Below are 57,953 nucleotides of genomic sequence, written 5' to 3'. Positions count from 1 at the left end.
AATTGTATGCAGTTTAAGTAAACAACACATAAATAATAAAGAAATAATACATTTAAACTTTTTTTTATTAATCAAGAAAGTTTTTATTTCTAAATTTCTAGAATATTTGGAATTTTGGAAGATTTTAAGAATTTAAATTGCCAGAAAATCTTCTCTACTTTAAGTATCCTTTTTGAAAAACGACATTCTAACTTATTTTATAAAATCATGTTTGGAATATAAACTAACGCAAAAACATCAACAAATGTTTACCTTAAACAAGTTGGTGAATTTAGATACCTGGGGAAACTCTTTCACAACAATAATAAGAATAGTGTTGAAATAAAATCAAGGATAGGGCAAGCAAAGAGTGCATTTTTGAAGCTAAAAAAGTTCTTAACGGATAAAAAATTAAACAAAAGTATACGTGTGCAGTTTCTAAAATGTTAAGTTTGGTCAGTTTTTCTTTACGCTTGTGAAACGTAGAAAGATCCTAAAAATTTTTGAGCAAGTCCGTGAAAAAAAGACAATTAAGTTACTTTGGACATGTTATTAGATCGAACAAATATAATATGATCAAGGTGGCTTTATTTGGTAAAATTCCAGCTAAACGAGCAGTTGGAAGGAAAAAAATTAGCTGGATGGATAATCTAAAAGCTTGGACTGGAATGACATTAGAAGAAATATGCAGAGCCCCGGAAAAGCGAAAAACATGGACTAAAGTAGTCTTTAACATCCCTTAAAGGGATATGGAACCATACATACATACAAAAACATAAAGACAGGTGGGATAGGTTTTATAGTAAAATAGCAAAACCTAAACTGTGGGGCGCCGCAGTGAGTTGACAATTCGTTAAACGAAATAGATAGAACTACTTAGCGCATGAAGAAAAAATAATTATACTTACACTACACTTAAATGATATTTGATATAAATTTTTATACAAACAATAATTAAAATTATTTTTTATATTTGGAGATTCATCAGTTACGACCAGATTATTCTCATTATCTTCATTATTATCACTTAATGTTGATGTTGATTGCAATAATAATTGTTGCTCATCATTATTGTATATATTATTTAATGTACATCGACAATACGATGTAACACCATTTGAAGTACCGCTACCATTACCACAACCAAATACTGTACCATTACTGAATGCCTCTTTAAATGTTCTTGTTGCAAATTTCCACATTTTTGTAATATTCTTTGCTGTTATTGATATTAAGTTTGTTGTTGTTTCGTTATTACAGCGTACAACGCCATTTAAATGACTTCGTAACCCATTATTATTTTTAAATATTGTTGAATATGTACAATATATTGAATATTGGTAAAAATATTTTATTTTATTTAATAAATATTTGTTTGTATTTGTTGTTATTGTTGTTGTTTGATACACAAGATAATGTGTAATTGTGGTCGTTACATAACCTATGAATATATGTATATTTTACATTAATTAATATAGCTATGTAAATTTTAAAAATGACTTATTCTAGTACTTAGTTTATCTATGACTTAGTTATATTTTATCTATATATTAGTGCGCATAATAATTATTTTCTATAAAAATTATTGTTAAGATTACCTTGTTATCATTTGTTTGAATTGTTTTTTATCAATTCAGGTGGAATTGGAATTAGCAATGACGTGCTTTTACAACCACTAAACCGGTTATCTAATTATCTTTTGCAAAATGCAGACTAGCTTAGGCTAGACATGTGACGTGAAAATATGTTCTTGTATTTTTACTATGACAAGGTACTATTGGTACTATATGTATAGTATATATGCTATATGTTCTGCTACTATCAATGCATTTCATACTTTCATACTAGATGTATTTTGTATGTTTGTCGTAAATGTAAAATAATAAAAAAACAAGTGAAAACAAACAATTGACTGAGTTAATTGTTGAAATACCATGCATAGTCAGTGTTGATTTCTTTATCACATAACGCATACAAACATGTGACACATACATAACTGATAATCAAGTATAGTACATATTATAAAATTTCCGCCTACTTGGCGCCCTCATGAGTAAACAGTGATGTTTACGAAAAAATGTTTCAAACAAAAGTTGTTTAATTTTTGATAAGGAACATTTTTTACATTTAAATTTTTGTTCTATCTCTAACGGTTTACAAGATGGGTCCTACGGACCCAAGACCCAATTAACCTATGATGCTCATTTACGAACTTGACCTCACTTTTTACGTCCTGAGTACGCTGTAAAAATTTCAGCTCGATATCTTTTTTCGTTTTTGAGTTATCGTGTCCACAGACGGACGGACGGACGGATTTTTTTCCTAGCATCATTATTTTTAAGCGTTACAAACTTGGGACTAAACTTAATATACTATGTATATTTCATATATACATGGTATAAAAAATAGTAAAAAAGGTATTATCCTGTATTCTAAGCAAAACTAATATATGCATATACATGAATGATGCAATAAAGTTGCATGGCAGGTAGAGGTCCTAAAGTATTATCAAAAATAATTATAGACCAGGAGAGTATTCATATTCCATAATACTCTAAGCTCCAACTGCAATCGTTTTCACTTTGCGTTTTTTTTAACCTAGACGGTTACCTGCAATTTGGGGGTAATTTAAAAGAAGAACCCATCGGAGTTGGTATTTTTTTCGTCAATTTGTAAATAAATTTAGAATGGCTTTTTTTGATAAGTCATCGCTTTTAATAAGACTGGTGTCATGCGACTGGTCCCTGCGAACCCGTATTGTTTACTTATCAGCAGTATTTTTTTAAAAATGGCTAAAAAATGCCCCACAAATACTGGGCATAGCAACTTTTATGAAACTGCGTTTAACATACAGGCAATTCGGGCTTATTGACGTTACCTGAAGCGAATAATTATTATTTATAGTTGACTCCTTATAGGTTGAAAATTATTTTTGTCGATTTGTATACAGCCTGTGTTTGAAGCATCTTGGGATATAAATATGTCTGTAGTATGACTGAATACAGAATACATTCGTTTAGTAATGCATCTAAAAGAGAGGTATTATTCATGTATTGTAACACTACAGATACGGTAAACAGATACGATAGGACAAGCTGTTGCGTTGTATGCGTGCAGAGAGTGGGAGATTTGTGGCATACTAACTTACTAGTTATCTGTAACTAAAAAACTCCCACCTCCAAGTGTCTTCCTAGTAATTTAATGCATGTATATAATACCTCTCTTTTAGATGCATTACTAAACGAATGTATTCTGTATTCAGTCATACTACAGACATATTTATATCCCAAGATGCTTCAAACACACACTGTATATATATGATTCACTCGCAAACAGAACTGTAAACCAATTACAACTTCAAACTAATTTTGAGGTCACACTTATCTGGGAGCTATGTGTATCCAACAATTGGATCACCTTGTAAAATCTGATGCAAATCGACCCATAAATATCAGCAGTTTAGCTACTTTTATAAATCTACTAATTATAAGTAAATAATCCGAGCTATAGGTCCTTACAGTGGTAAGCTAGATGCGTCCTTACCTTACCTCAAAGTGACGGTAAAGAGTATAGACTTATGTACAATATTTATGCCAAGTGCGATTATTTGTTCCAAAAAATGGAAGTTTGTAGCTTAATTTATCTCTTATCGTTCATGCTATGAAAGCGCATTTAAAATTTTGTTGTTTAGTTATAAATCTTTTGTTTTTTCTCAATGTACAATCCCAATCCTGCAGTAGAATGACAGTGGTAAGGGGGGAAACTGGATGAAAAGAGAATATTGCGAGTTTACAATTATTTTGGTTTTTAAACCATTGAAAATTTTTAAGGTAAATTTTAAATTGTCTTAACATTTTTAACGAAATCTAATAAAAAAAAAATTAAGAAATTGATGGGTAGAAAAACACGTGCTTATGTCAACAATAATTTCTCATTAATAATAAACAAGTGTCTGAATATTAATATGAGTTTACTTTAGCCGCAGTTTTAAAAATTATGATCGTTACATTAAAAATTGAGAGCAGTTTTTAAGTTTTTAATTCTCTTAAAAAAGCTTGAATTTTAGGTACCTAACTAATCTTAGGCCACAAACGGCTTACTTACGGCTTTTTAATTTTTACATGCTAATTATCTTATTTAGTTATTTCTCTAATTATCTCATATAGAAACTTTTGCAATGTATACTATGAAATGTACATACATGTTTTAGCATTTGCCTGCGTTGCTTGTGTAGTCGAATAATGGCGGGTTTTGTCATTTCGTTGATAATATCTTCTTTGATAACATGAACATCTTGATATTTGTAATACAACTGTAAATTTTGGGAATAATGATAATTTATGTTGAATATTCACCATTTTCATAATATTCATTTCAGAATATATTTTTGTTTAAATCCTGTCTATTATTGAATTATTAATACTTGATACATCATAAATATTCCAGTAGTTTATTTTATTTTTTGATTATGAATAATTAGATTATTGCTGGTTTTGATTGATCAAATATATCATATTTTTTAAATTTGATTTACATGAATATTACCAATAATTGAAAATAGATGCAAATGACATTATAATAAAATATTATACAATTTGGGTATACCACAATTTGATCATGAATTTTGGATTGTAACTGTATGTTTGGTTTTTGTTATTTTATATTTTTTGAACTAAATATTATATTTATATATTCGATATTTGAATTGTATTTTGTTTTGTATAATACGAAATATAATACAGGTGATTTGTATGTAATAAAGATATAATTATTAAAAAATAACTAATACAATTCAAAATTAGTTATTTTGAAAATTTGAAGTAAACAGTTACATTATTCATGTATCATTAGTTACAAGCTCTGAACGTAGAAATTACAGGGACTGACTAAATTTAAGGGTTGATTTTAGCGCATTATAATTAAATGAGATAGAAATCTGTTTTTGAATAAAAAACTCTACGTTTTCTCTCACATACAGTGACCATTGAGTTTATCTATATAGTTTCGGAAACACTAAAAACAGTCAAAGTCCGAAAAATTTGAATAGTAAGACGGATTTGAATGGGGTTTTCTGCATTCGATTCGTTAGAGCGTCAGATAAGAAATTAAAAATATGCAATTTGCATTAATAATATGCATTTTATAATTGCATTTTAAATTAACCGTAAATATACTAAATTCACAATTCGGTTAATTATAGTGATGAAAATCATTCCAAACTTGTAACTCGGGGGTTTTGGGATTCGCTGAACACAAATATCGCGACAGAATTGGTCCAGGTCCGAGGTACCTGGTGCCCTCTAAGTTTATGAAATTTGAAACTCTGATTGTTTATAACCTGGATTAACACTTTTTATCCCGATACTATGTTCCCTTCAGACAATTATTGCTGACCTTTTTTTTGGATCTTTATAATATTTAACAGTATGCCAGTATCCCGACAGTATTTTTAAAATTCTGTCACCTATAGAATGCTTCATTCATGGGCTGTATTTAATTTTTTTTAAATTAGTGTTAAAAAAAAAAAAAAAAAAAACTCATTAAATGGCGAATAAAAGGGGAATTAAGTGTGGTAAAGGAAGAGAATGCTATAATGCAGTAGTTTTTGTTTTTAAAGTTGAAATGGTATTTGAAAACTCTACTAAAACTGAAGAGTTAAATAAAAAAAATTATTTAAAAAATCAAAAAGCACGAGTGAGTTAAATATTTTTTTTTTTTTTTAATTTAAAAGAAAATTAAATGTTAAAAACTTTAAATTAATATAATATATCACCCAATATATTACAAATAGACAGCATATCAAGAATAAGTAGATAATAAAAAGTATTAATTTTATAATTAGTATAAAATATTCATTATTATTTTGTCCATGTGTTAGTTAGTAATATCCAACAGCTGAAATGGTCACCCTAAAATAAAAGAACAAACTTTTCTACTAGTAGCTTACCATGTGTTACATTAGCATCTCTGATGGTGGAAATTAGTATCAAGAAAATTATTAATAAAATAATTTTTTTCTAGATGTCACTATTATGACTCTACCAACACAACTTCTTTCTATATTTACGTTTTTATACAGTTTCAATTCGAAGGGGGTGGTTTAATACTAGATAATATAGGTGGATGATGACTAGTTTGTATATATTTCCATGGAAAATTGTACTGAGTTGAATCGTTATAGACCACCGGTTTGTCGTACATGATTCCCGTGTATTATTGGTTGTGTATGTGAAACGACATGTTTATATTACAATGTTACAATTTTACCTAAATTAAATATATATTAGTGATTATTATAATAAAATAAATTAACAAAACTTGTATCTTAAAGTATATAAGTTAAATTTCATAAGCACAAATATGAAAGTAAGTGAATTTTCTAATTTTAATACAATTTTTATTCAATGTTTTTAATTTTTGTTTAGAAACGTGTAGAAAAAATTATAAGTGAACCACATGACATGTTTATTAATAACAATTGAAAGTAATTTAGTTATATAATACAATTACTGGCTAATATGCTAAGTAATTGAAAACAAAAAATATTGCCTTATTGAGAATATTTTCCAGATAATGCAAATAATTAACAATGAAATTTGATATAACCTATAGTATAAGCAAATAATTTACATACATGTAATGTATTTTACATAAACCATACATAAACCATTAAGGCAAATTTTTGTATTTCTGTTTCAACTATAAATTCAAATTTATAAAGGATAGGGATAAAAATAGTTGCCATTCTTTTAAAACTATAATTCGATTTGATAAAATAAAAACTTGCTAAACTTAGGTAATATTAAAAGTTAACACAAACAAATAAGACAAAATATAGCCGCTTATGCTTTTAAACATCCATCATCTCAAGAATTACATACAATCGATAATTAGGTTCCATACCAAAATATCTTTGGAAATTTGAATTTGTAAATTTGAACCTTGTACAATTATTGGATAGCAGGCTAAATTCCACCATAGGTTGAATGCAAGGGCCAAAAACCACAGGCCCGTGCTAATTCGTCTCTATGTTCATTCTGAATTCGCATGTTCAACCTATGGATCACAGAGAAGATTCTATCGTAGATTAACGAAAGGGCCAAATAACTCGCAGAATCGTGCTAACTCGACTTCATTAGACCCTATTGGAGTCGATGAAGTCGAGACCTTCCTTATTGGACCCCAATAAGAGATATGACCACCTCGCAGATCACAGGATAAATGCAATCACAGAATAAATGCGAGTAACAAAAACTTGCAGATTGGTGCGTTAACCCTTTTTAAAATTCTAATTGCTCAAGGTTCAAATTGTAAAAGTTCTAATTGTACAAGGTTCAAATTACATAGGTTCAGTTCAAAGTTTCAAAGTTATTCTGGCCGGTCACCGATACTTAAGTTCAATTAAGTGTCTTCAGGTATTTGTACTTTCAAAAAAATGTTCTACGTTAAAATTTTATTGAAATATTAAAAAAATTTCTTAATTATACAAAGTAATATTTATCACTTGCATATTTCAAGAAAAATGTAAAAATAATGTTTTTCAAAGAAAATAATTTAGTTATCAATTTTAAAATATTTTTATATTATTCGTTAAAAATTAAAAATTTTACCCTTTGAGGTACTATATAGGCTAGCCGGGTTGAGACACTCTACGTCTATACTATTTTTGTGATCTTTTTGATGTTTCGACTTTTGACTGAATGTGATCGGTACAGAAACCAACTGACGCAATTGTGTCAAAGCAATAATGCAAAATAGCGGATCCTTTGATCCTTATTAAGGGTCTTTCGAGGGGAAAGTGCAAACAAGTCGAATCCAAATTTTTTTCTCGACTGATGCACATGAATCTGTTTTTCTAACACATCAGATAACAGCAGTGCTAAACCCTATAAAGGTTGTGGTGAACAATAAATTCAAAAGAACTAAATTCGTTCCGTTGGTTGTAGAATCAAGCCAGCTCTACAGAATAAAGGATTGCTCATAATAAGTCGATTTAGCTAAACTTCAGACCAAGTTGCTTTATTTGGGAGCTAGACGGTCCTAATTAATTAATAAAGAAATTTTGATGTCAAATACAATTCGTAAACCATGAGTTAGTTGCGCAAATGTTTCTATTCGTTAATAAAAATAAACTGTTAATTAAATGAAACGGTCCATGTAAAAGTTAACTTAAAAAAATAATAAATAGGCAGCTTGTATTATAGACCATAAGCCCATGCTGAAATTTTTCGGGTGATATGACTCACCAGGAAACATGTTGAAAAAGATACATCCACATGTAAAAGTAAGTTTAAGCACCAAGGCGTTAGTTTTGCGCGGTATGAGTATGTATGAACACATAATTCTATGGATTGCATAGGTATGTGGTTTACATTGAAAATTTTATATTATTTTCTAATAAATTACAATAATTAATAATTACAAGTAATTATTTATACAATTTCGTCTTTTATTTTCACAATTTCTAAGTTTAATTTTTTGTTATTTTTCGCTAAATTTAATTTGATGACATTTGCGCAATTAACTACATACGAATGATATTAACAACTTAGAAAGACATTCCATCAGGTTTGAGCAAAAATGGAGCGGTTTATTTCATTTTCCTTAATTAGCCAATTTTTTTACATTTTTTATTGTACTTGACTTATTCACATTGATTTATAGAACAAAAAGAGCCCACATCCAAGTCGAGTTTTTCAATTTTCTATTTACGTGTGACTATATTGTATTTTATTAAAGTGATAATTTGCTTTGACTCGCTAATATTACATGGTCAATCAATTGTGTCAAGTTGACTAATCTAAGCTAATTTAAAGAAAAATTTATGGAATAAAAATTCAATGCTTATCATTTATTTTAAAATTGAAAACTAAAAACAAAAAACTCTGCCTACCAATCGTGCCACAAAAGTTTATACCAACATTTAGTCACTTATTAGATTTGATTTCAATTGAATGTATGTTTTTCGAGAAAGGAGGCGGTCAAAAGACATAGTAAATAATAGTGACAATGAAAACCAATTCAATCCTTTATTCACTCCGAAAAAATCTTGTTAACATATTTGGGACCCTATTTTCACCCTCTTAATAGAATTAAATCATGTTCGTATTAACCAACTTAATAGACCGTTTTTATCAACTTCCCTAAGTCTACCAAACTTTCCTCTATCGTTTTTTTCGAAAAGGATCCGCTTGAAAAGGCTCCGAAATGAGCATGATGATTTCGTTTTTGAGTTTGAAAAGGCTCCGAAATGAGCAGGGAATTTGTCGGACACTGTGACCATTTCATAAAATTAATAATTATTAAACAATTCAGGAAAAGTGAACCATGTACGTATTCAAAAACAAAAATACTTCGAAGGCCTGGATTGTCAGAGCCACTTTAAATAAACACGATAAAAAAAATTTCGAGTTGGTATATATAAGCTCATCGGTGCAGCATTATTGTCGGTCAAAATATTTTATTGTTTAATCATTATTAATGTTATCGAGTGGTCATAGTGTCCGGTAAATTCTCTGCTGCTTTTTTTTAGAAGGATAACTCAAATATGAAGTCATCATGCTCATTTGAAAACGCAGCATTTTCAAAAAAAAAAAAATTGTAGAGGAAAGTTTGGTAGGCTCGTCAAAAGGAAGCCACTCTTATCATTTAAAAAATCCGTGGTGTCCCACGGTCTATAAAGTTACATATTTCGTATCCATCGACCAGAAAACTTCTAAAATGTTGAAAAACTATATTTTCCTTGAATTTTCTTGGAAAGTATACGACTTTGGTATTTTATACCGTGGTTAGGGATGATACTGATTTGATGAGATTATCTTTTTGTTGCCACAAAGTTGCCAAGTAAAGTTGCCATGAAATGAACCAATACATTCGGCTAATATGAAGCAACATATTATGCTAAAATTGGACGAGTCTCATCGGCCTCATCACCGGACCGAACTATTTTGATACTTTCCAATTCTGTGTCCCTTGGCACTTAATGATTCAAATTTCAAGAGAAGGGGATACGGCTTGTAAAATATTTGATTCGGATACAATAGTTTCTCAGTCTCATTTTTTTCAAAAATGGGAATGATAAACTTAAACTACCTATTTAGTAAATATAAGTAGGCAATTAAATTATTTAAACGTTGATATGGTTAATATAAATATTCATACCTATATTTGTAAGTAAATCTAGAATCGAAAAAGTGTTTAAACTCTGTAATTTTTGCATGAATTATTTAGTACTAAACTTCAATTATGAATTAATTATTTATGTAAGTTTTAATTAATTTTTGATTAAGTCCTTGCTTCCTATTAAAAAATGTATCACGTACTCTACGTGGGGCCGTTTTTTATATAGTAAAAATTTGTATAAAGACAAATAAAAACTTTATTTGGAGGGAGAAACGGAATTTTTATTTTTAAAATTATTATCTATATAATATTTTAAAAAATAAAAAAATTATTTAAATTAAAAATATAATTTAAAAGCATTGAATATAAATGTATTATTTATGTTAAATATTTCAAAAATATATAATCAATGTTCAAAAATTAATTTAATTTCTTAGCTATATTTTAAATAAATTTTATGTTGTAAAAGCATGAATCATATTTACCCACAGATATGTATTAAAAATAATGCATTGTTGTTTTAATATACCTTTTTAAGTAATTTTGGAAATATATTTTTAAAGAAACGCTACATGTCGAAAAGGGTACATATCATAAAATGGACAATAGTATGTGTACAAAATCGATCGCAATTAATTCATCAATATCAGTTTATATTCTTTTGAGGAAACGATTTTGTAAGTAGTAGTTTGTAAAAAGATTCTGTCTAAATGGATCTCTCGTGTTGAATTAAATTAAAACAAAATAATTTATTTTAAACTGAAATTAATATAAATTAATATGTCTTTCAAATTCAAATTTCTACACCATTATCCCAATAATTTATGAACCTAAATTGGTGCAAAAAATTTCTCTAAAATACCAATTTGAATTGCGAATACATAAATATTATAAACATACAGAGCAGTCCAAGTTATAACAGCAGGTCTTCAGCTAATGGTAGATAAAGTTAAAATAATGACTCTTCTTGGTATACTTATAGCCAGGAAAGCCTACTTTTCTAGATACAAAGTGTTGAAGTTTTAAAATGAAAAAAATGACATTTTGATGAGTATTATAATCATAAATTACGAAAACCAACGATGGAGATATAAGTGTTCCATAACCCAGTATCAAAAAAATATCTTATCCCACTGACTTTTTTCCAAATGCAATAACTTACTCTTTCATTTCCAATGGAAGGAAACAGGGTTATAGCACGCTCAAGTCTCCAACAAAGGATGTTTAGTTTAGGTTATACTCTGTACCAAAAATTCCATTTTCTAACAGAGCCAGATTAAACACTTGAGGGACCCTGGGCCGAAAATCATAGGGGCCTCATGTAATGGCAGATATTTCTTTAATTATTTTGAATATCTGATTTTTACAGTTAACTGCAAGGTTATTTTATTTCGTATTTATTATAAGCACCCATAGTTTTGTAGTTTTAGAGATCTAAGATTGAAGATCACATGCTCGCTTATTCCATCAGCTATTTGCTGATTGGTTTTTTTACATTTTTTTTTTCATTTGTATGTTGGGTGTCCCCAAAACACTCGAGGGCCCTGGGCCAGTGCACAGCCATGCGCATGCATTAATCCAGCCCTGTTTTCTAAGCACCCGATTTTTGTTATACTCTCTAAAATGCCATCCTTTTCGTGTCTAGAAAATAAGGCTTTCCCGGCTATTAGTTTATTGAAAAATTATAATATTTTAACATTATCTACCATTTTCAGAAGTCTTGCTGTTATTACTTGAATCATCCCGTTTACATTAGACCGGCGTATTTAGCTTGAAATATTTTAAATTTGAAATAATTATGGTGCATAGGAAAAAATTTTTGTCAATTATTATTTAAAATTTTGTCATGCTTACTTATTATTTAATCATGCTTAAACATCCAGCAAAGTTTCTGTCTAAATGGCCTGGCATTAGACGAGTGTAAGCCCACATCTTCTTCAAAGCATTCTCATAAAAATTAATTGTTTGATGCTGTTTTCATGCTAAAAGGCTGTCTGTGTCTGGGCTTTATTTATTTTTATTATTGTTTTATTTTTAACCCTTTAATACTCCGTTAATGAAAAAACTGTTTAGTAAAAAAAATTATTCTCCCCTATTTTAGTTTTATTCGGGTGCCCTGATAGTGTTACTATATCTGAACCTTTTTTTCTAAAACCACCACTGTGTACGCAATTCTAAATTCCAAATGTTGTAAACACTTATAAATATTTTCAAGTTAGAAAAAACGCTGAAATAACGATTAGATATGATTTTTTTTTCAAAAAATCTATTAAATAATAATCGATATTTTACTTTAATATTAAAATATATTATTTACTTTGATATTAAAAACCAGTATTCTGTTTTTGCTATGTGCGTTCATGACTAAAAAGTGACTAAAGCTATAATTCCTCTATTCTCATAGAGGAAATCAAGGGTTTATACATTTGATTTCCTCTATGAGAATTTGTGTTGAATGGAAGTTCGAGTAATTAATAAGATAGGGGATGATCCACAAAACTTTAAAGTTTCTTAGATGCTTAACTTTACCTTAAATTTATTATCTATAACTCCCTAATTAGTGGACAATAGTGTATTAGTGTTATCGATTAAAAGATACTCCCTGTATAGAAAAAAGTGACCTACGGTAGGGGAATAGTTTATTTTTTGTAAAATTTGCTTATCTATATTGTTTAATTTATTATATGCATTTAAATTACTATTTTATGCTATATTTAATGATAATATCCTCGGAGGCCAAAGATAAAGACTGAGTTGCTGTTACAGGATGCTTCAGCAAGAGGTATGTAGAGGGTAGAAAGTAGAAGCTAAAAGAGAATATAGAAAATTTGCATACAAGGTCACAGGCATCAGATAGTATTAACATAATACTCCAGTAAACGAGGCTAAAACCTCTTAATTCTTTCCTTTAGCTCCGATTGACATAAAAATTTGGGATTAAGCTTATTCACTCTCTATATCAAAAGTTATATGGTGCCTAGTGGTGCTTTTGCCAAGGGGGTGGTAACCACCCCTCCCAGGAAGTGAAAAATATATAAGCCATTTAATTATATTTCTAAAAGTCAATACTTTCCGAGTTATTAACGATTAAAATTCGGAGTATTTAACGTTTAATAACTGAAAGATTGACATATTTTTGAAAAAAAAAATATAATACACTGTTTAAAGTACTATAAAAAACCTTGAAAATAAAAAAAAAATTCAAGTCATTTGCACGAAAATTAACGGGGTATTTAGGTATTGACAACATGTCAAAAAGTTCAAGCTGTCGGATATATAGTTTTCAAAATATTGCAATTTAAATGCAAAAGAAATATTTTTAAAAAATCAAAAAATTGTCTTTATTGTTAAATAACTCGAAAAATAATAATGTTACAAAAAAATTTAAATGGAAAAAAATAAAAATTCAGCTCTTTTTCGCAGAATATTTTACTTTCCAAACTTTTTTTTTGTAGTTTTATTATTTTTCGAGTTATTTAACGCTAAAGACATTTCTATTGTTTTTATTTTTTGAAAATTTTTTTCTCAAACGGCTTGATCTTTTTGAGCATAATGTCAATATATACCTAATTAAAGTAAATTGAGTAAAGTGGCAAACATTAAGTTCATCAGCTTACAACGGAGTAAATTCATTAGTTTTGGTGCTGAATAAAACATATGAAAAAGGTATGAGCAACTTCATTTTCATTATAACTCCGTTAATTTTCGTACAAATGACTTGAAATTTGTTTCATTTTCAAGGTTTTTTTAATAGTATCTTGAAAGTGTATGATTTTCCATAAATTTAACGTTAAATACTCCAAATTTCAATCGCCAATAATTCGGAGATTTTTGACTTTTCGAGATATAATTTAATTGCATTTTTGCTTAGATTTCATTGTTTTATCGATTCTCGATGCCATTTTCCACATATATTTTTCCACCCCCTGATCAAAAGCACTACTCGGCATTATATAATTTTTGTTCTAGAGGGTGGACAAAACTGAATCCCAAATTTTCATCGAATTCGGTGCCATAGGTCAAAATTAAGAGATTTCATCTTTTTTTCTCCTCGTTTATTGAAGTATAAATGAGAGAATAAAAAATATTATGTATTTATCAAATTGATTAAATACGAATTTTCCTCCCATATATTGAATTACATTAGAGCAGAGGTACTCAACCTTTTCGCTTGCCTAAGCCACATTTTGAAAAAAAGGTTTATATAGGGCTGCTATATAAATATATGTAAAAAAAAATTAAACAAAAAAATACTTTTCAGTATGAAGACATATGTAACTGTATATCTACCATCCATATATGTGATTACATACGTGTTGGGTATATCGTAATCATTTTATCGTTTTAGTTTGTTATACAAGCAGTTTGTAGTTTAATTAGTTTTTTCGAGAAAATAAAAGGTGAACTTTTCATACATACAATATACGTCCCATCATAATTTAATTATCCCAAAACTGCCGTGGGAACTGTTATGAAATAAAATTATAAATTTTGACTATTCTATGGGTACTGTAAAGTGGGATTTTTCTTTATTTTGTCATATACCTAGTGTTCAGTTTACATCTTGGCATAGGCCTACTACGAGTATGACAGAATACAAGCCTTAAGCAATGCATCTAAGAAAGAGGTGTTATAGACATGTGTTGAAGCATCGAAGCTTCAATTCGTTGAAGTTAGTTGTAAGACGCTTGGAGTTTTAAGACATACTTTTGCAATTTCATATAACATCTACAATACCTATTTACTTAGATGCATTGCTTAACGCATATTCTCTGTCATAAACGTGGTATGTCTATGCCTATAAATGTAAACTGGACGATTAGTATAATATTGTAAATTGAATTTATCCAAATTTATTAATTGATGTTTGGGGCGCATTTAAAGTTAATACGCACAGTTTGGACACTCGTGTTTTACAGTTTAAAATGTTTGAATGAGTTTCTAGTGCATTAAGGGGATTGCGATATAGAAGGTGTATCATTTTAATCTATAATGGCTAATACCTCGTTTTGTAGTTAGCCAATCATATGACATCATGTTCTAACATCAGATTGGACCTAGTTGTTCGAATTTCTTTAATAGCTAATTTAGAATTAGATATTAAAGAGAGAGAATAACACTTTAAATTAGAAAGTTAAGCTTCATAACAAAAACTAACATTTTTAATCAAAACCATTTATTTGAAAATCGTCAGCTTTCGGAGGAAATGCGACCTACAAATATACCATTATTGCATTTAATCGAAGGAAAATACGCTAAGTACGGAAAAATGATTTAGTCAAAAGTTGTCAGAGGACATTCGCTTGTGTCCATGACTTTGACCTACATTTATCGATAAATTTTAAGCGTATTTTCTTATGATTAAATGCAATAATGACATATTGTTTGGTCGCATTTCCTCCGAAAGCTAACGTTTATCGAAAAAATGTTTTGAACAAATACTGTTAGTTTTTTTATGAGGATCAACTTTCGAATTTAAGGTGTTATTCTATCTCTTACCATTTAGAATATAAGCTATGAAAGCAATTCGAAAAACTAGATCCAATCTCATGTCAAAACATGATGTCCTTCATCAAACTCTATATTTCTGAGACTTTTCTTTTAAGGTTGTTATGTACAAATTTTAAACATTTTTTAACTGGTGTGAAACTTTATTCTTTTTCTAAGAATCTTCTTAAATGTTCATTAGTGGTAAGTAAATTTATAAAGAAAAGCGGTTTTCCAGATAAGGATGGTTAAAGTTACAATTGTACGACCCTTTAATCTATCGCTTTGAAATTCGGATATGTTATAGCTATTCATATTCTACCTGCCAGCTGGGTACTTTTATTTTTTGAAAATCCTGTTAATTTTCCCAATTTTCATTTTCACACCCTCAAACAGTGGAATAAGAAAAATTTCTATAGTCCCAGGGAAGGTTAGAGATGTGCGAGCAAATTGAAGAAGAATAGAGAGTATACTTGTCTTTGTGAAGTTCGTTTTTTAAGCATTGCATCTAAAGGAAAGAAAATTTTCGAATTTTTCTTTCAGCATTTTAATGGGAGAGTATTTTTACCTGCCCTGGGACAATAGAAATTGTTCTTATTCCACTGTACCTGGGTGTGAAAAATGAAAATTGGGAAAATTAACAGGATTTTCGAAAAATAAATAACCAAAACAAGTATAATATGAATACCTATAACATATCCGAATTTCAAAGCGATAGAGTAAAGGGTATAACCGTAATACAATTGTTACTTGAACCATTCTTATCTGGAAAACCGCTTTTCATAATAAATTTTTTTTTCCACCAATGAATATTGAGGAGGATTCTTAAAAAAATTATAAGTTTCACGCCAATCAAATAATGTTTAGAATTTGTACATAACAGCCTTAATGCGAAATATAAATTTCCTGTTGAAAGGTATTTAATTGTCCTAAAATAATGTTAAACTCACAAACTCTGCATTTTTTACTTAAGGTATTCCCTATGCAGTCGCCCTATTAGCTCAGTTGGTTAAGGTGTAACCAATTCCGTCCGCGATATGCATAGGGCAGCGGATTCGATTCCCGGCGTCGCCATAAAATTAATTTAATTAATAGTTGTGATGGGCTGGTGTAATGCATGGTATTTGCATGAAGGAGGTGCACTCAGCCTCTGAAATTGAGGAGTTGATAAATGAAATTATCAGCGGAAAGGTGGTAAAACACATATATGGTATCACAATGGGCTCTATATCCTAAGTGTGTCCTTCGTAGACAGCCAATATAACCTAACCTAACCTCACCTATTCCCTATGCCTCCACCATTTATTATTATCGATTTATTATATTCATCCAAGAGCCAATGGATTGCTTTCATAGTTCTTTAAATATTATTTCATACGCCAATTACTCCTAGTCTAAAACAGGTGTTTTTGAATACTTATTGTATAATTGAGTTATATTGATGTTGTTATACCATGTATATATGAAATATACATAGTATATTAAGTTTAGTCCCAAGTTTGTAACGCCTAAAAATATTGATGGAACGAAAAAACTTTTGATATAGGTGTTCATAGAATCACCTAATTAGTCCATTTCCGGTTCTCTGTCCGCCTGTCCGTCTGTCTGTCTACACGATAACTCAAAAACAAAAAATGATATCAAGCTGAAATTACAGCGTGGTCAGGACATAAAAAGTGAGGTCAAGTTCGTAAATGGGCAAAATAGGTCAATTGGGTCTTGGGTCCGTAGGACTCATCTTGTAAACCGTTAGAGATAGAACAAAAAGTTTAACGTAGTTCCAGCATGGTATTTGCAGTTTCTATGTTAAAGCAATGGTACAATTTTTTTTTCGACAGAATTTAACGAAAAATTAAATTTAAGAACTTAATAATGCTTACTACTAATTCCCAAAGTTTCAGAAATTTTGACCGTTTAAAATGGGAAATAATTATGCCAACGTCCCAATTTCGATCAATTTACGTCAAAATTAATATCTCGAAAGTGAAAATTAATTTCTAAATTTTTTTTTTAGAATTGTATTGTATAAACATTTTTTTCTACTTTTTCTTCAATATATAATAATATCATAAAAAATAGTTGGAGAGACCGGACATTTTACATGCTTTAAATGGGACATGACCCTCAAAATCGCGAACTTTGTCTTTAAATATCTCGCGATCTAAACGGTCAAAAATTATGAAATTTTAGGAATTCATAAATAAAGCTATTATAAACCCGAGAAAAAAAATTCGGCCAAATCTGTCGAAAAGTGATTTCATGCTGGTACTACCTTAAATGTAAAAAATGATCCTTATAAAAAAATTAACAACTTTCGATTGAAACATTTTTTCGTATATTATGCGCAAATTGTAGTATTTTATGACTTTCTCAGTTATGTATACATTTTTTTTGACATTGAGATATGTGTGACGTGTATGTATGTGTAATGTGACAGAGTAATCAACACTGTCTATACATGATATTTCAACAATTAACTCAGTCAATTGTTTGTTTTCACTTGTTATTTTTGAATATTCATTATTGATTAATATTGATATTTTTAAATATTTATAATTGAGTAATATTAATTGATTGAAACAATTTTAATTAAATATTCTTTATTTTAGTAAAACTATAGGTATAAATTCTAATGCACCGCGGATAAGAGTTAGGTATAGACAGGATATTCGAACATATACTACCTAATGATTATGCAACTTTTTTCTATTCATATATTGCAATTATCCAAATTTAAAAAAATTAATTTTAATTATGACGTTTCATAAATTAACGATCAACACAATAAATTAATAAATAATACTAGCTCGACCCGTGAGGAATTCCGCTTCCGTGCTACCCATATCCGTGGCTACACTGTATCCGAGGCTAAAAACAACAAGTTAATTTTTTAAATTTGTATAAGGAGAGCAGGTTTAAAAAATATTTTATATAAAAATAGCTTAATAGTTGTGGAATATCTGTTGTTTCGGCTTAATAAATTTATGATATTTTTTCGTTCAAATTATTCGTCTAGCGTGTTTTTTTCTAAGCGGTACTTTTTTAGACCGTGAATATATTTTTCGTTAAACCTTGACATAATTAACTTGAAAATCAGGGGTGAATCATGCAATTTGATAAAGGAATAAATAAGGGTAGGACAGAAAAAAATAATATATAAGATAAGATTAAAACTAATACTTAAAAATTTTTGCCAATAAATGTGGCTTTTTAACTGACTTCAAAAAAAGTAAGAGATTCTTAGTTCGACTGTATTTTTTTACTACTAGAAATTGTAGGCATAAAAAAATATGCCACATAATAATATAATAACAAGCGAAAACAAACAGTTGACTGAGTTCATTGTTGAAATACCATGTATAGAAAGTGTTGATTACTCTATCACATTACACATATACCTATACATGGCATACATACATAACTGATATTCCCATATAATACATACTCTACGATTGGCGCATAATTTGCGCTCTCACGGGTAAACAGTGATGTTTACAAAAAAATGTTTCAATCGAAAGTTGTTAATTTTTTTATAAGGAACATTTTTTACATTTTAACTTTTGTTCTATCTCTAACGGTTTACAAGACCCAATTAACCTATGTTGCCCATTTACGAACTTGACCTCACTTTATATGTCCTGAGCACGCTGTAATTTCAGCTTGATATCATTTTTCGGTTATGAGTTATCATGTTGACAGACAGACGGGAAGACGGGCAGACGGATAGACGGACAGGCGGACAGAACCGAAAAACCGAAAATGTACTAATTAGGTGATTTGACACCTATACCAAAATTTTGTTCGTAGCATCAATATTTTTAAGCGTTGCAAACTTGGGACTAAACTTAGTATACCTTGCATATTTCATATACATGGTATAAAAATTGTAGGCATTAAAAAATATGCTACAAAATATAATATAAAAATAATATTTATTTCCCAATATATACTACCTATTATATACAATTAAGTATATGGAAATGGTCAAATTTACATTTAAATTAACATAAACTTGGGTACATATTTTTTACTCAATTAAGTCAATAATTTAAATTTTTTTTGTTATTTTAGATTTTACAATTGTTGTATTGAAATATCCGGCTTATAGATAATATTTATTATATTCTATAAAATAGAAATTTTATTTTAAAAATTTTTGCCAATATTGTTGATATATTTTTAATGTTATACCTACACATTGTTAATCTATTTTCATTTTTATTGTAGGAAAGTGTTATTTATTTACTTCAAGTGTTGATAAACGCACACATCAAATGCAATAACATCCTCAAATAAATTGCATATTTACATAAATGCACAATTGGTAAGTGGAGAAAATTTTATTTAAAATAAATTGATTTTACAGAATTTACAGTTATTACTGATTTGTCGATTTGTCGCATACGGATTAATGTTTGTGCATCATTATTTGTATACCATTTGCGTAAATGTGGGTAATATTTGTACAAAATTATTCACATATAAGTAGTTCGTATTTGCAAAAACCAGGGTACAAAAATCGGTTGTGTCCATCAAATTTTATTATTGTTGAATATTATTATTTTATTTAAATATAAAAAATAAATTAAAAAGAGTGATTCTGTATTGAATTGTAAGCTTAGGTTACTGGCCCTCGCTCAAGCCTTGCAAGTAAGAAGAAATAATTTCATTTCAATTTGATTTGACTTGTCGGGATTTTATTGTATAACTAACGAACGAGTGCAACTTCGCCCCTACTTCGAACGATTGCATTGCTGATACTAAATATACTACAGAATGTCTTTATATACAAAAATGTGTTTATTTCCGACATCACATTAGAAACCTCTAAAATTATCAGTGTTTCTCTACTGTATTATGCATGTTTTATACACATAAATCTTCCGCATGAAAATCCGTTGCGTAGTTTTAAAGATCTAAGTATACTTAGGGGCAGATAGCGGGAAGCCACTTTGTTTTATACTATGTAGTGATGCTTACATCTTCATCAATACATAGTATAAAACAAAGTCGCTTCCCGCTGTCTGTCCCTATGTATGCTTAGATCTTTAAAACTGCGTAACGGATTTTGATGCAGTTTTTTCTAATAGCTAGAGTGATTCAAGAGGTTTTTATGTATAATACATGCATAATATAGTAGCGTAAGATAGTTTTAGAGGTTAAACGAAATTGTGAACAAAAGGAGGGTAAGTGACTGAATATGAAGTGAAGGTTATAACAGAATATTCTTTGTATTTAAAATTGAAGTTGCCCAACAAAGCGGTTAGTTCACAGCTAGTAGATCTATATATGTACTTACTTGGGTAGTATATAAATAAACGGTTTTGTCATAAGCAGGGTTTGAACCAGTATACGTAATAGAGGATAATCTAATCCAGATGTCGAATTGGTCATACTACCCATGAAACTGTTGTCAGTGAAATTAAAATTGATTAAAAAACGAAGAAGTTATAAGCAATCAAAAGATTACATTTAAAGGTTGCCCATCTCCTTTTAGCAAAACAAAGTTTTATATGTAATCTCTATGGCGATACCCACGTATTATTAATTAGGAATTTTAAACGTTCATATCTTGCACACTAGTATAGATTTTTAAAAATCAACCTCACATTTCTATTCGTGAAGTGAGAATTCTTCATCTGAAGTAATAAAAAAAATTTAGTTTGATCCCCTATTGGAGTAAATTGGAATATTAACTTTGGCCAAGGCTTGGGAAAGACTGGTAAACTAAGAGGCTAAGGCAAAAGTTGATAAACCAAGACTTTGGTCATGAGATTTGATCGACCCTTGGCTGAAAGACTGAAATAACAAGGCTAGCATGCTTGGCAATTCCTACTTTGGTATTATTCTCAATAAAATAGCTTGCCAAAATGTACACTGTCTCCGAGACTATAGTTCTAATCAATCGTTTGTTTTAGATAAAAATATGTATTTACAAATCATTTTTATTTACAGAAAATAGAAATTTAAAGCGCAACAAAGGAAAAATGATTCTAATTGACGTAACGTACAAATGTATACGTACAAGATAATAATGTACATAAGCACAAAATAAGCACAAAATAAAAATAAAACACAATGATTTACATTACAAAACGAAATATTTCAATTAAAAAAATATTTTTATTATTAATATTTATAGGTAGTATAATATTAATAGTAATTATATTTAACATACGTTATACATTATTAACTGTAACGCAAACATCTAACAATAATCTATTACAACAAATTGAAAATGAGTACCTTCTAGAAGAGCGAAGATACACAGTAAAGGAACAAAAACAGAAGAAAGAAGAACAGGAACCACCATTAATAGAACCAACAACACCTAGTTTATTAATCAATGAAGATAAGAAACAACGTCCATGGTTTTTAAAGAACGGTCAACTATATCCCACAAAATCAAAACATAGTAGTACTCGATCTCAAATTAAATTATTCCCAGAGGAATTAAAGAATAATGATAGAATTATAAATCAATTAATGTATATACCAACTAATTATTCAGATAAAAATGGTGATAATTTTAAAGTAATTTATTTACCACATGGCTCAAATTCATGGGGTGGAAATATATTTAATAGAGAAAATGATGGCTTACATAATAATAAATTAAAAATATTTAGTAAATGTCCAGTGTCAAGGTGTATGTTAACTACTAATAAATTTGATAAATATACTGCAGATGCAATTTTGTATAAAGATGGTAATGTGCCAGAGCGAAAGTTTACTACACCAACCAAACAGGTAAGAATTTTTTAATCGTTTAAATTAAGCTACGTTAATGCTACGTTATCAACCAAAATTATTTCGCGTCATCATGTATGTTTGTCCTTGTATGTTGCCAGACTAAGCTTATCTGAAAAACTTAAAACAACGAGATAAGGAATCTGGGAACAGACACCAAACAAACATATATGCTGATGTAGGAACTATTTTAGTCTATAAGCTCTATTAGCAATTCGTTAAATATACAGGGTGTTCTATAATTGTCTGCAGAACTTTCGCTTCCTGAATAAGCTGAGAAAAAAAAGAAGAAAATGTTCTTTATCAAATTTGAATCTGAGGCGTTATTTACGAGATAATTAACCTGCTCTTATATTTAAAAATTAATAATAGATATATTCAGCAAAATATAATTCATCCCATAAAATACTACCTTATCAGAGAATGTGTTTTATCATAGTGTGAAGGAGTGACCTAAATGCAAAATTATTACAAAAAAACTCTATTTGGCTACTTCTATTATAATAAAAACTAATCCATAACAACCAAGTTTTATTACATTCCAGAAGTATTATACTTGATCAAAATATACAAGGATTATGGAGGAAATATATACATATATTATTAAGTTAATGTTCCTTTCCTAACCAAAACAATCTACATTCTTGGCCCCCACTGACCCCTGCTGCATATTTTTACACCTAGTAAAATTAATAAACAAATATTTATTATTAAAATTTAAAATTATTATTAAAATTAAAAATTTATTATTTAAAAAAATATTTTTAATTTTAGATATGGATAATGTACTTATTAGAATGTCCATTTCACACAGGAGATATGCCAAAGTCAGGGCAAATAAATTGGACAGCAACATACCGTCTAGATAGTGATATTGTGACGCCATACGAACGTTGGGTGTCATACTATGACATTTATAAGAATGTTAGTCAACATTCTATTAATTTAAATAATAATAATATTGATATCAACTATGCAAAAAATAAAACAAAAAAGGTTGCATGGTTTGTATCAAATTGTTTTGCTAGAAATAAACGTCTACAATATGGTACTGAACTACAGAACTATATAGGTGTAAGTAAACTTATATTTTATTTAAAAATTCCTATGTATTCTTGATTTTTTTATTTTTTATTTATTTTAAAAGAGTTTATTTAAAATAATAGTGCCAGGCATGCTCAGAAAGGCTCGCAGATTAATATTCCGCAGTTTCCAATAATCCTGTTGGGACAATTTTTATATCCCTCCCCCTCCTAAGAAACAGCCAAATGAATATAATTGAATCTGTAATTACTCTTCAGAACTTTAGTAAAGCATTTTCCAAAATTATTTTAAGATCTTGATAAACTCAAAAATTTTTAGCCGCATTTTTCACCTTTGAAAACCCCCGAACTAAGAAAAGGGGTGTTATAAGTTTGACTACAATGTGTGTGTGTCTGTCTGTGGCATCGTAGCGTTTAAACGAATGAACCGATTTTGTTTTTTTTTGTATTGTTTGATAGGTAATTTAATGGAAAGTGTTCTTAGCAAGTGCAAGTTTTGGGTTTTGTACCCGGAACAAAAAAAAAAAAATAGGCCATAATCCTCAAAATCGGTTCAATTTGGAGAAGACTCTAAAGACAAAAGTAATTCAATAGAGAGTGTTCTTAGATATGTTTCAAGTGCAAGTTTAGAGTTCTGTACCCAAAAAATCTGTTTGGGGTTTTTTAAGTTTTGTAAATTTCACTCGTTGGTTTTGTTTTTCTAAACATTAAATTGTTAATGTCTCAAAAGCGGTGAACTTAACTAAAAAATCACAAGGAGCCTTTTTTACGTTAAATGACCCAAAAATCTTGGGGTAACTTTACTTGGTTCGAAAAAGTACCATTTGACTGATTCTGTAGAGGATGAATGTAAAAAAATTGAACCGGATCTGGCAACATCCGGAATATTAATTAAGAAGCTTTTAGAATCAATTGATAAAATGCAGTCCTCAAAAATTGCAAGCTCCAATAGTTCCAGCTTCTGCTCTCTGTCTGACAACAAAAATTTCAAAAGGCAAAATATTCACAGACAAAATATTCTAAGCGTAAAAGCTTTCATCTGAGAGAATGAAACTGAAATAGAATAATAGGGTTGTAGGAAATTTATGGAGAAAAAAAAACTATTTTCTGGATATGCGATGATAAAGTTTCAAGCCAAAATACTTGCAAAAATAAGTAAATTAGTTGTTTTTTTTTTTTTCAATGTGAGATTCCTTTCACAGAAATTAAAAGTTCATATACCTACACTTATGGTTGAAGATATTTCATTTTTGAGATGAACGTTTATAAAGATTTAAAGTGATTTTTGTTATATTTTATTCGAAAATAAATAGTTTTTGACCATAGACTCATGAACTTTGCTTCTTATTTGTGTGTGAAACTTTTCTTTGGATATTGGATAGTGTATAGCATTCATGCTCCCTTTAATAACATCAGCATATCTTTAAGTAACTAATTTATAATATTTTTAGGTGGATATTTATGGTTCCTGTGGCAGTAATTATTGCCCACGTGGAAAATCAAAAGAATGTTTTCAAACATTAGATCGAGATTATAAATTTTATTTAGCATTTGAAAATTCAAATTGTAAAGATTATATTACAGAAAAATTCTTTGTAAATGGTTTAGGGTAAGTAATTATATAATGTATGTCTATATAATGTGTACGAGAGGAGCAACCCCTCTAGCCAGTGAGTCCTGTAGCAAAATATTCGTTAAAGTTTTAAATCGAAAAGTGTTTGCGAAGGATGATGACAGCTCCTATCATTATCCATTCGATGTCGATAAGATCTTCTAGTCTCAATCCTTTCTAAACGAATCTGTCATCAACGAATTCAGTTTCCTAAAACTGCGTTGAATTTGGCTGTGGCTTTATGTAGTTATAATAAAAACTATAAAACGATTTTCAAGGCATTGGGTGTCTACTCTTAGAAGAAATAATAATTCAGTCATGTATTAATATTGAATATGAACATCGTTTAAACGTTGGTCGTCAGGAATTGGAACTTCACCCAAGCCTTGATTCACGTAAAAACATTAAATTCCGCGTTCTTTATGGTACTATTTTTAAGCTTTCCTTGACTCGATTTCTTCTTTACTCTGATACTGTTAAAGTATCGTATATCTAATGATAAATTTTAGTTCTTTCTGTCACCATAACAACCAAAAACACAAATACGGTTTATCAGAAAAGGGTTGGAAAACCAAAATGTTAGCTCATCAACGAGACTGTAAATTTTATACCTCGCATTCAATAAAACATAAATCAATTCCAAGACCTAATAGACCTAAAATAAAATAGACAAATAGACTACAAGCCCATGCTAAAATTTTTCGGGTGACCCACCAGGAATCATGTTGAAAAAGATGCTAATGTAAAAGTACGTTTAAGCACCATGGCGTCAGTTTTGCGCGGTACAGATGAGGTGAAAATTTAGTGCCACACTCCTTGGTGTCCCACCCCTGCACCAACAAATATGTACGGTGTTGCTGGATAAACTCTGTATAAGTATTCGAAGCGAATTACATAAATGTCGTACTAGAAATAAATCCGGTAACTTCGGTACGGGAATTTAATAAAATTTTTGATCTTAATCTGTCAATTTCCGAAGCCCCACGTGATTTATTTGTGTACAGCATTTATGTAATTCGCTTCGAATACTTATTCAGAGTTAGTATCCAGCAACAGTTAGTATCCATACATTTTTGGTGGTATAGGGTGAGACATCAAGGAGTGTGACATTCAATTCTTACCTGAACTCATCTGTACCGCGCAAAGCTGCCAAGGCTTCGTAATGGCTGGTAACCCAAAGCTAAGTAAATAATTTCTGGCTCAACCTCTAATCTATTGTCAAGCTCACCAATTTCTATTTGGGTGGTGGTTTTTTTTAATTTGTAAATATATTTTCCTTTATGAATACCTAAATAGTGAAGACAGCTTTTAGTCTTTACTGATGAAATTTGTTGTATTTTTTAGGCATAATATAATACCAATCGTAATGGGTGGTACATCAATTGAAGACTATAATAAGGTAGCACCAGCAAATTCATTCATTCATGTTGATGAATTTAAATCAGCAAAAGAATTAAGTGAATATTTAAAAGAATTAGATAAAAATGATTATTTATACAATAAATACTTTAAATGGAAACATACCGGTGAATTTATAAATACATATTTTTGGTGTCGTTTATGTGCAATGTTACATGCATTGGATTATGATTACAGTGATTTTACTAAACATTACGAAAATTTAAATGAATGGTGGCGTGGTTATAATGTTTGTAAGACATAAGAAAATACACCTATACACTCTACTACCATAATATATCATTTTATACGACAAGGATAGATATATAGACTAGAAAAACGATGTCATTTTGAAAGAAGAAACAAAATATTTCATTTCTCTCTTTTATTTATTGTTTCTCTCGAATATCTTGTCTGTCTTCTAGAGGTATTCGGATCAAAAACTTTCCTAGTCTATTTACTATCGACCGAAACAATTATAGTTCCTTTTTAATTATGTATATGTATATCTAACTAAAATTAGGAAAGTTAATCTTTTTTCCAATGAGTCAACTAATCTCTCTTTAATGCGGGCACAATTTCATTCGAGCATGTTTACTAAAATTACGGAGACAAATGATTTGCCACCATAACTAACATTTCTTTTATAGTTTTTAGAGGGATTCTTAAGTTTTGTCTTTGTAATTGAAGCACAAAAGGCGAAGGTCTGACTACATTACTCTTATTAAGAAAAATTCCTTAATTATCGACAATTTACGATTATTTTTATCTGAAAAAAAATCAATATGCCCAACTCAAAACAATAAGTAAAATAACAAAAATTGTAACTATTAGTCCGTATTAAATGTATGTCTATAAATAATTGAGTATAGTAAGAGGTAAGACTAATAAAGCTTTCTGTTACAGCTTTCTTTGTTAAAGCTTTCTGTTACTTCTGCGGTAGGCAGCTACGTCAATTCTCACTTGGGGACCCGGTAGTAGTCAGCTACCTCAATTCTCACATGGGGTGCTCAAGAGCAAACTACTAAGCAATTATTGATAGTTAAGTATTCGCGACCGTAAGATCAGAACGAGAGAAGATGCTCCAATTATTCGTATCGACCTCTAAGGGAACATATAGTATTCAATTAGGAAAAATTTTCGATATTGCCGTGTAACTAATATTTTCAAACAGCTACGGAAAACGATAGGTATAAGGAGTTGCAAGAAAAAATGGACGTTCTCGCAGAAGTTCTCAAACTTATTTCGTCTACCGTTCACTTCGAGATTCAATTACTTTTCAGCGCCCCCTTTATATTATTTTTATCCGATATTGTATGTTTAAATGTGTGCAAACATATTAATATTATATTATAATCAGTCTTGCTGCCCTCTGTAAACTCACAGCGCCCGCAAGGGGGCGATATCGCCCACTTTGAGAAACACTGGTCTAAGGGAACATGGCGATCGTTTACCTTTAAGATATTAAAAGAAATATTTTAGAAGAGTTGTGCCAGCCGATAGTATGAAAGTGGACAAGAGGCCCAAAAATAATAATTACAATAGCCTGTAAATGTCCACTTAAGATTAAAGGCCTGAAAAATTGAATTACAAACTCACTTCAATATATTATCTACGCACTTCACTAGCAAATTCCCCCTTATTTTTTCAACTCTGAAATACTTTTAGTTCTCCCCGAGGCACTTAGAGGTAGAAGCGCGAAAATAAAGCATTAAAATCTGCCGCTATCATACGATCTACTTGCATATAATTGCAACTGCTTGTAAAATGCGTCGCGTGAGAAACAATTTTACAGTATTCAATTTTTATAGTTAGATTTACATATACAGTATTTGTGCAATGATGGTTTGTGATAGTAATGAAAGTAAAAATGTGAATTCTAGTCAAAATAAATGAGTATAAAGAAATCTTATGAGAAAGAAAAATTCAGTATTTAACTTTCTTTCATATACAGGTTGTTCTTTAATCGATCATGGAATAGTTTACTACGAGATTAAGCGCATAAAGACGAACTAAAGAGGTCTTTATCAAATTTCGATCTGATGCGTAAGTCCCGAGACACATATTCTCACATATTTTTAGTCCAATCATAAAGCAGTTAGAGTCAGGAGGCGAGTAATCAATTTATTATTTTATGTTAAGTTGAATAATAATATTTTAGAGGTGCTGTACAGTTTACAACGCTAATAAATTTAATAATTATATCAAATCATAATTTAAAACTAAACCTTCTCCGCCCGTAAAATGCCCGTTGATTACTCGCCTCCTAATTCTAAAATTGATATCATATTTATTTGATTTTCGGTGCTTTGTGATTGGATATAATATATAGGGGAATGTCTCGGAAATTACACATCAGATCGAAATTTGGTAAGCACCTTTTTCGTTCGCCTTGATGAGCTTAATCTCGTAGTAGACTTTTTCAAGGTCAATTAAAGAACAGCCTGTACATCGATAAATTAATGTCAAAAAAATTTTAGCCTCTCTCGTTTATATAGCATATTCGGTTTCTTCCAGATCTTTTTAAATGACAACAGTGAGACAGCAAGAATTCTCACGGTATAATTCCGAATGTATTGTTTACTTTTTTTATAGTAATTTACCACCGGTAAGTACCTGGCAGGAACCGAATACGCTCATAACAAAATAAACCACCACTTTTGATAAATGTATATTGAGATGTGTGCTTCACATTTTCTCAAGTTTTGGACCTTGAAGACCCTGTGCGAAAAGAGGAGGTGACGGAAGGAGAAAACTGAAAAATTATCGACCTTCCTTCCATATCTCTACATTTTTTGTAGTGCGTTAAATTTTCTATATAAATCATAATAAGGAGGTTGTCAAACGTACCTGTGACTCAGCCCTGAGATAATTATGTGATATAGAAAAGTATCTAATATCGACACCAACATGGTGTGAATATGGTTGGCTTTCATCCGACAAGAAAATTAACTTTTGTGAAATAGGATTGGGTAGAGGAAGGGGCAACGAGGATATTAGTCCAAAAGTCGTGATTGCAATCAGGAATTATAATTACAACAATATTTTATCATAATACCTTTCATTATTTTTAGCGATATTTGAAAAATGACCTTTTTTTGAAGCGGTATATTTCGGTACGAATTGACATACAAACGTGTTTAAATAGTCAAAATTGTAGGAAATTTACAAAAAAGTTAAGCTTTTACCATAAGGGAAGTTATTGAGGAAAAACCGGAAGAAGGTCAAAAATTTCGCAGTTTTCTACCCTCTACTATTTTCACACAGGGTTCTCGAAGTATAAAACTTGAGAAATTAATTAAACATCCCTGAACAACATTCCAAAGTTTCATTAACTTACGAGCTTTTCCTATCTGAAACTACTTGTCGACTGTACTTTTAGTGGCTTTCATTTTGCAAGAACTGTGTACCATTTCCAAATTCGATCCAATTCCCCTTCTTGTTGCAACTGTGATAACTACTACTGTGACTAATTGATATGTTGAAATTTGAAGGAACTATTTTAAGAGAGTGTGTAAAGTTTCTAAGTATGATAATTGTCTGTTTAATAATAGTGATGTTGATTAAAATCTTGATAATAACCTTTGAATATTAAATCAAAGGTGGTGGTACCAATAAATGAGTGTGTTACATTTAATCGATCTCAATGTACTTAGTCTAAATGTCTGTCAGGTGATTTAGTTAAAAAGAGTCTCTCAATGCATCTGCGATAGCCAATCTAGCTCGATTCAACGGCCAGCTGCTGCCTAGACTGTCTATGATACGGAGGCTCTCAATTGAGAAACTTCTTAATTATTGTTTGTAAAGGCATGTAACAATTTAAGCACATATGATCCATGAAAATACAGCTCAGGCAATGATTAAGTTCTTCGGTTAACTTAAATAATCATTTGACGATTTGGTTATTGATCAAATAAAAAATTGTCGTCCACCTTATTTATAAGCTAAAACAATGAAACGATAGAATTTATAACAAACATATATTTTCGTTAAATGTTACACATTTTCTGATTTTAATTGTATTTTATCGAAATATTTCTTCCATAATTTCAAAATTTTATACTTGCACATTTAATTTAGTACAAAATAACAATAAATATGGCCATGTTGTATACTCTCAAGATGAATTGAAATAAAACTTTACTGTCCAACAATTGTATAATGTATTGTATTTCCATGAATTGAGTTGGCAAGAGAAAAAATTTGTTTATGCATGAATCAAGAATGCTCTTCTGCCTTAAGATATAATAAACAAAAAACTTTTCCCTTTTGCTAACTCTCCCATGTAGCTAAGTTTTTAGTTCGCACATTTATATTTAATATGTTTTCAGTAACAATATTTGTCAATTTCTGCAATGGTTTTAGTAAATTCATTTTTTACAAACAAACAGGATTATATTTTATAAGTGGGGCAAATCCAGAAATGATAGATAGATATAAATTTTGCAAGCATTTTACTTATGATAAAATGTCATATCCATTGTAAACAATTTTAAAAGGAATTAATGGTGGATAGGTTGGGTTAGGTTAGAGTGGCTGTCTTGGGGTGGGACACACTGAGACCATAGGATCCGTTGTGATACCGAAAAAGAGTTGGCCCATCCCCGGCCACTACTCCATGAACCATTTGGAGATGTTGAATAACAGCAAGAGTGCTTTGACGTCGGCGGACTTTAGGTCGAAGAGGTCGTCAAAGATAGGTTGGCTCAAGTAAGTCCATCTCCTCATGGCAAAAGCTTGGCAGTGACAGAGAAGATGAGACATTGTCTCCTCCTCCTCGCCACTGTGTCAGCTTCTGCAGGTGTCATGACCATAATGTTTCTCAGTCCAGCGTGAGACTAGATTTAGCCTGGGTGCTGCACTCGCTGCGCATTTCTCTCTAAAGAGGTCAGTTGGCAGGAGGTGTAGAATTACCTCAAATGTTTTAGATAGGATTGTCCGTACATATCCCCATACTTTATTATCAAGTATCAATGATCCGTATACTTTATTATTAAGTATCAGGAATTAATGATACTTAAGGATACGTAAGGAGAAACGGCAAACCAGGAGACATTCCTTGCTTGCGTGGTGAATCGAATTGGTGCATCATCATTTGCATCATGTAAATGGATCACTAAGACACATCCGTCTATAGCTAAGGCCTCCCGCATCAGTATTTTTAATCTTTATTTATAACTCCATCCATACAATTAAATTTATGATGAATTCTGGACTTTACGAAAAGAAATTGCAAAGCAAACCCTCACAAGCACAGCAGATCACTTATATGTACTTACAGCGACAGTTTATTCAATAAACCTATTAATATTGATTAACTGCCGCTACCGGAGTATTAATAACATTCAAACTCAAACCCATAATCTCCAAATTAATCCTCATGCCAAGACGTATTGAACACCTCAGCTCTCGGCCGCCCGGCCGAGTATAATCAATTTAAATTATCATTATTTTGGAATAGAGAAACGTATTGTATCTAGAAGCGGGGAACTACTAATGTCTTAGCATCTATAAATGTGAAGCCTCGAAAGAGAATATATTATATACTTAATTCCGAAATGTTCGTCAATTCAAATTGATTATTAATAATGCATTTATATGTCTTAATGGGCTATTTTAATACTAATTAGGGAATATGTTTTGAAGAGTACAAAATTATTTATTTTAATCTAATAAATCCAAACATATTCCCCATTTAGAAGGCCTTCCATTGGTGACTTTCATACTGCATTAGAAAAAATATTCGGTAATAACTAAAACCTATCGATAGTAGCCTTATAATTACCAGTGCAGATTTTGACTGATGTGATTTTTATGGACAACATTACGATTTTTTTTTTTGAAATATTTCAAATAAAAGAACTGTCAAGCCGGTTTTCCACTAAACGGACAAACACAAACAAAAATTCGTGTCGAAAAAAACAAAACTGCAACTTTTTGAAGACTGGCAATGTAATGACCATTACAGTTTCAGTTTTGTTTTTGTTTTTCAACAAAAACTCAACTGTCCGTTTAGTGGAAACCCGGCAAAATGAAACTAGAACATGCCTCTTGATTCTTTTCAACTCTAATAACAATAGGGAGATGTGTTCCAATTCTGAAAGGCGTCGCCTTATTTTGCATACCGAAAGCACTTAATAAAATTATTTGAAATGAACTACAGTCAAAATCGGTTATAACGGCATTTAAGGGACCAGCAATTATGCTCGTTATACCTAACTGATAGTCGTTGTAAGCGATATGTTCATTTTTATTACATGTTAGTCGTTATTACTGACTAAAGTAAATGATAATTGGTCGCTTTAATGGATATATAAAATAATAAGATCTAAAATCAAGTTAATAAGACTCAAAATAAAGTTTATAGCTGGAAAAGTATGTATGTATATGTTACAGGAAAAGTCGATTGTTAGTAACAGTTGACTCTTTCTAGGCAGAGTAAACTCTTACTAAAAACATCGGTAAAAGTTGATTGAAAATGATTAAACACACTCTTCCTATGAAGAGTTAACTGTGCTTGCTGTGCTTTAGTAAAGGTTGATGAAAGTAAATTAATTTAGTTATGACAGATTCCTTGTAGTAACAAATTTTTTCGGTAAGAATATTTTTTACGGTAAGGATATACATCGTGTGTTTAGTGTGAGTCTCACGTTAAGATAATTTGGAGTAGATAATTAGCATGAACTGAATGTTATCTAAGTTTATTGAGGAAAAATTAAGTTTTTCCCTGTGATTGCCTTCATTCACTGATCCACGGGTTGGTCATGCCTTTAATGGGGTTGAGCATGAGTCTGTGGATTTTCTGGCTTGTTGATTAACCCTGTGATTGCGTTCATTCACTAATCCTCGGAAAATCTGAGAAAAGCTCAAAAAAATACATAATATTCTGTTCACGCTAATCATCTACTCCAAATTATATTAACGTGAAACTGACGCTCATAGCCTCACCTTTTTGTTTTTATTATATAGTAATTTTGTAGTTTGGTAGTTTGGTATAGGTATTCATAAAATCACCTAATTAGTCCATTTCCAGTTGTTCGCCTGACTGCGTGTCTGTCCGTCTGTCACCACGATAACTAAAGAATGAAAATAGATATCGAGCTGAAATTTTTAAAGCGTGCTTAGGACGTAAAAAGTGAGGTCGAGTTCGTAAATGAGCAACATAGGTCAATTGGGTCTTGTAAACCGTTAGAGATAGAACAACGTATTGTATTTGTGTGTAGGAGGTGTAGATATCTTTCTTTACTTGCATGAAGTAAAAAATAAACGATTGCGTAATCAACACTGTCTATACATGGTATTTCAACAATTAACTCAATCAGTTGTTTGTTTTCAGTTGTTTTTTTTTTTTTTAACTTTTTCATGTCCACTCAATAATAAAGGTTTTGTCTTTCCTATTTGTTTTTATCAGCTAGTAGGCCGTTTTCTAGTAAAAAGTCAACTTTTACTATCTCAAGGCAGTGAGAGTATACTTTACCCGACTACAGTTTATATTGATCAAATTTAAACACTTTTTGGTTTCAATTGTACTGGAAAGACCAGTAACAGTCAAATTTACCTAGAAAGAGTCAACTCTTACTGGAGGATCATCTTTTCCTGTAACATGCCTATACAGTATATCTACTTGGTCGTTATATCCGATATGTAGGCGTGTAATTCTCAGGAATATTGGTCGCTATAGCTGATATGTCGTTATAATCGATGTTTTAGCTTATAGCCGATACATTTATATTCGTATTTATAAAGAAATTCAGGCGGGGCGTCGTTATAACTCGTTTGTCGTTATAACCGATTTTGACTATTTTTTGTTATTTGTTTTTATTTTTCGGCAGGTAGTTTTTTTATATCGTATTTCTTGATATAACAAACAGTCCATTAATGTAATAAAATATATAACTATTATTTAAAATGCATTTTTGGCCTATTTTTTAATTAATGTGAACTGATCAATATATATTTAATTATTAGCTGTTGTATTTACCTGTTTTATAAATTAGTGGAAACACTTAAAACGAGTAGATAGATTTATTTAAAGATTTTTTAAGTTTTTTGTATAATTATTTTCTTTTGAACTATCTATGCATTTATTAGATTCAATGTAAGTACAGGCCAATTCCAGTTAGTTATAATTAATAAGAAATCTAATTGTTGTTTAGTTTTTAGTATTTATTTTGTACAAGTTATGCGTTTAGTATTATTAGTACAGCGACCATAAGCGATTCGCTCCGTATTTGGTGTAATTTTTTCGGTTTTCCTCAAAGTTGATTCTTTGTGTTTTGACCCTTTGATTTCGAATTTTTAGTGCGTAATGTCCAAAAGTGGTAGACCATCAATTGTTCATAATAAATTTTTATAAACAAAGAAATTTTTCAATATTTTCGGTTTTGCTAGTAAAATTCTTGATTAAAATATGGATAAATAATTCAATTTCATCATTTGTTTGTAAATATTATCAAAGATAATAACTGAAAACTCTAGAATATTTCGAAATAAATATCAATTTTGTCCCCAATTTCCTAAATTAGTTTTTTTATTATATAAAAAAGTATTTCGACTTCCATGCAGTCATCATCAGTATGCTAATCATACTTAGATCATAATAGTGTTTCTAGTTGCTATAATTGTAATTACGACTAGCCAATTCATACTGATGAAGACGAGAACGAAGAGGTCGAAATACATATTTATACAACGTGTTCTGTTACTGATTGCAGAAACGTAGCTTCCAAAAAAAGCTAATCAAAAGCACACACAAAATCTTTTACAAATTTGGATCTGAGGCCTAATTTGGGAGATACGGGTATGGCAAAAATTAATACATCTGTTCCTTCACTGACTATCATTCGATAACCAGTAGCCAATGATAATCAGTACATATTAGTAGGTTTCATTTAATAATGAAAGGGATTTTTTAAAAAGTATAAAATTATTTAATTGAATTTGGTCAAACTGTCCCACTTTTTATACTTTCATTATATTATTGTGAGAAAATAATAATAATTATAAGTAAACATTTTATCATTGAACGTAAACAAACAAACCACAACCATTGTTGCATGGTTTTTTTGTTTACGTACAATAATCTGATGTTTTTTCAAAATAATGTAATCCAATTAAATCATTTTTTTATTTTTTAAATGCCTTCCTTAGTTGAATATTATTAAATGAAATTTACAAATATCTACTGATTATCATTGACTTCTGATTATCGAATGATAGTCAGTGAAGGAATAAATGAATCAATTTTTGCCATACCCGTATCTCCCAAATTTGGCCTCAGATCCAAATTTGGAAAAGTTTTTTTTTTGTTTCTCTTGATGAGCATATTTTTGGAAGCTAAGTTTCTGCAATCAATAACAGAACACGTATAATAGAATTGGTTTATTTTATGTTGGATCTTACAAACAAAGAGAATAAATAATATTACGTATGTAAAAAAGTTATTTCAAATTCAAGTTCATGGTACCGTCATTTGTACCATATATCGTCACTTTTTCGCTCATGTGTTATTTTCTGTGGAGCAAGTTTTTGTTTAACCCATCAGAAGAATACCTACTTAACAAACAAGAATAAAATATGATCATTAAACACCCATGAAGCAAGCAAAAATGATAACAACCAATAAACAACGAAAAAAAAAAATGATTTACGTATAATTTTAATTGTTTATAAGCTCTAATAGAGCCTGAAATAAACCATATTTTCAAAGTTTTTATTGTATCTTTTCGGATTTTATAATAAAGTATATTTTTCGAATTTGCTTGAGGTGTATAAAAAACCGTTAACATTAAGGTAGTACCAGCATGAAATCACTTTTCGACAGATTTGGCCGAATTTTTTTTCTCGGGTTTATAATAGCTTTATTTATGAATTCCTAAAATTTCATAATTTTTGACCGTTTAGATCGCGAGATATTTAAAGACAAAGTTCGCGATTTTGAGGGTCATGTCCCATTTAAATCATGTAAAATGTCCGGTCTCTCCAACTATTTTTTATGATATTATTATATATTGAAGAAAAAGGTGGAAAAAAATGTTTATACAATACAATTCTAAAAAAAAAATTTAGAAATTAATTTTCACTTTCGAGATATTAATTTTGACGTAAATTGATCGAAATTGGGACGTTGGCATAATTATTTCCCATTTTAAACGGTCAAAATGTCTGAAACTTTGGGAATTAATAGTAAGCATTATTAAATTCTTAAATTTAATTTTTCGTTAAATTCTGTCGAAAAAAAAATTGTACCATTGCTTTAACATAGAAACTGCAAATACCATGCTGGTACTACCTTAAGCAAATTTTTATTAACAAATGTGATTTTTTCAAGTTTGTTATAAACAATTTATGCCTCTTTTTGAACATACTTCACTTGAAATTCGGAATTAGTAGGTTACAATACTAAGAATAAGAAAGCACTTGTGCGGAAAAAAGCGGACCAAAAACGGAGTGAACCCACTTTGGATGCCATACTACCTATATTATTACCTGAGTAGTCAATTATTATGTGTCTAACCCTATGAATTAGTTTGATTTTATTTAATCCAAATTGTATTTATTAATGTAAAATGATGTACTTAAAAAATACAAATTGATCTAAAATACAAATTATTGTACACTTGTTAAAAAATTTATTATTTTTTATTATTATCTTTTATTAAGTTATTGTACCTTTAAACTTTGTGATAAAAGCTCTTTTTTATTACTTTCTTTTACAGGAATTATTATATTTACTATAAAAAATTATATATATTCGTAGTAGCTGTATAAAATGTTTTAGTTAATTTGCGTTTTTAGAAGGCGAATTTTTTTATCTCTTTCCACCTCTTTGTAACGAGGGTTGGATGCATTGACATTATACTACATAGACTGAGCATCGCCTATCTTTCCGTACAGTGAGGAGTGTGTCAACATTTGAGGTAATTGCTTGGGTCAGCTAGGGACATTTACCAAAAATATACATTCTTAAGAAAATAATATAGAGACATTTGGCAAAAAAATATACATTGAATATAAGGACATTTATCAAAAAAACATATATTGAATGCCAAATTTTCATATCACTAATCTTTTTACATAAAACATCGTGATAACAATGAACTTTCTCACTTTTTGCCTTAAAAAAATATTTATCACGTTTGACTTTACATTTTTTCTTACGAATCTACAATGACAAGTATGACAACAACACTTTTTTTTGACATTTCTACACCGCTGCCATGATGGGTTGGACCTAAGCAATTACCTCAGATATTGGCACGCTTAAAATTTTTTGACGCTCAGTCTATGTAACTTAATGGTCTAAGGATGGAAGGATGTAAAGAGTTATTTTATAATTTTCTGAAAACTTTGAAAGCGTACACGGGGTGCAAAAATTATTTTGCAAAACAAACGAATGTATCCATTTGATAGTTTTTGCATTTCTCAAGCTTTTGAGCTTATATGAAGTCTTTGGTCTTAAATATATACGATTATTAGAGATGACTGAAGCGATAACTGATCTAAGTATAGATTAACCTTCTTAATTTTTTTGAAGGCTAACGTTAGTTAAATTTCATTTATAAATCTAGCAGATTTATTTAGACTGCTTCATTATATTTCTTAGTGTAACAGTAATTATTTTTTTATTTCATCATGGTCGTCCTACACCAAACGCTTATTGTGATTGTAGATAAGCCATTCTGCTTTACGTCCAAACTTGCAGGATAGCAGTTTTATTAAACGTAGTACAATGCCAATTCAGCTGAACGTTGTTATGCATAACGGAATTGTTTGTAAAACAAATAACGATTCATCTGCCACATATATAAAAGAATAACTGACTGGCATATCAAAGCACAGCCCAAACTCCTGTGACTAGGACCGTGAAAATTTGCAAGTGGGTTTTTTTGAAACTATAGGTAAGCACTAAGGAACATTTTTGAAAAAACTCCTAAGGTGGTATAAAATTTATAATGGAGAAACTAAAATACTACATAGGTAATCAATTAAAAAAATTATTTCACCTATAGAAAGCTACATTATCAGCAAGTCACATGACTGTAATTTATCGCTTGAATTTTAGTTTCAAGCTTAGTAATTTGTGGAGAATAGAATAAGATAAGTTGATTCATCGAGTTTTAATTTAAGAATTTTGTTTTTGCATCAAAACCCGACCTCAAGAGATTCGGATACAAAAGTGTATTTCTCCTCCTGGACTTCACTAAAAGAGTTACGATACAGTTTTTGGATAATTTTAAATGCGATTTGGTTTCATTCCGGGAGGTAATGATTTAATTAATCAGCAAACATTTGTATATGTATATAAGTAAAAGTAAAAATTTTTTGAATCCGAACTTTTAGCCGCCGTAAATCTATCGTCGATCCTTTGCCGTTTATGAGAGCCCTTCTCATCAAAGTCACCTACAAATGTTGATTGATTGTGAGTGATGTTGAGTGCAGATTAGAGAAGTAATGAAATCACAAAAAGAGAAAGAAAATTATCTCAACATATAAAGGTTTTGTAAACGAGTACCACTTGTTATAATTTTCTTTATACGAAAGTATTTGTCGTGTCTTTAACTAATGAATATTAGTTTTCCAAATGAATCTTAACAATAGGAGTTATATGTTAAAAACGCAAAATTTAACAGTCCAAATCCATAAATTTAACACCGTAAGGATTATTCAATAATTTACCTGTTTATAAAGGGCATTAATGACACACAATTTAAAGATGATCATAAGAAAACGTGATTTTTTGGGTCGTCCTTATTTTAAAATGTATAATATTTATTGAACTATATGTAATACTAATTCCAATCTTAGTACTTAGTACAAAAAAGGTTTTTACAAAACCATTATTTGTTTTATGGGCGGTAACCGTTAAATAAATGTAAAGATTCGTTTCCGTCCTTTTAAATATGACTACTTCATAATAACATGATTCATATCTACACTCTCTACCGGCTACAGCTACCCTATACACAAGCCCCTCAAAAGTAATGTAACAATAAAACAAATTCGCGTGCCTAAATCAACATCTGGATTTTTACGTTTTGTTTGGGTAATTATAGGGTTTGATAGAAATAAATGTAATAACATATTTTAAATAATTCTATAAAAATTAAAATGTTTTATTTCAATAATTATAAAAATGACTAGTAGGTAATAGTTAGATAATTATATATGTATATATATACACTCCTATTCAAAAAAAGTATGAAAAGCACCTTTATTTTTATTAAAATTAGTTGTTACTTATTGTGGCGTGGTGTGTTAAAATTTTGAATTTAAGTGTACACATATCTACACATTAAGTATAGGCAATATATTTTACAATATTTATTACATCAAATTAGAAAAATTATTATCGTCATTAGTTTTCAAACTAAACACCCATCTTATAATTCAACTTGCTTCATTTATCTTATGTCTATGTTAGAGAGAATATTATTCATATTTATTAAACACCATACAAGTTGGCTACTATCTTTAAAAAATCCATAATCCATTTCTTATTAAAAAAAATTGTCATCTCTATTTTTAGACAATCTACTAACATTTTACGCAAAAGTGATGAGACGATTATCCTAGTTGTAATTAGCTCGGTCTATACTTTTTTCCATATTTTGTAATTAGCTCGGTCTATACAATAAATACCCACATAAACTGATTAATACACGTTTTCAATGTTGCTAAATTATCTAAGGTTGCTAAATTATCTATTCTGGTTAGCAATTCAGGAATTTACAGAAAAATCAATTTATAATAACTTTAACCTTTTATTTTTAAATTCTTGGTTGGGGTAGGGAAGCAACAATTAGTGGGAAAAACAAATTTCTTAAAACTGCTCGCTTTATATTTCTTTTCTTATATATTTTTGACTATAAGGAACCTTTAGGTTTTTTTTCCTACATAAATTTCAAAAATTACAATAAAAAAAAGTTTAATATCTAAGAGTTTTTGTAGTTTGTGCTAATAGTAACCAAACAATTTTTGAAAATTTCAAGCACGATCAGTTAATAACTTATAATCAGTATTAACGGAGAAGTATGCGTGCTATTCATAGAAAAAACGATCGCATCAGAAATGGAGAACATACGGCGACTACGGACTATTACTGCAAAAAAAGTACCACAAAGTGGATATGAGATGAATTGTTGTTTATTCTTCACTAATTGTTGACATAGAAAACATGCCCTCTTTATTTTCTGCTGGCTTCCAAATTCTTAATAAGGTTGGTACTTAGATAATTTCGCTTATTTTTAAGAATATTTAAATTATTTAAAAATATTAACGAAAAAATCGTCATTTTGATTAAATTCGAAATAAGGAAACACAATTGTTATTGAACGTGGCTCAAAGGAGAAATTGTACTGTATAGTAGAAATTTTTTACTTGTTGTTTCTGAATCGATTTCTCATGTCAAAACTTTTTCCGAATTAAAATTATAATATTGACAATTGATGCGAGTACTATTGTAACTGAGTTCTAGTACCTGCTTTTCCTATGTGAACTATGATTTAAAACTACAATGAAATAAAAAAAAAAAACTTAATTTAGTACGGATAGTAAATACTACTGTTATACACAATTTTTTGGGCAAGAATTAAAACCTATTTTTATGCAGTGGCAAACTATTTGTTAAATTATTAAAATTGATGCGAGGACGACTTTTAATATAAATATTGGCTAAGCTTGAACATCACTTTTACGCTTTACATAAACCAAGTAATATATGATAAAATTTTGGCTTTTGATTGTCGCAAATATTTAAATGAGATCATTGAATGCTGAATAAAATTTGATCAAATATCTAGAAATTACAATGTAATAATTTCTAGACATATCAAAATCATTCACATAATTATTATTTATATACATAGTATTTAAAAACTGTCACTGGATTTACTTACAGACCAAAGGGTAATCGTAAAAATAACTACTAAGTCGAAGAGGCTAAAGTATTAAAAACAGGCTTTCAAATGTTTTATAATCAGTCTAAGAGATGAAAATTTATTACAAGTTTATAAATAATGTTTAAAATTGAAATTCATTTTGATTTGATAAAAGGTGCTAACAAATCTAACGACAATAAATTTAATGACGCGTGACTCTGTGTCACCATATTTTCTTTTTTTTTTTATTTTGGAGCGATTTTGCGTTTTGGTTTTCACTAAGTGCATTTATACTGGGTGTCTCATTTTAACCATCATCCTCATTAATTCAAAGATTAAAATGATGCTGTGTCATTGGAACACATTGATTCATCTAAAATCTAAACATTTTAACGAATGCACTTTAACTTTATTACACTGATTATTCAAGTGTTATGTCAATGCCATAAGCCGTAAGATTTAATAATATCTTTCCAGAAAGAATAAAAAGGAGTTATTTTTACGATGACCATTTAGACCATTAAATGAAATTAAATATTTTAAAATGAAAGCCAACCATACTATACCATCTAATAAAAGTCTATTTAGTTTTACAATTTACATTTCGATTTATACGTTTCGCTATACAATAATTACGGCCGGTTCTATTCAGTACTATGATTGTCTTATTTATTTGTATATAAACATTTGTATATTATATAGGTCTTGTTAGTTTTTTTTCGTATAATTATATTTTGTATTTATATTGACAATAAAATCTCGTTGCATTTAATATTTTAATTGACTATTTATACTTTGTGTTCGTTAATAGTTTTAGTAGTTTTATGGCCTTTTTAAAATATTATAGTTTGAAACAAATAAAAATAGAAACATATGTATAAAATATACTGGACGGATTTCGATGAAATTTATAGTAGATCATAATGTTTGTTTTATTCGATATGGAAAAATTATCGAATTTTTCTGTCATATCGAAAAACATTTGATTCCTGAAAAAGTGAGTTTAGCCTTTAGGGTGATTCATTATTAATTCCACACAACAATTATTATAGCTTGTAACAATATGAAACAAAATAATAGACGATTTCGCAACATGCGAATTATAACGATAGTTACGTTTATAAAAAAAAATTATAAAAGGTATTTTTGTTTAAATATATGCCATGATTTTCATGGCTAGAATTTCACACCATGTTGTGCAAAGAAAGGCAAAAGAAAGAATACAAAATAAAAATCTATAAAGTTTTGGTGGTAAGATATGTTCTTACTTTCATTAATCTGATAAAATAGATATATCACCACTTTCGATACATGGCTCACAAATATGGACTATTTAAGACATATTCCAAGGTAATTCAACGGAAAACACACATTTTACACAAAAGCAACAATCTCCACGAGACAATGAGTCGGAGACCAATATGAATGTCTCTGTCTATTTGTATACATTTGTAGACAAGAAATATTTTCTGAATCCATTACAAAATTATATTGTGTCTTGCAGTGTGAGAAGACTAAATATTTTATTTCTGTGCAACGGCTTTGAGTCTAGAAAACACGTTGGCTTGGAAAATATCCAGACGACAAATAAACCAACGCATCAAAGTTCCCTAGTGGTGCTTGACAAGAAAGATAACAGAATTAACAACATTATTAACAGTTGTTGTGGAAATTTGAAAAAAAATTATTTAAAAAGACTGAACCCACTGTAAGTACAATACCTATATAATATACAAAATTGTGAAAAATAATATTACACATGATATTCTTTTTAAAGTTTACAAAAACTAATTTATTCCATAAATCACAGCTTTATAATTTGTGAAATTGTTTAGTCTGGAAATACATTTTGGGGTTATACGTATTCTGTTAATAATATACTTAATAATTTTCTTTTTTGAATATTTATTATTCAAAATTTTTATGAGCAAAAGGCTTTATTAATTTATATTTTAAAACTACATTTTATATTTCCTAGACTTCAACAATCAGCATTGGCAAATAATTTCTATTAGTCAATTGAAATTCTACTTGGTAGGTATATATTAAATTAAAAATGAATATCTTGTGTTTTTTTCTCTAGTTTTAACGGCATTTGTTTTTAAGTACCGATAATATATTACATTATTAGTGTTATCTATATTATATAACAATGATTGATTCGATCATCCGATTTGATTGATTGATTAAATAATAATTCATACGAACAATATATAAATTTATGTACAATACCGATATATATTTCTTTTTAAACATTCGAATTAACAAAAAAAGATGTACAAATTATGGCCCCGTTTTTTTAAAATAAATAAATTACAAAATAATTTCAGATATTTAGATTAATGTGCGGTTATTTTGTTGAGTTATAAGATACATGAGTTGATACTGGGTTAAAATGAGTACGAGTGTAATCATTTATACACGAGTCGGTAGGCGCGAGTAGTGATTTGCAAGAGTACTCATTTTAATGAATGAATTATGTTCATAAATATTTTTTCCAATACTTACTACGAAAGTTTAATTTAAGTATGTCTTATATGAATTTAATTATATGCAAATATAATTAAGATTTACTCTTATTAAAACAAGGGTGTTTTTGAAAATTTTTACTTTACTTTCTGGTTGGAAATTGGTCACTCTGTAATCGCTATACTATGCGAGAAAATTAAACTTTCGAAGTGGGTATTACAAAATAAAAACATATTTCTCAATATTTGAATATTCAAGAAAACTTTTCTTCCGTTATATTTATACGGTAAAATTTGCAGGGAGGTATATCGAACAATTCTCGAGCTATAATTGTGCACTTCTTTTTTTGTCTATAAAATAAATGATTTCACTTTCACAACTATACTGATGAATTTAAAAAGTATGAGTATTAAAGTTTAGTATCATACTTTATATAAATCAAATCTACACATAGATAATATATAACAACTATATTACACATGCTGAACATCTTATATACTTACAATGAAAATATCTTTAGTAATGTTGAAAAATTTAGTTAACTCTTTATATTACAGAAATCTAATATAAGCAGCCTAACAAAATAATCTACAATATTTATAATTCGAGTAAAAGTTTAATGACGTATTTCTAAAATACGCTCTTAAAATTGGATTTAAATTGAGGAAGCTAATTTAACGGCTTAAACTGGGAGAAAGTTAAACCAACAAATTGGTCGAGAAAAGACAGTGAATTAGAAACTATAGCAACTAAGCGGAAATAGAATGAAAATTCATGTCTATGACGGTGCGTTGACATAAATGTGTGCAATTATTACTTCGTACCATATTTGCGATTTTTCATAATTAAGTTTTTTTTTCATCAAATTCATTTCACCTAGGAAAACGAAACATCGCAGTTTACGGGCGGGTTGAAATGCATAGAAAGACTCGATTTCACATTCACAGGAGAGTCACATCATCTAACCAAACTATATTTCAAGATTCGCACAATCTTAAGTTGGTGATGTCCAGCCTCAGTTATTATTGTCGTTGTTATAATACGGCACTCCTATTCTATGAATCATCATCCCTCCAATTATCATTGACAGGTACCTTCTATTTAAAATTATTTTCAACATCATTTAGCATGGTATAATCTGTGTCACAGAGTGCACGGTAGAAGCACTTAAAGTTTTGCTAGGGATAAACTCTTTCTTTTCTTTCTAGCGAAATTACATCTTTGTCTTACAAATTAATTTTGATCTTAAAGAACCAAATGTTTAAGAGTACAAGACTGAGTATGTAAGAGTAGCATTCCCCATCAATACTTGAAATTCGAAGTTACTGATTTTCAGATAGATTGAGCAAAACGAATTACTGATCGTTTCCAATAACTTTGAATTTTTTTGACTTGTAAAGAACATTTTTCAACATTACTAAATGAGATGATTTTTTAAAAATGCGAGCGCGATGCGATCAAAACGGAATTATATAATTAAATGTTACCTATTATTATTGATATTATTATAATTATACTGATGATATGATGACGGCGTATGAGATTGTGAATGTAACGATGACGTATTCGAAGTTTGTTGATGTTGTGGTATGGTTTCAACATATAAACATGATGTTTCATCATCATTAGCACCACCAATAGTACTATCATCCCCACCACCGACCACACCATATTCCGCTGTACTAGGTGATGACAGCAATGCATTATTCACTTCAATATACTCTGGATTATAATTACTATCAATCACATTTGTATAATGATAATGTGAAGATTGTAATTCAGGATGACTTGCTGGATGGTGATATTGGGTGATGGGTGGTGGTGGGGGATGTTGCATCGGTGGTGGTGCAGGTAATGATGATGATGATGATTGTATGATAACTGGTCGCCAACCATCATCGATCCATAATGTTGTGGTTGTGGTGGTTCGAGTACGTGACGGAGGTGGTGCTTTTTTATTCGTAATTGTTGTTAGTTCAACATCGTCATCAAAATGATGCCGATGGTGATGATGATGGGGTGCTGATGTCTTTGTAATATGATAATTATTAATATCATCATAATGTGGCACTACAGGTTGAATATTACGACGCGTTGTACCACCTAAACTTCCTCCATTATAATATCGCTTATAAATTTGTATAAATATTATAAATATCGGTGTTAATAAACATAAACTAATTATAATACAACTAATTACAATTATAATTATAATTGTTTGTTCATTATTAATTAACGATGTAATTACACTGTTATTAGCAGCATTATTTGTTATTAATAGCGCCCCTTTATTTTGATTAAATAACGTATGAGTAGTGTGATGTTGTTCGATTATTGTTAAATCATTATAATTAAAACTATTTAATAAAATAATATCAGTAAATGGACCTAAACCAACTTTTGTATATGCTGCAACTTTAGCACCATATTTAGTACTACCATTTTTAGTTAAATTATTGATTAAAATATTCGTCGATGTTGAATTAAATAACATTTGTGCTAATAATTTATGTTTGGTCGATGTAACATTTAATATTTGTAATTTATATCCTAATATAATACCATTATGATGTTGCGGTAATGGTGAAGACCATCGAATCCATCCACAAGTAATATTTATTAAACCACCTGTAGCAAAAAAAGAATAATTCTCGATAAATATATCCAATTTTTAAATATAAATCTTAGAAATTGCTATGATATATAAGAAATTCTACAAGAATATACAATTGAAATGTTAATAAATGTATTAATTAATCCCAAATTTTAATAAAATCGCAGTAAATCTGATTCCAATTTATTTAAAAAGAAAACATTTACGAATATCAATTTTAGGGCCGTCTAGCAATCAAACAGAGCAACTTTATCCTTTATAAAAAATTTAAGTAAATCGACTTATCCTTAACTGAAAAGCCACACTTGATAGAACATTGTAAAAACTTTCTAGAGACACTTTATGTATATAAATAAACGAAATAATTTGAGGAACTATTTTTGCTACAACTCTGAAAACATTTTAAAGTAAAGGGGTTCACAACTAGTTCTGATATAGGAGGCTGAGATGGCGCCCTTCTAGACGAAATTTTCTGACAATTTTTGTATTCTTAATAAGATACTTTCGAGTATATACAAAAGTATGGTGTCATCAAATATTGTGGTCCGGTTGTGGACACATGTTATATTCGTAGCTAGAAGTCCGATCTTCACACTTTCAAAGAAATGTCCTTTTTATAATCAAAATAGTTAAATTTAAATTAATAAACTGAAGAAAATGGAATTTTATGAATTTCAAGACTTAAAAGTTAATGTAAATCTTCAAATGGCCGACTGTATTTATTTTTCATTTAAAATTATGTAATATGACCTTTTTACCGACATTTACCTTAAAAAATGCATATATTCTAAACAAAGAAACTGAAAAAAGGAAACCAATGTAAATCTTCAGCTGGTCCACTGTATTTAATTTTTCATTTAAAATTATGCAATATGACCTTTTTACCGACATTTACCTTAAAAAATTCATATATTCTAAATAAAGAAACTGATAAAAAGGAAACCAATGCTATAAGAGGAGGAATAATCGGGATCGCTCAGTTAAAATTTGAAGCCCGAAAATTAAATTTTTATAGGTAACGTTTAAAATAAACCTATATTTTTTTAATTAAGATAAAATGTCCTGAAAACCACTTTTTTACAGAATGAAATAAATTTTGATTAGATGTTAAGAATAACCGACACCTTGCGAATTGGTAAATTCAAAACTTTTTGCCCGTCAAAAAAGATAGTTGCCAAACAATTTAAAAATATGCTGTGTGTGTATACTTTGTATATCTATACATAAGATGTACAAGTGTTACATACAGTAACACGTCTGTTGTCACAAATAGTCTACACTAATATTATAAAGAGGAAATATTTGTATTTTTGTTTATGTCTAAAATTTTTTTTTGTTTAATATAAAGCTACATTATTAGCGAGTAATATGAACTGTACTTTTAATATAAAAAAGGGAAATGAAAGCTATAACGCAGTAGTCTTAGTTTTTAAAATTGAAATTACCCAGCGATGTGGCCGGATAACTGTTAGTGTATGTATATAGCAGTATGTTTCTATGAACTTTGACCATAATGGACATTCTATCTTAAATTTTATTAAAGGGTATTAAAATAGGAAAATCGTAACATACCTTGTATATTTGTAGGTGGACCTGATGGTATATCTTCTAATGTTTGTACAATCCATGTATTCGATGGTAGACCGTTTAACTTTTTATAAAAGCCCTGTATAAATATTTCATATTTTGTATATTTTTTTAAATTCATTAAATTATATTGATAATCTCCGCTGTTTAATATCGTTAATAAATTGTATTGTTTAGCTGCACCATTACCCCCAGATAAATCACGAAAACGTATATAAAAACCTTGTATAATATTTTTATTATTTATTTGTGACGTTGTACTTTTTACGATCCATTTTAAATAAATGGAATTAGATGTATTAGCTTGAACATGTATTAATGTACATTTATACGTATTTAAAATATATCGTATACGATCAATTAATAATTCATTATTATCATCGATATTCTGTAATTCATCATCATCGAATAATGATAAATCTTGTTGTTGATCAATTGATAACAAGGTATCATATGATAATGTTTTCACACGTTGTGATAATTTTGATGGAGCTGATAAACCGTATATATTTTCGGAACGGATTATAAATATGTACGTTGTATCCGGTTTTAATTCGTTGATTGTGTAAATGTTATTTGAAATACGATTGGCAACGACAACCCAACCAGTTTGAAGATCAGGACTCCAATATTCAATTGTATAACCAATGATATCGGAGATATTTGAATGATGATGTTCGTTATGTGAATGATGATAATTCCATGTTAATGTGATTGTTGTTTCTGTAATATTGATTATTGTTGGTTTTGAAGGAGGGTGAGGATATTGTGTGATATTTGGTTGACGATGATAGTTGTAGTTATTGTTGTTGTTGATTACTGTTAAAGAACCACTCCAGGATGTTTCACCAGATTTTGATGATACTGTACAAGTATATAAACCACTATCAGAGTATTCTAAATCTGTAAAGTAGAAAACAAAAGACTGATCAATGAAAAATTTATAATGTTTTAGTTGTCATGTTTTTTAATGGAATAAATTATTCCCTTACAATATTGTAAATTGTCTAGTAGGGGAAAACAATCTGTATTCAAAATCGTAATCTTTAATTATGCAGAAAAATATCTGCTTGTCGCGAAAGTAAGGTTGTCATGTACCAAACTTTGATTAAACAGAAGGTGCCTATTAATTTAATTTACAAAAAAACGATAATCATAAAAAAATGTTATCAAAAACCTTGGCTGCGTCTAGCTAAGTCACTCAGTTAATATACTATGCGTTCACTAAAAATTTCTGGAACCGGTACCTCATATATGACAATTCTTTAAGACACGTGGGGTGCCACTACTACTGACTTACGGTTAGTATTGCTCATTTTGGTTTTTCCTAAAATTGAGCCGTTTTTAGAAGAATGAATTTTGAAATGGGATGAAACTGCTGAAGTAGCATCTACATGATAAAATGAAAAAATTCACTAACGAAATATTCAGTTATTATTGAATTATTCGAGAGTTCGTTTGAATACTTCGCAAACTCGACTCGCTTGAGCTTGCTTTATAAAATGTAGAATATGAAAATTCTGAATTCATTAATAAAGTGGCACCAAAATTTGTTAAAAATTAAAATATTAAGCAAGCACGATTCTTCGGAGGACAAAGAAAAATGAGGGTTTTAATCTTTAAAATCACAATTTTACATCTTTATAGACAAACAAATAGCAATTGAAATTTAATAAAGCCTTTAAAATGAGCTTACCTGTAATATGCAGTAGTCCAGTCTTATAATTAATTTGTATCCTATTATTATTGGTATGATGAATCAATTGTCCATCTTTGTACCAATGTATTTTCGTAGTTCCATGCATATTAGTACCATCTCCACCAGAAGTAGTCGTTGAACATGGTAATATCATATAACTATTTACAAACAGCGTTTGATTTGTTGGGCCATATTGTATAATTGGTGGTATAGCAACTATTGATTCATTATCATTGGTATCAATTGTATCATCAGTAATCACATTTAATTGTACAGATGTTGTAATTGAACCAGCTACACTTAGCGCAGTACACTCATATACACCTTGATCGTCAGATGTGACACCATAAATAATTAACTGTGTACCATCGTTATTTACATGAATATGACCGTATGTGTTGTTCGGAAACATTAATTGTTCTGGTCTACCTTCTTTACTCCAATATATTGATGGCATTGGTATACCATCAACACGACATTCGAATATTACTTGACCATTCATACCAATTGTTATATCTTGGGGTTTTATTAAAAATATTGGTGATACTGTAACAAAAAAAAGTTAATTTTACTATGAGGAAAAAAGGTTTTGATTTTGTTATAATAAAAACTAGACAAGAAACCTCTAAAAAGTAAAAAAGCCCTTTCTTTTTGTACAGGGGTTAACACCACACAAAAAGGGATTATTTTTGAAATTTTTAGAAAAACCTGTATAAAAATTATTTAAAAAAAACTTGTTAATTGTTTATTTTTACAGAGAGCGAGATTGTCGCACCAGTTCAAATGCACTTTTTGGAAGACGTTCTCTAATGTTACATAAAAAGCCTTTATAAGCTTATATTAATTAATAAATGTAAAAGTTTTTTTTTTTTCTTAATATTTGAAAAGTTATTTTTGCGTTTCTAAATGAGAAACTCCCCTTAAAATTAAATATTAACACCTAAAGTTTTAGACATAAATGGTTGCATAAACTCTGTTTCTCTGTTTTCTTTGTTGCATTTCGTAACAAAGCGTACGGATCCTGGTAGAAAATACAGTGTCCCGTAATTTCTAAAAAGAAAAGTTCTCTTCCATTTTTTGATCCGATGCACGGATAATTAGCTATTAATTAAAATAGGCAGCCGATCATAAGACCCCTACAGCGACAAGACAGTAAAGAGGGGGGGGGGGGAGTTAAAAGCTGCAAGAGTAAGACGCGTGAGCTTCAACGTTACGCTGACGTGTACGTATGCATACGGGTGCAAGTGTCTAATGTGTCAAAACAAAAATTTAAAAAATTATCGAATCAAAAAATGGGAGAGGACTTTTCGTACATAAAAAAAATCATTGATCAAACAATGGGATAGGACTTTCCATCTTAGAATTTTATTTACAACAAGGGCATGCGTTACTTCTGGGACATTCTGGATATATTTATGGTGTATTCTGCTCCTTTTATTGGTTGTTTGCATTGAATAGTATTATTATAATTATTTGATAATAAAAAAACACTTGAAGACTTTCATTATCACCAGTGGTGGATTTACACTAGGGGCAGTCGGGGCTAGTGCCCAGGGCGGCAAATTTTACTTTTAAATAAACATTTTATTTTCCAAGAAATATAATTTATGCATTATGTATCAAATCAAAATTTTGTATATTATAATATAGGAAATTTCAGTGAAAATTATTAAAATAGTTTAATTAATTTATTTCCATAAAGGTTTGCAAAAATAAAATTTGATATTTTTATTTTCTGGAATTGATAAATTCCAGAAATATAGTTTTTTTGAAAAATTAAAAATATTTTCAAATTATCTATGTCTTTTTGATAACAGAAACTTTAATTGATCAATGAATTTTCCTAAAATTGGAGAATTATCCAATAACACTAATTAATTTAAATTTAAAAGAACAGTAATAAATAATATGTAATACATAATAAATTTTCTGCAATTAATTAGTTATCCTAATTTTTTTTAAATAAGATATCAAAACTATTAAAATAAAATTTCAGTCATAGGGCGGCATTTTCTTCAGTGCCCCAGGGCGGCAGAATTACTGATTATCACATTGAATGTATTTTCCTCAACAAAAAAACTAAATATTCGAGAGAAAATTTTATACTTAATTTAATCTTATTTTTCGATTTATAATTTGTTTTAAAAGCAGTTCGATTAAAAAAATTGTATCCAATATTGAATAACGTATTTTTCCTTAAGGATTTTCTGGATTACATTTTTTTAATAGTTTTTTTGGAATCTACATGCTTTGAAACAAATTTCAACAACAAAAATTATTTCGAAAATTGACGTTTTAGGTTAGTCGAAAAAAACTTTTTTCCGTCAGTAAATTAAAGAGACCAGTTTATGGAGTTTTTAAACTGAGCTCTTTAATTTTCAACTACTATACTTTAAACTTTGATGGTAGTTGTGACTATTATGTAAATTACGTTCAACCATTAATTTCTTCACCATTAATTGAAGAAATTACAAATTGGTTGAAACAGAATTAATTAATCCGTATTGGAATATTATTTCCGAAGAAATATATGCTAGATCATTTGCTCGTTTATTATATCTAATACGTCATAAATCGAATTTTGAAGTATAAGGAGTTAAGATATAGCAAATTGGTTGTGCTATATATATATGAGAGGTGCTGAGATCAGAGTAGCAACCCATTTTTTCGACATCATTTAGGACTATTACACTTTTATAGACATTTTGCATTGCTTCAATGCAACAATTAACAAACTGAAAATACTAAAAATAATCTAGATTTTAATTATTAAAGGATTTCAAACATATCTATGAGTGTTAGATGTTTTTCAGCCAATTTTAACAGGGCTTGTATTTGTATTAAATGTAATAATAAACGTTTGTGAAATCATCTGCAACGTTTTCTTAAGAACGGACTCTCCAACATATTAAATTAAGTAATATAGAACTAAACTAATATGAATTATATTATCACCCTTGTAAACACTTAATTCATAAAAATATTAATTAGTTTGTACTTACAGTATATGGTTAACGTGGCTTTTGCTTGAACTTGACCCACATCATTACTACCGATACATACATATGTACCAGCATCTTGTTGTGTAACGTTTGTGATAATTAGTGATTGATTATCATCTGTAATGCGAACACGACTAAATGGTAATAATAATTCTTGTTTATCATTATTATTGATTCGTTTCCATAATATTGTCGGTTGTGGATCACCCTCTATCATACAATTAAATATTGCATCTGTACCAACTAATTGTGTTATATGATCTGGTTCTTTTGTTATATATGGTTTCACTGTAAATAAATAATTTAATTTGTAACTAACGTATAACATGATATTGAAAAATTTTGATTCCTCTCCTCAGGTGATAATAAATCAACAGCCGGGAAAATTTTTTCTTTTAAAAATATACATATTTTATATTTTGTTATTTTCTGAGCGCTACCAAGACTCATTTTAAAAGTAAAGAAATGAAGATGCTGATAATCCAATATACTTTTGATCGGAAGTATCGTCAAAGGAACAGGAATTTCAGGCCAATTGGAAAAAAGAAAAAGTTCAATGTTTATAATGACTTATGTGCCACCAGTATAATAAACATTTATACTCTTAAATCTAGTCTTTGATTTTTATTTTGTTTTTTATAGACACATTTTTTAACAAAGTGACGATTTTTCAATACTACTATTATATTCAAAAGAAAATCATTTAGTACTATTTTTTGACAATTTTTATTTAGTATATTTTTTGCCTGGAAATTTGTAATTCGAAATATCCTCCCCTATTAGTGACCTAAACTACGCATGGAATAAAACAAACATTAAATAAATTTTATAATAGCAACAAAAAAATTATTTTATGAGAAATTTTGAGATGAAGTTAACAGAAAAAATTCCCAAAAAACAAAAAAAAACGTTTTCTGGCGATAAAAAAAAACTTGACGCCCAATTCAAAAAAATTAAATAGGAAAGTTCTAATTCTCAAAAAAACCTAACGATTAACGTCTGATAAGGATTGACATCCAAATCGGAAGATGGGTAGTTGGCAAGAAAACTTGAAAATGAGCAAAAATAGTCGTTTTTACATTTGTTTATAACTTTTTTCCTTTTCAATTTTAAAGTTGATATTTGGTGAAGTTATGAGTAAAGGTTCACAAATCTTGAGTTTTTTTAGCAAAAGATTTTGAAAATTCTTCAAATAAAAATAAAACACCTTTCATAAAAACTTTCTTCTTCATCGAGTGGTTTTTCGGGGCTTAATTTCTACGCCTAGACTTCTTCGATCATGTTATTTTAGTAGCAAGTAAAGGCAGATTCACATATTTTTATTTTAAAACTTCGAGTTTAAAAATGTCTGTAAATATGGAACTTATAGAAAAAATGGCGATATGATAAATCGTTGAAAAATGTATTTTCTACTAACAAGAATATCAATTTGCAATTTATTTTGACTTATGATACACTCTGTATAATGACTGCATACATTGCAAATAAAGTGATATTTATACGTTCTTCGAATATGCGATTTCGTAAATGCCGTGTATGCGATTACGTTATGGTAATATTGTGTATTATAGCAAAAAATAAAATTCTTACCATGTACAATTAAATTGGCATCTCTTGATTCACGTTTTCCAACAACATTTGTAGCAACACATTTATATTTACCCCGATCATCAATCGATATATTATTGATTAACAATGAATATAATATTGGTTTATTGATTGTATTTGTTAATGTTGTTTGTGTACTAATTGTATTTGATGTTGTACTTGTATTATTTATTAGTAATTTATAATGTTTATTATCAATATTTATTAATTTGTTATTTTTATACCAATGTATTGTTGGTTCTGGTATACCACGTGGTGGTACACATTCAAATAGTGCACGTTCATTGTTACCAATTAATATATCGGTTGGTTCTAAACGAAATTCATCACGTAATACTGAAAAAAAATTAATAAATTAATAAATAGATAATTTTGAAAGGCATATATGTGGAAATGAACATTATGCAAGTGCGGATTCAGATAGGTAATTGGGACAGTTGTCCCATTCAAAAAGTGAACTATCTTATATATTATTTCCCTAGCCTGTATTTCCTTTCCACGCGAGATCTTTCTTATTCCTTTAGATTTAATTTTGTTTAGTATGTAATTTGTATATCATATCTGTAATAAAATTGCCTATAAATAAAAAGAAAGTTAACTACTTATATTATTTTTCTAGCCTGTTTTGCAACGGGTATCGCACTGAGGAATTCCCCACGGGTCGAGCTAGTTTTAAGATTTACCTCCATTTTTTCTAAAGCTACTACTTTTTTGTTTCCGATTTGTATGAAAATAATTATCAAGAGAAAGTTTTCTCTAGGTAAAATATATTTCCTATATATTTTTCTTTTCTTGTTTCTCAAATTTGAGCAGAAAATGAAAAAATTTGGTACATTTGGCGACTGAACAAGTAGTTTCTAAGAAATCGACTATAATCGGGAACAATTTCTTCAGTCAATACTAAATAATATCGGAAATCAGAAACTTGTCGTGCATTCCCAAACTCAACCAGATTTTCTTCTTTTTGTAATGTTTAAGGTAATTAGGACCTCAAAACCATAAAAAATTCAGTACATTTAACGGGTTCTCGATTTTTTCATGCCCTTATGAAAGTAGCAAAAATTCGGAAAAATATTTTTATCCCCGATTGAGATAAAAAAGGATTAAACAAACAGGTGCAACTTTTGATTGCAAATCAGTTTTTTATTACCATTAATTTGTTAATCAAAATTAAATATAGTACAATCTCACTAATCCGGCACTTCACTAATCCGACACATTCAATAATTCGGCTCCCTTCAGCAATCGAATTTTATAAATAAAATTACCAAAAAAAGGATTATTTTTGTGCCAGTGATGATATTTATTATGCACTTCTCTATACAATCCAATAATCCGAACATTCCAATACGGCGGGCACTATCTGGTTTTTAAAAGTGCCGGATTAGTGAGATTGTACTGTAAATGTAAATAACCACGAAAATCGACATGTTACTACTTATTTTCTAACTAATCCATCCTAATTGAGTCTGTACATTTACACCCAAAATTTTTATGTGACCTGCTTTCGTTATTTGGTTTCCTGTCATGGCCAAGACATTGCAGTGATATAGAAAATAAAATTCTAACTAAAAAAGGCTCTAGCGTAATTATTTAACATCTTCAAATAATTCAAATTTTGTATTTTTGGACTTAATATAAATTTAAAACATAGGGACAAATGGCAATATCAAAAATTATCGCAAAATTTATTTTCTACAACTTTACTAACTACAAATACTGCAATTTTCTTAAAACTACTCAATCTAGAAATTCTCAAAATTGAATATTATAATCATCGTAACGAAGATGTATTACATTAATTCTCTTAGTACTTTTTAACTTTTTTAAGATTTATTCTCTATTTTATTGTTTAAACTATATTACCCGAGTGCAGTCCTTACAAGACACCCTATATTAATATGCATATATATAGAATGTGTCATTAATTTAAATGAAAAAAAAAAAAAATTATGCAAGATTTCATTCACAGAAAAAAAAAAAATGTTTCTAAGCATATCCGAGCTTATATACAGTGAATTTTTTTCAGTGTAAGGAATCTCACATATAATTTTTTTTTTTCAATTTAATAATACATCTTTTATAGAGAATATAAAAATTGTTGCATGAATTTGCCATTAAAATGAGTGTTTCAGAAAAATATTTTCAATTTTTTCCCCGATTTCTAACCATTTCGAAAATATAATTTGGAATAAAGTCAATATTTTTGTCTTATGTGGTGTTTTTATTACTTAAATTTAATTTCAAGTTAGGTGAACCGTGTTTGTTAAAACATGAAATCGAATCAAGGGAAACTTAATTATCCTAACAAAATACGATAATTAAACCTAACTTTTGAATTACAAAGTTACAATTTGTACTGAATCTATTATGTTTCAGAAAGTTTTTCTAATAAAATTTATTAGTATTTCCCGTCACATTCTTCAAAAACCTTAAGTATAAATTTTTCTTGAAGATTCATGTTCTTGTTAATTAAGTAATTAATAAATAACATTTTTGTACAAAATTTTACATTTTTATCCTGGCAGATGTGAGTTTTACAAATTATTTCACGGGGTTTTCCAAATATGACTTCTTATTTTCCGAAGAAAAAAACCCACTATACAAACTAATAATCAATATTAGAAAATTAAATACTCACTTGCAATTTGTAATGTTGCATTATTTGATCGAACTTGTCCAATAATATTTTTAGCCAAACAAAAATAAACACCAGAATCACTATTACTATGATCAGCACTACTTGAACCACTACCAGTCGAGCTACTTGTAAAACTATGACGAGTTCGAAAAAAGAATAATGATCCTGTAGGAAGTACAACTAAACGATTTGTTGAATCCCCAGTGGTTCCAATTAGTTGTACCTCCTGTTTATGATTATATTTATACCATTCAATTGTTGGTTCTGGTTTTCCTTCTGCTTTACAATTCAACGTTGCTGGATCATTTTTACTAACTGTTATATCAATAGGATGTTCAATTATGCGAGGTATACGATATTGTCCTATATAATATAAACATAGAAAATTTTTGGAAAACCACAATCTAAAATTATCATTAATTAAATTTCCACACACTTACCTGTTACAAATATTGATGAGGAATACCAATTAACTATAATTAATAATTTGAGGAATGATATTGATATCATTTTAAATTTGTATGATGATTACATCTCATTTTTAAATTTCATTATCACTTTTTTATTTAATTAAGATGTTTAAGTTCATGTTTTAATTAAGTTTACACTGATTTTATTAATTAATTAAAACGGTATTATTAGTAATAATAATATAATTACGGCGAGATCTCTGTATATGTATATATAGGTACGTATGTGTATATAAGGAAGATATATTTTACCTATATTCTCACATATGTATTATACCTTTGAATAGGTGAATAAAATAAAATTGAACATTTTACATTTTTTATAAATTAAAATCAATTAATTGAATCAACCACCACAAATCAATTAAATTAAACACAAATTGATAAAATTGTTTGATATGTTATGATATTTATTTTTTTATGATTTATTTAAATCTGTATAAAATTCTATAACAAAACTGTACCAAAATATTATTACATATACACACATATAATATGAAACACACAGAGAACACAGAACTTCATCACAATCTACCCTTTCTATCTCTTTTTGGTAGTTACACTCTACTTTCTATAGGGATGAATATACTAAA

General features: G+C 29.2%; 3 protein-coding genes across 3 annotated transcripts in view; 1 reads left to right on the top strand and 2 right to left on the bottom strand.

Moving 5' to 3' along the window:
- The window catches only part of LOC123305049, a 7,888-nt gene extending 3,551 nt beyond the window's left edge, over nucleotides 1-4,337 (bottom strand). Inside the window, exons 1-2 of the mRNA XM_044886656.1 lie at nucleotides 4,181-4,337; nucleotides 888-1,420 (exon numbers count right to left, since the gene is read on the bottom strand). Of these exons, the coding sequence (XP_044742591.1) occupies nucleotides 888-1,420; nucleotides 4,181-4,337 (690 nt within the window). The remainder of the gene's footprint in view (nucleotides 1-887; nucleotides 1,421-4,180) is intronic.
- Nucleotides 4,338-21,741: 17,404 nt separating this feature from the next.
- On the top strand, nucleotides 21,742-26,656 carry LOC123305039 (glycoprotein 3-alpha-L-fucosyltransferase A-like; the record flags this gene model as incomplete). Its single annotated transcript, XM_044886645.1, has 4 exons — nucleotides 21,742-22,338; nucleotides 23,113-23,412; nucleotides 24,833-24,990; nucleotides 26,338-26,656. Coding segments are annotated over 4 exons (1,374 nt in total), but the record flags the coding sequence as incomplete, so codon positions are not given.
- Nucleotides 26,657-41,145: 14,489 nt separating this feature from the next.
- LOC123305031 (roundabout homolog 2-like) lies at nucleotides 41,146-57,400 on the bottom strand. The gene is made up of 12 exons (XM_044886634.1): nucleotides 57,331-57,400; nucleotides 56,891-57,253; nucleotides 54,232-54,585; nucleotides 52,642-52,929; nucleotides 49,637-50,185; nucleotides 48,119-48,843; nucleotides 47,926-48,043; nucleotides 46,232-46,367; nucleotides 45,940-46,174; nucleotides 45,257-45,867; nucleotides 44,168-44,183; nucleotides 41,146-41,268 (listed from the first exon to the last, which is right to left on the bottom strand). Exons 1-12 carry the CDS (start codon nucleotides 57,398-57,400, stop codon nucleotides 41,146-41,148), a joined length of 3,588 nt encoding a protein of 1,195 aa, XP_044742569.1.
- Between the last annotated feature and the right edge of the window lie 553 nt (nucleotides 57,401-57,953).

Source organism: Chrysoperla carnea, chromosome 1 (genome assembly GCF_905475395.1).
Source record: "Chrysoperla carnea chromosome 1, inChrCarn1.1, whole genome shotgun sequence".
In the NCBI taxonomy this organism is placed as follows: Eukaryota; Metazoa; Arthropoda; class Insecta; order Neuroptera; family Chrysopidae; genus Chrysoperla; species Chrysoperla carnea.
This window is presented reverse-complemented; position numbering and strand designations above follow the sequence as displayed.

Bases quoted from the DNA above. Each gene is read 5' to 3' on its own strand.
- LOC123305031 (XM_044886634.1), bottom strand. From the start codon at position 57,400: ATGATATCAATATCATTCCTCAAATTATTAATTATAGTTAATTGGTAT. The intron at 46,175-46,231 runs GTTATTTAATTC...TAAAAATGGTAG, and splicing joins CATAAATTATTAGCACAAAT to TACTAAATATGGTGCTAAAG. The intron at 45,868-45,939 runs GTAATTAGTTGT...CAAATTTATAAG, and splicing joins AAACAATTATAATTATAATT to CGATATTATAATGGAGGAAG.